The sequence below is a fragment of the Panthera tigris genome, chromosome B2 (genome assembly GCF_018350195.1).
Source record: "Panthera tigris isolate Pti1 chromosome B2, P.tigris_Pti1_mat1.1, whole genome shotgun sequence".
NCBI classification, from domain to species: Eukaryota; Metazoa; Chordata; class Mammalia; order Carnivora; family Felidae; genus Panthera; species Panthera tigris.
The window spans coordinates 6539130-6611218 of NC_056664.1; the positions used below are offsets into that span (position 1 = coordinate 6539130).

General features: G+C 38.3%; 1 long non-coding RNA gene across 2 annotated transcripts; it reads right to left on the reverse strand.

Moving 5' to 3' along the window:
* Positions 1-38558: 38558 nt before the first annotated feature.
* LOC122238332 lies at positions 38559-59060 on the reverse strand. Of its 2 annotated transcripts, XR_006217239.1 has the most exons (6): positions 59030-59060; positions 55406-55562; positions 52303-52389; positions 42022-42148; positions 40047-40198; positions 38559-39064 (listed from the first exon to the last, which is right to left on the reverse strand). It is a non-coding gene; the product is annotated as an uncharacterized LOC122238332 (long non-coding RNA). The 2 variants fall into 2 exon arrangements; XR_006217240.1 differs by lacking the exon at positions 52303-52389.
* Positions 59061-72089: the final 13029 nt, after the last annotated feature.

Below are 72089 nucleotides of genomic sequence, written 5' to 3' on the forward strand. Positions count from 1 at the left end.
AGACCAGAGGAAAGTGTGGCGTTAGACAAAGAGGCCACGGTTCAGGTAAGACAGAAGTTTCCACTTTGTTCTACAATGTACCCCAAACGCCACACAAAACCATTCACACCTGTGCGGGTGAGAATCCGGACACCTCAAAATACAATTGTAGCACAAGAGAGAGGTGACAGAGGCCAGCCTGAATGCTATCGTCCGGGTTTGAAGGGAAAGATCAAGCAGTTGGGGGATCCGAATGACAGAGCGCTTAAACAGGAGAGAGAAAATCCTTCCAGGGCCTATTAAAGCCCTTGGGAATTAAGATAATATTGATTGGACAAGTTAACAATTTTATCGTTTGTTTTTGTTCCAGCTGCTCTAAGGTATAGGAGCCGGTTCGAAAAAAAAAAAAAGATTCTGAAAAATTTAGAAGGTACATCTTCTTTGTACATCTGTTTGGTGTGTGCAAAGGTTTAGTCCCTTTTACATGGTTTACAAATGTAAAACTTGCTCTCCTGTCTCTCTCTGTCTCTCAAAAGTAAATAAATGTGAAAACAAAAATTAAAAAAAGGGGATGCCCGGGTGGCTCAGTCGGTTAAGCCTCCGACTTCGGCTCAGGTCATGATCTCGCGGTTTGTGAGTTTGAGCCCCACGTCGGGCTCTGTGCTGACAGCTGGGAATCTGGAGCCTGCTTCAGATTCTCTGTCTCCTTCTCTCTCTGCTCCTCCCCCACTTATGTTCTGTCTCTCTCTGTCTCTCAAAAATAAATAAGTGTAAAAAAACTTAAAAAAACAAATATAAAACTTGCTCTCTTGCAATAATATACAATTATTAAGTTATAAACACCTAATGAATCGTCTAAAGATAAGCATGTAGGGGCTTGTGGGTGGCTCAGCGGGTTAAGTGTCTGACTCTTGATTTTGGCTCAGGTCATGATTTCACAGTGGTGGGTTCGAGCTCCATGTGGGGCTCTGTGCTGACAGCATGGGTCCTGCTTGGGATTTTTCTCTCTCCCTCTCTCTCTTTGTCTCTGCCCTTTTCCTGCTCATACTCTCTTTAAAAAAAAAAGAAAAAACAAAGAAAAACAAAGAAAGATGAGCATTCAGGCAGTCCATGTAGCTCTATTTATACCCTAAAATCTTTATTAAACATTTGCAATAACTTGGAAATGATTACCACACATGTAAGCCTGCTTGACTTTTACTTAGCTATATTTCCTAAACAGTACATTTTTATATTGACCCAAAATTTACCTCCCTATAACTTCTTTCCTTGTTTCTGGTCCTGCTGCACTCTAATGTAACGTAGAATAAATTTGCTTTCTTATCCATATTTATTCAGCAAACATTTATTGAGTGCCTACTTTATAGCATTGCATATTAGGTGCCAGAGGTTGCTAAAAAGACTTAAAAATCATTATAGGTGCTTCTGGTTTACACGCTGGTATCTCAGAAGACCATTGTTCTCATCCCTATGTTTAAACCAGCCAAATAGGTTGCATGAGCATAGCTTTAAAATCCATCAGAAAGAATAAGACCCACACACACCTAAAAGAATTCTAGAAAGTGACAAGGCTTTTATGAGAAAGAAAAAAAAAGTCTCATTTGCTTTAAAAAAATATTAAGAAAATATTTTTCAGCTTTATTGACATACAATCGACATACAACATGGTGTAACTTTAAGGTGTACAGTGTGTTGATTTGATGTATGTATATATTGCCATACGGTTACCACTGTTGTATAAGCTAATACCCCCATCGTGTCATATGGCTACCCTTTATTTTCTGTGGTGAGAACATTTAAGATGTACTAACTTAGCATAAACAAGTGCAGAGAACAGTGTTGTTGTCTATAATCACAAGGCTGTACATTAGCTATTCAGACCTTATTCACCTTCTAACCAGATGTCTATACTATTTGATCAACATCTCCCCATTTCTGTGACCCTCTACACCCTGGTAACCACTATTCTACCTTCTGCTCCTATGAGTTTGGATTTTTGTAGATTCTACAGATAAGTGAGATCATAGGTTATTTGTCTCTCTCTGACTTGGCATAATGGCCTGAAGGTGTGTCCTTGTTGTTGCAAATGGTGGGATTTCATTCATTCTCATGGCTGAATAATATTCTACTCCATTGTGTGTATACATATATTTCATATCTTCTTTATCCATTTATTCATTGATTGCCATTTAGGTTGTTTCCATATCTTGGCTATTGTAACTAATGCTGCAATAAATATGGGAGGATAGATATTTCTCTGATATCTTGCTTTTAATTTCCTTTGAATATATACCCAGTGTTGGAATTGCTGAACTATATGGTAGTTCTATTTTTAATTTTCTGAGGGAACTCCATACTGTTTTTATAAAACAGAATTGTTGAACTAGTTTATATTCCCCCAACCCTGAATAAGGGTTTCCTTTTCTTCACATCTTTGTCAACAATTATCATCTCTTGTCTTTTCAATGACAGCTGTTCTAACATGTGAGGTGATATCTCATTGTGGTTTGGATTTGTATTTCCCTGATGAGGAGCGATGTTTTCATGTACTTGTTGGCCATTTGCATGTGTTCTTTGGAAAAACATCTATTCAGTTCCTTTGCCCATTTTTAAGTCAGATTGTTTGCTTTTATCATTATGTATGAATTCTTTTCGTATTTGGACATTAACTCTTTATCAGGTATTTTCTCCCATTCCTTAGGTTTTTGTTTTTTTTTTTCATTTGTTGATTGTTTCTTTTGCTGTGCAGAAGCATTTTCGTTTGATGTAGTCCCACATATTTATTTGCAATAAATATACACATTTCTTTGTTTCTTTGTTGTTTGTGCTTTTAAAGTCTTATATGAAAAACTGTTACCAATACCTAGACCCATATCCCTAATGAATCTAGATGTAAAATTTCCAACAAGATCTTAGCAAATTCAACAGCGTGTCAAAAGTATCTTACACTATGTTCACATGAGATTTATTCCTGGGATGCAAGGCAATACACCAATTAATAAATGTGATACGTCACATAAATACAATGAATGACAAAAATTATATGACCACATCAATAAAGTCAGAAAAAGCATTCAACAAAAATACAACATTCTGTCATGATAAAAACTCACAACAGATTTGGTTTAAAAACAAAACAAAACAAAACATAGCTCAACACAATAAAGATCATAATTGAGAAGCCCACAGCTAACATCTTACTCAATGGTGGGAAAGCTAAAAGCTTTTCCTTTAAGATCAGAAACAAGAAAAGGATGCCCACTCTTGCCATTCTTCATCAACATAGTATTGGAAGTCTTTGTTAGAACAATCAGGCAAGATAAAGAAATAAATATCACTCAAATAAAAAAGGAAGAAGTAAAATGGTCTTTATTTGCAGATGATATGAAATTGTATGGAGAAAAGTCCTAAAGAGTCAACCAAAAAACTGATAAACTAACCAACTAAATTCAGTAAAATTATATGATATAAACATCAGCATACAGAAATCAGTTGTGTTTCTACACACTAAAAATGAAATATCTATAAAGAAAATAAAGAAAACAGGTCCATTCACATTAGCATCAAAAACAGTTAAATACCAGGAATACATTTAAGCAAGTAAGTGAAAGTTCTATACCCTGAAAACTGTAAGACTCTGATGAAAGGAACTGAAGTCACAAACAAATGGAAGCATATATCATGTCCATACTTCAGAAGAATTAATATTGTTAAAATGCCCATACGACCCAAAGATCTCTACAGTTTGCATGCCATTACTCTCAAAATTCCAATGGCATTTTTTGCAGAAATAGAAAAGGCGATCCTAAAATTCGGATGAAACCACAAAAGACCCCAAACAGCCAAAGCAGTCCTGAGAAAAAACAAAGCTAAAAGCATCACATTTTCTGATTTCAAATTCTACTCCAAAACTATAGCAATCAAATAGTATGGCACTGGCTTGAAAATAGACAGGCATGGGGCGCGTGGGTGGCTCAGTCGGTTAAGCGTCCGACTTCGGCTCAGGTCATGATCTCACGGTCCGTGAGTTCAAGCCCCGCGTCGGGCTCTGTGCTGACAGCTCAGAGCCTGGAGCCTGTTTCAGATTCTGTGTCTCCCTCTTTCTCTGACCCTCCCCTGTTCATGCTCTCTCTCTCTGTCTCAAAAATAAATAAACGTTAAAAAAAAATAGACAGGCAGACCGATGGAACACAATGGAGAGCCCAGAAATAACCCCCTTACATAGACAGTCAACTAATATTTGACAAAGGACCCAAGAATATGCAATGGGAAAAAGATAATCTCTTCAATAAATGGTGCTGGGAAAACTTGATAACCATGTGCAGAAAAATGAAATCAAAGCCCTACCTTATACCAATCACAAAAATTTTAACTCAAAATGGAAGACAGACTTAGTGTAAGACCTGAAACCATAAAACTCCTAGAAGAAAGCATAGAGGAAAAGCTCATTTGCTCTCACTGCAGAATGAAAAGTAGCTGAGATGAAGAATTTGCCATTGATGAGATTAAGGAGAGTGTGACACTTACAGATCTATTATTGGCTGTGTGTGCTCTCAATGGTAGATTTATTACGTGCTCCATAGATGGACTCTTTAGTTTTCACTTGGAAAATATCTCTGTGAAATTCTGTGCTGGGGTTTCATGTCTAGAGGAGAAAGTGGCCCCTTAGGCTCATTTCCCCCTTTAGTTCATTAAAAATAATCTTCTTTTGCTGACTGATGCTAGCCAGTGCAAAGCACTCAAGTTGAATATAGTTTCTCCATTTAAGAAAAAATAGAGATGAAATTACTCTAAAACAAAAGTCAGTACAAAAACATCATCATATAAAAATAGACTAGCTATTGATATCAATTATTAGCTATCAACCCAAAATTAAGTAATAGATGCCTTAGAAAATATGTTGTAGATAAGACTCACATGCTTCCTAAATTTTGGTAAGGGCCACGGGTGCTCCTTGAATGGATCATATCAATATAAAATGTAGCTTGTATAAAACTACAGATAGGAAACAGTACAGAACAAGGCCATTTTTATGATACATGATAATTACATTTGATAAGGAGGACAGAAAAAAGAGGATAGCGTACACTCAGTTTTTCAGTATCTTTTCAAAACTGTTCGCAGATGCCATTTCAGCTCTAATGATGTGTATTCCTTATTTAGATTGAAACATAGTTGAAAACAATACTTTGCCAAACAATATTAGCTTCATCATATAGTTTCTTAAAAGTACTCAAATTTTATGCTTACTATATAGCACATTTTGGACTCTTCGAACAAACCAGAATAGATTATTCTGTCACATTTAGCACCCAGGATAAGGTATATTTTAAAAATCTGATCTATTGGGGTGCCTGGGTGGCTCAGTTGGCTGAGCATTGGACTTTTGATCTCAGCTCAGGTCATGATCTCATGGTTCTTGGAATGGAGTCCCATGTCGAGTTCTTCACTGTAAGCACAGAGCCTGCTCAGGATTCTCTCTCTTCCTCTTTTTCTGCCCCTCCCCCATGCTCTCTCTCTCTCTCTGTCTCTCAAAATAAATTAACTTTTAAAAAATAAAAATAATAAATTAAAAAATGAAAGTCTGGTTTATCTGATCCCACCTGGAATTAATGTGATTAATGCACCTAAACTTATTTCCAAAATCCTAACTAAGCACATAACTTGAATAGGCAGACCATCTCATTCTGTGAAACAGCAATCTTTACTTTCAGAAGAACATACATAAAGGGATATAGTATCTCTCATGTCTTCTTTTGGATTATTTAATTGATGAGAGAACAAGTCAAATGTTACAACCATTTTGAAAGAGAATTCAATAAACCATCCTTGTATTGATCTATCAGGAACGCTGAAATGTATTTACAAAGAGATATAAAACTTTTTCCATAAGAAGGATGGAAATCAATTGTCCCTGCACTGGACAGAATCTATTTGCAAATCAGAAATAATTATTTGTATTGCTCTTGGTTGTCTCTAACTTTGAGAGCTGGAAAATAGCTCAATGGCAAGGAAAGGTACAAAGCCCACAACACAGTTTTCTGTTGAGGATACCCAATAAGCATTTTGATCCATTTCAGAGTTTCTTACAATTTTTTTTTTCTGATACCCTCAATGGCTACTCATTTCCTTAATTTGTCAGTATTGGTTACATCAGATGATGATGGACATCAGTGGAGACGGGAGCAGGGAAAACTTGAAAAGGAGGAAGGGGGAGCCCTGGAACGCTATCGATTTTTGTGGAATGAGTGAAGGAGGTAAGGACAGGTTTCTAAGTTCCAGTGGATATATCCATCTTTTCCAATCCATAGATCCATTTTCCTCTCTTCTTGTACCAGAAGATCAGTTTATGTCTCACAAAGCAAAGATCAGTGTAATATGGAAAATTCTTACAGACTAAAATGGCAATGATTCTGCTTTTTCCAAAAGTGACTGCAGTTTATGAGATGACGACCAGAAAGGGAGGAAAATGACTAATTTGGTAATTAACACGGCAAATAGTTTTGAAGCAACAAAACCGTTGGCTATCTCACCGATCACAGAATGCCAGCACGTGCCCCTTGCAGTGTTCCAGCTTAGCAAGGAAACCAAGGTTCTTTTTGGCCAGCACAGCTTTTCCCATCAGGATGGAATGATGGCGCTGGGAATCACCTTGACTCAATTCTCAAGACCTTTTCTTCCTCTCACTGCATTTCCCAACTAGCAGTTCCTAAATATTTTCCTTTTCTTTTCCTTCCTTGTTTTCCCCCTTGTAGTCTGATTAATCCGCAGGGGAAAGGAGAGTCACTCTTGTATATGAGTGTTAATAAATATCTTAGATGTCACCACGGGGCCACTTCTATGTTCGGGAGTAACGTGAAGAAATGACCTGAGGTGGAACTTTTAATCCCCCAGGTTTAAAATTTTTCACCTTCTCTCTCATGAGGCAACATCAGATTGTGAAATGAACCATGTTCTGAAAATCAGAAGACTAGTTTCTAATCCAGACTCAGCCAGTAAACCACATGACATGGCCAACCCTCTGGTTCTTACTCTATGGAATGAGCCAGTTCGATTTTATTATTTATGAAGTCTCCTCCATCTTTAAAATCTAATTACAGAAGGACATCCTATTTAGTGTAGTCCTGAGAATGTCACTAAAGTTTTTAAGAGAATACGGCAAAGATAAAGAAATTATTTTAAATTTATATTAAATTTATATTTAGTATTAGTTCATATTAATATAATTAATATAATATCAATCATATCTTTACAATTAATCTATACCTTTACAATTTATACTTTAATTTGTATTAAAGCCTACAGAAAATAAATTATAAACAATATGAGGAAATAGCTTATCTGAGAATTCTAGACCGAAATAGAAGTTGTTTTTTCTAATTGAATACATCTAAGCTCATGGAAGATTGTATTTGTGTGTATATGTGCATGTGTATCTGTGTTTGTGTGGTGATGGATCTTACCTGATCAATTTAAACTTTTGTAAAATATAGTTTCAATGACTAGTATTGCAAACATAAAATTATAACATTAGTATTGAGATGGGAGAAATCTCTAGTGCTTAATCAGTAAGGGGGTATTTAAAACATAAAGCAGTAAATTCTGCCATCAGTACAATAAAAGAAATACTATATGACTCAATATCAAGTGTTTGAAGGCTATAAAATTAACATCGTTTGCATAAAATCTGAGCATATGAATTATTCTTGCATAGATACCATACTCAGCAGCCAAAACCAAAAAGTAGTAATTACCAAAATATATTTTCTTATAGTTTATGCCACTTTATATTTATATTTAACACAAGGGCTAGAGTAGGCTAAATTAGCCAAAACTATATGGGGCTTTAATGTTGGTTCCCAATGCAAAAACTTCCCAAATGTCCTTTGTTAAACAAGAAATGAATAACACAAATTAAAAAGGTACACATATTTTCTTCTATTGCCTTCTATCACAAAATCACTAAAATAGTTTCACCCTACTTTTTAAAACTTTGTTTTTTGTTTTTTAAATTTTTTTTAAATGTTTATCCATTCTTGAGAGACAGAGTGCAAGCAGGGGAGGTTTCAGAAAGAGAGGGAGACCCAGAGTCCAAAGCAGGATCCAGGCTCTGAGCTGTCAGCACAGAGCCTGACGCGGGACTCAAACCAACAAACTGTGAGATCATGACCCGAGCCGAAGTCGGTCGCCCAACCGACTCTGCTAACCAGGCGCCCTGTTTTTTTGTTTTTATTTTTTATTTTATTTCTTTTAAGACTGTAGACTCATGAGAAGTTGTAAGCATCTTGCAGAGGAGTCCCTTGTGCCCGTCACCTGGCTTTCCCCAATGGTGACATGTGTAAGTACCCTGCATTAGCAACTCAGGAAATTGATTGGCACAGCACAGTTAGCTAGACTCCAGCTGTTCCTCAGATTTTCCCAGTTTTTGCAGGCACTCAAACTGTGTATAGCTTTTTTACATTACTTCTTACTTTCAGAGATGGTGCACCAACCTTTCCTTTTGCTTGGTACTAATTTGAAACCCTAATGGTTAAAAATTATATTTTCATTTCTGTGTTGTGAATAATCAGTATGCTTTATGGATTTAAAATGAACACGTAGGCATAGAATCAGTTATTTGGAAAGCAATGACTAATATTTATCTTACCAAAATAGATTCCTAAGATATTATAACTCTCGATGCTATATATGGTGAGGGACTCAAGCGTTGAATCAAATCCCATTTCACATTAGAGACCATTAAGATATTCATTGATTTAGGAGATGTTTATTGAACAGCTTATTCTGAGCAAACACTAGACTAGACAATATGAGGGATAAAATATGCATTAAAACAGTCTCCCCCGTGATCAAGGGACTTAAAGAACCTGGTAGGGAAATATGATTGTGGGAAACATAAAATAAACAGCAGAGATTGAGAAGTAACCTGGATGAAGGAGAGGTGTAAGTGAATGCCATTATGTCTATGGAGAGTCTGACACAAAATAATCTTCCCCAATCAAGATGAGGAAGTTTGAAATTATGTCTAATTTAGTATCTCAACCCAACTGTTCTCTGGCCCTCCACTCTTGACTTGCAATCCCATCTACATTAATTTTATTACAGCAATTTGGAAACCTACTCTAAGACGTTTATTTTTATAGGTTAGTATTCCCTTCAAGAATACTAAACATCGCAGGAAGGATAAATGTGGAAAAGTATTTGTTGCTTCCCTTTCTGATTGGTTGGTGGTAGGTTAGTTGGTTCATTTCTGTTAATTCACAAAATGTAACACAGCCTTACCGACAGCAGATTGGATTCTTCCTGGGCAATGCTAACTTTGTTGCCTTTTCTTACCCCAAGATCCAACCTTGAGTTTGTAAGATTGAATGTTAGGACTAGCTCCCAATCTGGAAACAGAAAACAATGAGCCACAATGCTTTATACAGACAGAAGGAGACCGATGAAAATGAACATCCTTTTAAAGACCACTTCCTGCTGCTTGAAATTTTGCTTTGCTCGAGGAGCTTGTTTATGCCAAAGAATACAGCAGTTAATATTTTGCCTTGCCAACACTACCTTAGTTTTAGCCAGAAGTATACCCAACATCACATCTAAGAGGAAAGCAAGGAGTTAAGTTCCAGCTTAGCTCAGTGGATACATATTGGGGCTCTGGAATCAGATCTCCTAGTCTATAATCTTGGTTTCCCAAATCATCCCAGGCAAGTTCCTTAACCTAATTGAGCCTCAGTTTTTCATCTGTAAAATGGGAAGAATAAGGACGGCTCGATTCCGTAATGAGTGAATCTCAAAATTCAGTGGCTTAGAATTGCAATCAATGGAAAGAGATAGCAGCAAACAACTGAAAGGTCACGTCACCAGCGTGGTGCTGATAACTCCCTGGCTGGGACACTTAGGGATGAACCAGGGCCCCTTGAAGTCTGAAGCCTCAGAACACGCTCAACACGGTGAGAGGCATTGTGGGGCCATCATATGTGGTGGTTGTTGCTGGAGCCGCCAATGCGTACTTGTCCCTCCACGATAAAGGATTTTTAATTAAATTACATACTTTTTTTTTTTTTTAAGACATCATGCCATCATGCTATTGAACAGCTAGCAGTGTAAACATAACTTTTATATGCCCTGGGATTCACTGGCTGAATTGTGTAATCCCCAAATTCATATGTTGCATTTTTACTAACCACCACTACCTTAGAATGGAACCGTATTTAGAGATAAGATCTTTGAAGATGTAATTAAATGGAGGTCATTAAGAGAGACCCTAATTTAATATGACTGAAGAAGATATTTGGACACAGACATGGACAGAGGGACGATGATGTTAAGAGAAAGGGAGAGGATGACCATTTAACAGTTAAGGAGAAAGGCCTAGAACAGATCCTTCCCTCACAGCTGGAAGAAGGAATCAACCCTGCTGACATCTTGATCTTGGCCTTTCAGCCTCCGGAACCCTGAAAAAAAAATGTTTTCTGTGGTTTAAAAGGAAAAAAAAATGACGGCGGATTAACCAAGTGAAACATTATCTCTTGTTTCTATATAGTCTACTGTATGCCCCAGGTTGAATGGTTCTTTTGAATGATGTCATCCTTTTATTTGGTGGTTCTATCTTCTTCAGTATGAAGACTCCAAAGGCATCACTGCGTGTGTGTGTGTGTGTGCGCGCGCGCGCGCGCACGAGCACTCATGTGAGTGGAAAGGGTTGGGAGCATCTCCCTTCCAGCCAGCTGGAAATTGGAACGATCACGAAGCACTGTGCATGGAGGGACATATGGTTCTATACTGGGAAGAGAAAAGATCACAGTGTCCACGTTACTCTGGTCCAAAGTCAATTACGAAGTCACTGCAAGATATGAAACACAGTCAAGAAAAGAAACCAGGTTTTGGCGAATGCCTATAGCTCTGCCAGAGTTCTGTATCTCCAGGGTTCTTGTGAGATTTAAAATGAATTAAAACACATGGAACCCTTAAAATTATGCCCTGCAATATGATAAATATGAGCCATTTTTACATTGTTTGTTATTACTTTTTTACAATCTCAGGTGTTAGCTATCTTTCAACATCAAGTCTAAAACTCCCTGGAGTTTCTACAAACAAGCTGCAAACCAGGCTCTTAACTCAGTCACTACTGAAGAATACAAGATGTCTAGAGCATCACTGGAAATTTGATCAGCAAAGTATCCACTCAGCAGCTTAGCTCTTGGTGTGTTAGGAGGATCCATACAGCCATGTCAATTCAAAGAGGATATAATATATTTAAATGTTTATACCAAAAAAAAGCCAGAGTAATGCGAACCCTTCAACCCAACAAAATGGAACCCCCATTGCTCCTTTTATCTCTGCTCTTAGATCCTCAACTATTTCCCTTAAGTGACAACAAGTAAATTAGACACGTAATTCATTGACATTTCATTACAACTGCCTTGTGTTTGGGTGGGGGGGATATCTTTCTTCTCCTCTCCAATTTTTTTTTTATTAATTCTTATAGAGGTTTATTTTTCCTATCTCTCTGTCTTGAGTCCAGCATCTTGCAGACAGGGACTACATTTATTTTATTTTTAATTAAAAAAAAATTTTTTTTTTACATCTACAAAAAAGAAACCACGTTTTGGAATGCCTAAAAGCTCTGCCAGAATTTTGAGAAAAGCTCTGCCAGGATATATATATATCCATATATATAGATATTTTCAATTGAACACATCGCATTATATATTGCAAGCTTCCACTAAGTGCTTGCTTATTTGATTCTTTGTACCCCCTGTTGCACTATGGGCAAGGATAGACCCGGAATCTGACTACCAAATGATAGCTTGTGGGACCTTGGGCAAGTTATCGACACTTTGGGGTTACTAAAAAGAGAAATAATGAACTGAACAAGTAGTAACTGTTCCTAACGTTACAACTACTACTTATTGTTATTGTTATTACCGTTCATGGTAAAGAGATAAGAATTCTTTGGATAAGCAGGGTGATGAACAAATCCAAATAGGGGGAAAAGAGCCGGCCCTAGCATTCGGTAACTCAGGAATGCTCGAATCTCCAGACCAGACGAAGTCACTCTAGCAGCAGACCAAGTCAGACCGTCACTCCGTGTCTTTCCAGAGTCCTTGCATTTCCAAGATGCCAGACCACTGTGAGAGCACACTGGGAACCCGAGTGAGCGGGCCCACAGCTAGGAGACTTTAAAAAGAGTTAGGGATGGTTCATTTTCCTTCCCCTAGAGAGACATACAGAACACAGACTGAAGAAGCACTTCTTTCCCTAACCTGGTTTTGGATAATTCCATGGGGGAGGTGGGGGGGAACCAGGCAATGTCTCTATTTATGCTATTGTTTGATAGAAGTAAAAATTACTCATCCGTGTTATGTCAGGAAATGAAATCCAGTGAGATGGATCTTATGTAAGTAACCTGACTGAATCACACAGTCTCTGTCACCCTGACCTGTTCCTGCTGACAACCCGCAGCATGAGTGGCCATTAGGAGTCTGAGTACTATTGAATTGGCAAAAAGCATTAAACCCAGCATAAGAGTCCTTAGCCCGCTGGGGAGAGTAAACAGATGAGCAAAGTTTTCACTCTAAACTTCAAGACTCCTTACGCTTTCACATTAGAGACAGCCCTGAAAGGAGTAATGCTTTTACTCAGAGGAAGCCACCCACTGAATAAAACACGGTTTACTCCGTTTCCCTCGAGCTGTGTTTCCCCCATCACAGAATTTCTGACCTTGTAAAATTTGGCAAAAGCGTCGTGAGCAAGGCGACAGCGTGTTCTGGAAATAGAGTGGGAAAGCTGGTTCTAAGCAGCGGTCTGTTTGACAGGCCTGCTTAGGCTGGACGGCCACTGGAGCGTTTTCTGGGGCAGACTTGTCAAACTCACTCGAAAATCGACAAAGAAGCTTTTTGGCTAATCTGGGCAAAGAAATCGAGATACAGATAAATTGAATAAAAGTGAGGTGAGAAGAAATAAGATGAGGACAGCGGTGCCTCCTTAGGCAGTGGACCTCCCGGATGTCTGAGGTTCTCCTGAAATACGCCCATCTGGAAGTCCAGCTCACTCTCCAGCCCAGGTTTCCCAGACACACGGCCTCTATAAGCTGATCTGAGGAATTCGGAGGCACATTCCTGTGTTATAATTGCCTACAGAACATGAGAAGAAGATGGGCGGTATTCGCCTCTGTTCCAGAGGAAGGCAGTTGGCTCCCGCCGAGCCTAATCGCGCAAGTTCAAAAGCGTTTGGCTCAGACCATGCTAACGTGAGGGAGGGAGGTGCTGTGAAGTGTTGGTCACTTTCCATTCTCTTCAGGGGGGTTCTACCAGTGCCAATATCAGAAAAGGCTGGAGGACCCTGAGACAGATTTCTCCAGATAACCAGCCAAAAAAAAAAAAAAAAAAAAAAAAAAATAGTAAGGCATGGTATCTATGCCTTTCTGAATCTGTTTTATATCTATGCCTCAGCCAGCGAGGCTCAGGTATTGTAGCTCTGGCTCATGAGGCCTCCTCCATTTGTCTGTCACCTACGTCCGCCCTTTTTCTCCAACCTGCATCCGAGTTGCCTCAGGGCATTCTGAAAGCACCATATCATGCTAAGCCATAAATAATTAATATCTCCTCACAGATTTCCATTTTAATTGGTTTCCTTTATGGATAAATGACCAAGTAGTAGTATACAAAATGGGGGAAATTAAAATCTAGGACTTCACATGGGGTTGTTCTGGGAATATTGTAGAAACAATGGCCCCTCTTAATAACACCAAATATTCTTTTATCTCTTTTTCATCCTAGAAAGCATATAATGAAACACATATATCCTTTAGAAAGGAAGAAAGAGAGAGATAAAGACAGAGAGAGAGAAAGAGGGAGAAGAAGGAAGGAAGGAAGGAAGGAAGGAAGGAAGGAAGGAAGGAAAAGAAAGAAAGAGAAAGAAAGAAAGAGATAGAGAGAGGGAAAGGGTGGGAAGGAAGGAAGGAAAAGAAAGAAAGAAAGAAAGAAAGAAGAAAGAAGTAGAAAGAAAAGGAAGGAAGAAATAGAAAACGAAGGAAGGAAAGAAGGAAAAGAAAGAAAGAAAGAAAGAAAGAAAGAAAGAAGAAAGAAAGAAAAAGAAAGAAGAAAGAAAGAAAGAAAGAAAGAGAAAAGGAAGGAAGAAATAGAAAGAAAAGGAAGAAATAGAAAGAAAAGGAAGGAAGGAAGGAAAGAAGGAAAAGAAAGAAAGAAAGAAATAGCAGAAAAAAAGAAAAAGAAAGAAGAAAGAAAGAAAGAAAGAGAAAAGGAAGGAAGAAATAGAAAAGGAAGAAATAGAAAGAAAAGGAAGGAAAGAAAGAAAGAAAGAAAGAAAGAAAGAAAGAAAGAAAGAAAGAAAGAATTTTAGCTCTTCCTAAAGTGGCATTTTCCCTATAAGAAAAGTCTAATCTCATGGATGGTGTTTAAATAGTTGACACATCAAGAATTCAAGGACAGCAACTATAATCAACTTGAAATCCTAGAAATTTCAGAGAAGAAAACTGAGACCCAAGGAGGCAAGGCCCAGAGTCAAAGGCAGAGAAAGGCTTATAACAAAGCCCCAAATCTCCAGACTCATAGATGAGTGCTTCTCTGTTCCCACCACACTTCCATAAACACAGGATTTGATCTGATAAGAGGTAGAATATAACAGGGCTCAAGAACTCCGTTTCTTCAGTTGGAAAAACCAGGGTTCAAAGTGTAGGCTAGCCACTGTGTGAATTGCTTAATCTTTAAAGACTTGCGTCTCAAGAGAAGGTTCAAAGACCAGCCATAATACCAGCATCACTTGATGGCTTGTTAGGACTATAGGATTTCAGGCCCCACCACAAACCAACCTAGTGGGAAACCTCGATTTAGCCGACCCCCCGGTTAATTGGCACGCACATCACCATTTGAAAAGCAGGACTTAAAATCAATGATTCTCCATCATGCATTTTGTCAGAATCACCTGGGAAGCATTACGAGATACTGATGCCCAGACCTCACCGTCGGAGCCTCTTAATACTGATGTTTGGGCATCAATCACAACCCATCTTACAGGGTTACTGGGTGGTTAGGATCATCTAACTAGTACTCAGGCACCCCTGTGTTCCGCATGAATATCAGCGCTCCCATCCCACGGGTCCTGTTAAGGATTATATGGGATAATGTCTACACCGGCAGAGACTATGTGCTCACAAACGTGATTTATTTCTTTTTTTCCTCCTCCTCTTCCTATGCTTCCTTCTCCTTCCTTATAATATAATGCAGAGGTTAAAGCAAGTTTTCCTCCTTGGCAATGTCAAGGTGGATTTTTTTTTGTTATTCGATATTTCTAAAAATTCTTTTTGAATCAATAAAATTTAGTGAGTTCATAGGATGTGCCTGGCCCTGTTCTATGCACTGGTGAAGCAACAGTGAGCCCTCATGTACCCTAGGCTCTTTGCAGGCAGAAACTTTGTTTCTGTCTCCACTGCGTACCCAGTGTTGAATTCCTGAGTCCCCAACCTGCTTCACTATAAGAAGTCAAACAAATAAATATTGAAATATATATCCCCAAACAGCAACACGAGTATAGCTACCAACTATTTGGGGCAGAGGGGAAAACAAAACCCACACAAAACCTTTACCTTGGAATATCTGGAATAAAAAAAAAAACAAACCGTTTAACGATTTCTTCTTAGTTCAATTTCTTACATTTTGAAAAATCTCTTCTTTTTCCCTTGAAATCGACAATGACGTTGTCAAGTTAATCACATACACACGCGGACCCACACGCACACGCACACGCACGGTTTTCAAAGCATTTAAGTCAGAAATCCCAAGTAGAGCCTAAGCAATGTGAGGTGAGCGAGGCTCTTCACTGACCAGCCCCATCTCTGCCCTGCGGATGCGAGGGACAGAGCAAGGAAGATACAGGAAAGGCTGGTTCAGGGCCTTACGATCAAGGATTTGTGGTTTAACATCTCCATGCTTTTGTCTGATCGGAACATTATTATTCATTGTTTCTAATTGCGCCGTTTCTGGATCTGTTCATAAATACACATCATAAGAACATTTTCAAAAGATCTGTCACAGGATTGTCTCTATTTTTTTGTGTGTGCTTTTAAATATAAAAACCCCCAAAAGAATTGTCAGCAACTCAAAATAATGATTATGTAAATGAAAAAAAAAAAAAAAAAACAACCCTGCTTTTAAACCAAAGAAAGGCAAAGCTATTTAGAGCAAGGACCCTCCTCTCCCCAGGAGGCAGGCATTAGTTCACCCCCCTCCCAGGGCCCCACTGGCAGCTAAATCTCAGGGGACATTCTCTCCAGAGCATACCAATTGCACCCTCTAGCAGACGGAGGGCCCATCGCCAATCTGTTCGTTCACCCTTTATCATAAAACTCAAACTGTTATCGATTTTCTGGCACTTGGGTCAGGCCATTGAACATTTGTTTCATCTTTTGTGGTTGAATATCAATTCTGGTTAGAAGGGGGGGAAAAACGCCCTCCAGATATTACAATAAACACACACACACACACACACACACACAGAGGCAGAAAAAAAAATTGTCTATCTCCATTGAGCTTACCAATCAGCAGGGCCCAAATTACCTCTTATTAACATTTATTTTACAAAAGAGGCAGGGTATAATTTGGTGATGGATTCAGATTTGGAGAGGAACTGTAATCAGCCTCCTGAAGTGTTCTCCCTGAAGTACACGGCTGCTATTTTTTGTAATTATATTTCTCTGCCCCCCAACCCCCTCCTCAGTCTGCAGAGTCTTTCATGGGGTCTCTGGTATTTGGATTTCTCCCTCCCCTTCACCCTCCCCACCCCCCCACTCCCCCCCCCCACCGCCTTGTCTCCCTTTCTCTCTTCAGACCTTCTGAATAATGCAGCCTCTTTCAGGAGCCCCGGCAGGCTTGGAGATTAGGAGGCCTGTTTGTGGAAATGGGGGATGGCTGAATAGGGCCTCCAGTTCCCCCGGCAAACAAGGCCCTGGGAACCAGTCCAACTGTGGAGAGCATGTGCTGGGGAGGGGTGGGGGGGGGCTGAATAGGCAAGCAGCAGGCTGGCCCATATGTCAGCCTGGGCCACAAAGACTCCTCTGCACGTCTACCATGACAAACAGGATTACCAAAGACAATTAATCTGGCACGCTTTATCAAAATCAAGCGCTGACCCCCGACCTCTCCCCTCGGTGTTCGGCAGATGCCACGCTTCAATTCAATAGACCTCAAGTGTTCCCTTTTTCCCTTCTGAAAAGAATCCAAGGCCTGAATAAGCCCGGCGTGGGCTAATTGCAGCTACCCTGTGACGGTGACAGTCTGAATCAAATAGGATGGGTCTACCTTTTCTCCCACTGCTAACACCGAGGCTGGCCGCGGCTCCCCGTAGGAGGCAGAAGGAATAAGAAATGCATCCGTTTTACTTTGATTCCTCCAGGCCTGGTGCCTGCAGCTCCAGAGGGTGGGGGAAGGGCCGGGAGGAGCAGGTAACTAATTGCGATGCTAAGGCCAACTGCCTGATCTTCAGGATCTCGGTGCTCGTGGGAGAAGGCCCACCAATGGCTGAAGACCGTGACGGTGTTCAGAATTCGCTCATCCATCTGTGGTACTCTAATGTCGCAGAAGACTCGTGGGGCCTCTGGAATCAACAAAATCCCTGTCGTCCATTCCTGTAACGTATCCAATGTACAGAAGTTTCCACATCTGCTTTTGTGTAGGACCCTGATAAGAGGAACTCCGAATTTGTTTCTGTGAGGAATATGGACCGAGCTCCTTAGAATGATCCAGAAACAAGAGTCGGTTGTAGAAAGAGAGTAACTATCATTTTTCTTGAAGCTTTGAAGGTTTGAGAGACCAGCAGGAGAAGGAAGACTTTGACTGTAGCTTTTTTTACTGGCAAGTGACTGGGGGTCAGAGTCGAGCAGAGTTGACATTTAGGCTTTTTACATTTATTTTGTATTTTATTCTGTTTTTTTGGTACGCGCGATTCTGTCTCCCCCCGAAATCAGCCTGAGTACTCTAAGTGTGGAGAAACAGGAAGCAGGGTAACTCACACCAGTCGGTTAACCTCGGTGACCCCTTGGCTAGACACTTGAATAATTAATTTATCAGTTTTGATCCCAGAAGTCTTTCCCTAAAAACAAATGGGGAGCTACTCCCATGAAGGAAGGAGGCTTTTCCTAAAGCAGTGTGTTCAGGCCACCTGTGTCATGATCACCCATTAAAAATACAGATTGCTGGGCTCCAGAGAGACCTAATGTCTCTGACCCTTCCACTGGGAGCCTGTGTCTGCCTGGTCATCATATTCCCTAGGTGATTTTTGTACACACTAATGTCAAATAAAAATAAAAATGGAGGCTGGGACCACCTTTTGCCTCTGAACAAAGAGCCCAGACCCAGCTCAGCAAAAACGCACAAGGATTCATCTCCCTGAAATACCCACTTAAACTGTGGACAACGTTTGAGTCTTATCTGACTCAACATGGTGTAACAAATTAAGGATGGTCTAAGTAACCTGCTCTCTTAACCAATGAGACGTAAGCTTTACAGACGTCCTCTTCCTGACTTTATAAACCTCACCGTAACCTTCCTGAGAAGGTTTTGAAGTCTTCTGTTCCCCCAACAGTTTGTTTCTTACTCAACAAAATACTCAAAACTCCCTGAATTTTCTTTTGATGCTAATATCTGAGAATTCTTGTTGCAGTTGAAGGAGAGAAGGAGAGAAGCCGTGCCAGCCAGTTGATTTGGTTCCAGGTTGATTCCTTACTAAGTTAGCTCTATCCTGATGGCTGAGTCTTTCTCTGCATTTTGGTTTCTTCACAGAGAGCGATGGCATTGCATCAAGATCTCTCTTGCTCAATGTAGCTTTGAAACACCTTGTTTTTCTGGATCTGATTTTTGGAGAGTTCCTTCCCTCCTGCCTTGGCATCTGAGGAACGGAGTCTTCCCTAGTCTCCTTTCACTGCTGTAATTCAGATACTCCGCAGGCTTGCTGAGAAGGTCTGACAGTTGCAGGTTGTATGGTTCTGTCTCAGGGCACAGTGGCTCTATGATTTTTCTTTCAGTGCCACGAAGTAGAATTGAGTGGAAATTATCAAGGCTTGGTTACCAGAAGAAGGCAGAGGCTGCTGTTAAATAGTACACGAACAAGCTCAGAACACTGGCAAGTATTTGCTCGTATCTGTTCAACTTGAAGAAATTGAAGATGGAAAACATATTACCAGTAGGCATGGGGGTCTGGATGCTAAAGTGAGTGGGGAAATCTATGCACCTGAATTGCTCTAGCCTTCAGTCCATCTGAGATCTGCTATGTCGGAGTGACTCTCTGTGCAGATGCCCGACTCTTGGGCGTTAACCCTTGAAAAGTACAGAGTCTACCCTTCAAGAAAGCTCTCTGTTGATATCTTTCCAACCAGGCTGGGGGAGGATTACTGTCTGTGTGCATGTCTGCCACAGAGTTACGTAGCACCCTTACACGGAGGCGTTAACTTTCCTCGAACGCAGTATCATCTCCCAAAAACATGAAAATCTTGTTTTACTGCATTTATATTGGAAATTATTTGCAATTAAGTTATTAATTAGTTTAGGGATTTGTAAGATCCAAGACCAGCAAGACTGCCTCCAATTCATGTTAAGCGTATCATATGTGTAAGACTTAAAACATAGAGAAGCATTTCTAGGCAAATGATGGATAAAATAAGTAAGAATCTTAAGAATGGTATTATTCATTTGAGAGAAAAAATTGGAAGATTAGGTGATTTTCTTTCCTATAGGGCTTCGGGAGGAAATAAAATATATTTTGTTTGTCTGTTGTCTCTTGTAGCGAGAGATGCAAAACTAGATAGCTGGACAGATAGATAAATTTTAGACCCAAGAGAGGATTTGAGTATAATCATAGAGACATAAGGCACGAGTTTCTTAGTCAAGAAAAACTTGGTCAGTAAGCACCTAAGTAGGCAGTTTTGGCTGCTACAACTATTTTCCATTCCTGACTTTCCAGCTTTACTAAACAATCCTGGTATTTTAATGTATAAGGGGTCCCAACTCGCTCAGACCTAAGTGCACACACATGCTTGGAGGTGGTCATATGCTAGTGATTAAAATGATCCTGGACAGAACCAATTTTGCAAGGCTGTAGAGGCTGAGGTAGAATGAAGCCCTGTTTGCGCTTCCTGGGGAAATATCAGGGATGAGACTGCCGGCCAGCAGACCTTCAGATCCAAGGAATCCGAGCCCTGTATGGTGTCAGCGATTGCCACAGGTTTCCCACCCTGGACCGAATGATAGTTTAAGGCTGATAAGCAAGAGGTGATTGTCCTGGACAAACCAGCTTCTGGAAGCCCCGTCCAACCCTCCTCGTTGGAGAAAACTGCAGGTGCTCATGCTGTTCCCTCACTTACGATCCTGCCCGTGCAATTTCATTTCTTTTGAGCGTCTCGGCAGAAAATGCCCCTGAGAATAAATCTAGAGCCCTTGCAACATCCGGAAAACCATCCAGTGACAATGGAAAATTATCCCTTCCCCCACCCCTTTCATCTCCCCTCTTTTGAATCTTTAACGGGCGAAGCCCACTCCCACCCCGCGAATGCAGAGATAAACTCCTGCTTAGATGATTCACTGTCAAAAATATTGAGCACACTTTAGTGGGATGGCAGTAGTAATGGTCTTTTCAAGTGCTGCAGCACAAAAGCTGAGCCTATCAAGATTTTTTGGCAGGCTCTGCGTTTAGCTTGTCATATTATATATTGCAGAAGTGCAGTTCGGGATCAGTGCAAATCAGCTCAGAGAGGAGGGAAGCGGTGGGCACAGGGTGCATCCGCAGCGCTGGGGCTAAACAGAAGGTGGCAGCATTTTAACGTCATCGGCGTACAGCACATCCAGAAGCCATTGCCATGGTCTTTGGGCTCTTTTCTAAATTCCTGATGGGCAGTTTACAGCTTCATGCTTATTGCAGCAAGGAAGCAGAACACTGGGTGATGAGAGGCATATTCGGATATAATAGCCCTGGACACTTTGGAGGTTCAACTGTCAAAATATACAGCCGATAGGAAACCACGGCACTGGGCAGAACCCCTACAGCAGCAGCAGCATCTCCTATTTATTTTATTCTTCGTTAAAACTCAGTGCTAACAGTAAAGAATACATAAAACATGAAGCCCAGAAAGGGACAGGCAGGTTCAATTTTTCCTACTTCCAAGAGAACCTTATGGAATTAATTTATCATAAGGGGAATCCCCTGGATTATCAGAAAATCGTGGTCCAGTATGGGCTTTGCTTCTGAAAAAGGTGTGAGTCCTTAGGTCATGAGACAAAGGGTGTATGCTTTAGAGTTAGACTCCCTAGGCTGGCTACTTCCCAGCTCCGCCACCAGCCAAGTCCAGATGTGTGTCTTCCTGTCCAAGCCGGGGTAATGAATGCACCTGTCTTGAAAGACTTGGGCTGATGTGTGAGATCATCGGGGTCCGGTTCTTACCTGGTGTTCAATAAATGTTACCTTTGTGGTTATGATTATGTTATTATTGACTGGATTGTTTTCCAAAAATTGGAATCCCACATCTAGTTTGATTCCTACAGAGATTCTGAGAAGTAGAAGGGAAAGCCATTTTCGTCTTCACCTTACAGGTAGGCCTGGTGAAGGTACGTTAGTCTCTAGGACTCCATTTTTCTCTTCTATTAAATGAAGAAAATGGAGTAGAGAAGGGCCCTTGTAAAGTTCTGTCCAGCTCTGATATCTGCAGCTCTGTCATGCAGATTAATTTACAGCACAGCGAAGAGAGATCCAGAGGGAGGATTAATTGTATTTTAATCTTAATGGTAATTTGCTACATAATAGAGATAATGCCTGTTTGTTATGAGCGCACAAAACTCTTCGGCCTTGTGAGGAGCGAGAGCAGTGTTGGCACTCCACAACGACAAAGATCAAGTCCGAGCGTGGGCACTTCACAAAAGAAACCCCGCTTAATTTCATACACAGCCAGGCACTTGACTGGATTTTGTAGTCAGCTGTAGTCCCCATTAGCTCCTTATCTGGGACAGTGCCTCTCCTGAAATTAATCTGACCCAAATTTGTCATACATGTTCTAGAATGAATGTAATTATCAATACACTATTTAAGAGAATGACCTTCCAGAGAGAACAAGCAAACATAAGCAAAAGCGATTCAACGAACACCACTTGCTAAGAAGCAGGGGTGCTTTATTTCTGACTGTTGTTTTGGCAAACGGTCTGAAATCTCACAACTGTTTCATACAACTGCCGCATCTAGAATTTTGCGCGGTGCTTTTGGACGATTACACCACACGAGAAATTGTGCTTCACCTGTGACCTCGGCTATCCTTAAGATCACTGTGAACGTTTCATCCCATCACCCAGATGTGTTTTCACTGCCACATCAAATGCGATGCTATAGCTGTATTTCACAGATTTAAATTAATCCTTTTGTTGTAATGCCGAGATTTGCCAGAGTTCTAATGATTTAGATGTGAAAAAAAAAAAACAAAAACGAAAACTGTCCTTCTCAGATTGTCAAAATTGAAAGAGCTTTGCTCACAAACATTCGTGGCAAACATCTGAGCTTCCTCTCTTCTCTTTGCATAGACCCTTGACTTGATATCATTATCTTCCTCTGGTACTAGGGCAGGCATGAGAATACACCTTGGGCTCTGAAATCCATCGCAGCGTGAGTACTGAGCCCATACTTTCCACGTGTTGTTCCAAACCAAGGACTGTGTGTGATTACAGCACGGAGGCCAGCCTGTTCCTGGAGACTGAGAACTCCTGTAATAGCCTATTTAGTCTCAAGGTCTCCCTAGCATCCTGATTGAATTTTCCTCAGAGCAGATGGCAGTCTAAGACTCTTCCACCCAAAGATTTTTTTTTTCCCTCCACTCCTTCACTTGAGATTAAACTTGCAGGGTGGCCTGAGGTCTCTCCCAAACTTCCTGCCTGCCTCTCTGTTTTGTCTCACAGGCTTTTCCACTGACAAAGCCCTTGTATGTCTAATCTCATCGTGGCATGTTCATTGGAGCATAGTTTGTGTTAGTTAAAATGTGATCCATAAATTCCCGGGGCGAGAATCACCTTGAGTTACTGGTTGTATGGTTTCTTGCTTGTATGGTTTCTGAAAAGAAGCCCACTGTAATTCTTATCCCTGTTCCTTTATAGGTAGGGTGTTCTGTTCTGTTTTGTTTTGTTTTCCCTCTTCTCCACCTTCTTTGTCTTTGGTTTTCCACAGTCTAAATATGATACGCTTGGGGGTGTGCCATTTTATTGTTGCTGTTTGGTATATATCCCCTTAAGTTGTTTTCCAAGCTTCCTGGACCTGTGGTTTGATGATGGCCAATGGTGTTTGGAAAATCCTTGGTCATTGTTATTCTAAACACTTCTTCCGTTCCAGTCTTTTTTTTTTTTTAATTTCCTCTATTGAAATGTTGCAAATGTTACACCTTTTGATATTATACCTGTTCTTGTACATTCTGGTTTTTGCTAGTTTTCAATTATTTTTTGCTCTGAGTCTCTAGTTAGGAAGTTTCTATTCATTTGTCATCAAACCCAGAGATTCCGCCTTCTACCATGTCAAATTTTACTGATGAGCCCATCAGAGACACTCTTTATTTCCATCACAGTGTTTTTGATTTGCAGCATTTCCATTGCGTTCTGTTTCAGAGTTTCCTTCTTACTGCCTACATTACCTATCTGCTATCGCATGTTGAGTATTTTTTCCATTAAAACTTTTAAGATATGTATCATATTTATTTTAAATTTCCAGCCTGATAATTCCAAAATCTGTGTCACTTCTGAGTCTAAGCACGATGATTGCTTTACCTCTTCACACTGTGGGGTGTGTGTGTGTGTGTGTGTGTGTGTGTGTGTGTTTTGTGTTCGTTTTTTTTGTGTTTTGCCTTTTGGCATGCCTTATAATTTCACGCCAGAAGCCTGACATGCTGGGGCACCTGGGTGACTCAGTCGGCTGAATGTCGGACTCCTGATTGCCACTCAAGTCAAGATCTCACAGTTGGTGAATTTGAGCCCTGTGTCAGGCTCATGCATCGTTGGAACATAGCCTGCTCGGAATTCTGTCTCTCCTCTCTCTGTGCCCCTCCCCCACTCAGGAACACGCCTGTTCACACTCTCTCTTTTGAAATAAATAAATAAATAAATAAACATTTTTTTGAAAAGACTGACATGCCTTATCAGGTAATAGGAACGGAGGTAAATAGGCCTTTAATTTTAGAATTTATGTTAATCTCGCTATGAGCTGTGGTGAGGTTTAATGTTTTCTGTAGACGCCAGAGGCTTCAAATTTCTCTAATGTCCTTGGTTTAGTTTCCTCTCTTTACTTTGGGCTTCCCTAAATGCTCCTTCTCAGAGAGAGTCTGTGTCTTACAGTCCTTCTATTTGGAATGTATATTATTGTATGGAGACATGTAGGTGTAAGGGAAGTCATGGAGAAGCAGTGTAATCTGTAATTTTATGATTGCATCTCCGTGTTTTTGTGGGCCTGTGTCTGAGGGCCATAACCTTCACAAATGTTTTTATCCCTCTGCCTCCTTCTCCCTTGCCTGGATGCATTTTCAATCAGTTTCCTTAAAGCCCTGACCTGTTGGCTGTGGGTTTTGTTTCGTTTTGTTTTTCCTCGTTAGCTGACACAGGAAGGCTAGAGGTGGCTGGGGTAGAAGAAGTTTTTTCCCCCATCTGGAAAATGGAAAACTCTGGCAAATCTTTTCCCATGGAGAATAGGCTTTTGTTATCAAGGCTCTGGGTGTGTTTCAAAATGTTTCCTCTTCGCCTTTCCCTGCCAGAACCACAAAGGGATCTCCATGTACCTTCCTGGAGATCCATTCCAGAGAAATGTGGACCAGCCCCCAAAGACTGAAGCCCCCAGGAAGTTAGGATGCTAATTCAGCCTCAGCAATGCATCAAAATGACCATGAAAGCGTGCCTGCCAGCTTTTAGCTTAAGCAGCTCCTGTTCCAGGTGAGCAAATTGCAGCCGGACATCTGGAGGCTCTTTCTTTCTAGATATCAAGAAAATGGTTCTCGGATAGGTCTGAGAAAAGTCATTGGTTTTCACTTTGTCCAGCTTTTTCTTGCTGTAAGGATGGGAGTAAAGACTTCCATTACATGCTAGAGATAAGGCCATCGTAGCCACATCCCCAGTTTCAAAAATCAACAAGGATGGATTGAATAGCTATAATGTGAAAAATTACCATGCATGCTCAAGAAATGAGCTAAAGACTCGATTTGTGCCTAGAACTTCACTGGAAATACGAGAGCCACAGCCCTCAAATACCTGGAATCATCCTATATCTTTAGGTCCAAAGTGTGCTTTTGCTACAAGCTTTTTGGTCTCACGACCTTGGAGTTTATAACATCACAAATCACATCAAGATAAGTCTTTGAGGCCAAGAGATCTGCTTACTTTGAAACTCTAGAAAAGTTTCACATCTGGGTTTCTTTACCTGAACTATAGCTTCTTCTAAAACTTTTTCCAGCACTCTGTATTAACCCTTAGTGTAGCAATTAATATATATACATTTCTCTTCCTACTGACCAGGAAGTGCCTTGAGGAAAGGAACTTATTTTGTTTGTATTTGTATCTCTTGAATATGAAAAATTCTATCATATAGAGGAGGCTCAACAAGTATTTATTTTTTTTTTATTTTTTTTTAACATTTATTCATTTTTGAGACAGAGAGAGACAGAGCATGAATGGGGGAGGGGCAGAGAGAGAGGGAGACACAGAATCGGAAGCAGGCTCCAGGCTCTGAGCCATCAGCCCAGAGCCCGACACGGGGCTCGAACTCACGGACCACGAGATCGTGACCTGAGCTAAAGTCGGACGCTCAACGGACTGAGCCACCCAGGCGCCCCTCAACAAGTATTTAATGAATAAATAAATCCAAGGTAACTATGATTAGATAGTTTCTATTCACAAATTAATTAATAAATATGGTTTGACCACATTTCCTTGACTGGAAACCCTTTTTTAATGAAAATACAGGAATAAGATAAATATATATAAAATAAATACCATAAGATAAGTTACAGGCAAAGAGCCTCTGTAACTTTCACCTTCAATATTAATTTAAAATGTGTGGAGTATGAAGTAATGGTAGAGAGTATCTACATGCTAACTAGTCTTTTGTATATAAGTTAAGGACTTTCTTTAATATCTTCTTCAAGATCTTGATTATCATCAATTTTTAATTGTCTTACGCTTCCTGGTACTCATAGTCTGATCATGCAAATCTTAGGTTTTTGTCATTCAGTTATTACTTATGTCATCAGTAATTTATTAAGCATTGATTAATAATAGTCTTCTTCTAGTTGCTGGTGATAAAATAAGAAAATATTTATGTTCTCTTGCTCTTAATGAACTTTAATATTGTAGGTACCGAGAGACTAGAAAAAGAAGACTTACCTAAGGTGGAAAAAATATTGCAGGCAAGCTTCATAGCAGAGGCTGTGTGAGTTGACATTTTGAAAAATGCAAATGTTATTTAAATAAAACATACAGACAGAAAAGTGCACAATATATACTTGTATAGCTCAATGAATGTGTATAACAATGTGAAAAACAGTATAACAGGCACACAGAGCAAAAAGCAAAATACAACTGTAACCCAGAAAACACCTGCTTGCCCTTTTAAATTACTACCCTCCCTGAATATACCATTAACCTAATTTCTAATATCGTAGATTCATTTTTCCCCTATTACCAGAGATTAGTTTTTCCTCCTTTGAAATTTCTTTTCTATAAATGAACTTATTTAAATAGAACTTATTTTTAAAGTAAGTCCAGGTTTGTATAAGATAGAAACGTGTGGGAAATTCCAAGCAAAAGGTCTGCCCTGAACAGAGGTGTTGGGTCAAAACCTGTCCCATCTACTGGTTTCATCCCATTTCTGTGGCTATCTTGGGTCTCTTCTTATACTTGGAAGGCTACATATTAATTCTTCACTAGCTTTCTGCTCTTCCCACTCCCTCTTCATCATTGCGTACTTTTTCTCGTGAAATGGAACTGAGGGGTAATCACTTTTTCCTTTTCTTCTGTTTGTTTTCTATATACATTGCATTTATTTTATAACAGCATCAGCATTTCCCATCTTGGATTATTATTAAATTCCTATTGGGCAAGGGTTGCAGTCACTTAAACTACATTTTAATTTATTTGTTTATCTAGCTGTTTATTTATTTATATTATTTTTTAATTTTAAATTATTTTTTATTATTTTAATATAATTTATTGTCAAGTTGGCTAACATACAGTGTGCACGGTGTGCTCTTGATTTCAGTGGTAGATTCCCATGATTCATCGCTTCCATACAATACCCAGTGTTCATCCCAACAAGTGCCTTCCTCAATGCCCATCACCCATTTTCCCCTCTGCCCCACCCTCCCATCAACCCTCAGTTTGTTCTCTGTATTTAACAGTCTCTTATGGTTTGCCTGCCTCTTTGTTTGAAACTATTTTTTCCCCTTCCTTTCTCTCATGGTCTTCTGTTAAGTTTCTCAAATTCTACATGAGAGTGAAAACATATGATATCTGTCTTTCTGACTGACTTGTTTCACTTAGCATAATACCCTTCAGTTCCATCCACGTTGTTGCAAATGGCAGGATTTCATTCTTTCTCATCGCCAAGTAGTATTCCATTGTATACATAAACCACATCTTCTTTATCCTTCATCTGTTGATGGACATTTGGCCACTTTTCATAATTTGGCTATTGTTGATAGCACCGCTATAAACATTGGGGTACATGTGCCCCTATGCATCAGCACTGCTGTATCCTTTGGATAAATTTCTAGTAGTGCTATTACTGGGTTGTAGGGTAGTTCTATTTTTAATTTTTTGAGGAACCTCCACACTATTTTCCAGAGCAGCTGCACCAGTTTGCATTCCCACCACCAGTGCAAGAGGGTTCCCGTTTCTCCACATCCTTGCCAACATCTGTTGTTCCCTGAGTTGTTAATGTTAGCCATTCTGACAGGTGTGAGGTGGTATCTCAGTGTGGTTTGGATTTGTATTTCCCTGATGATGAGTGATGTTGAGAATTTTTTCATCTGTCTGTTAGCCATCTGGATGTCTTCTTTGGAAAAGTGTCTATTCATGTATTCTGCTCATTTCTTCACTGGATTATTTGTTTTTCAGGTGTTGAGTTTGATAAGTTCTTTATAGATTTTGGTTACTAGCCCTTTATCTGATATGTCATTTGCAAATATCTTCTCCCATTCTGTAGGTTGCCTTTTAGGTTTGTTGATTGTTTCCTTTTGCAGTGCAGAAGCTTTTTATCTTGATGAGGTCCCAGTAGCTTATTTTTTCTTTTATTTCCCTTGCCTTTTATTTATTTATTTTTATTAAAATTTTTTTTAATGTTTATTCATTTTTGAGAGAGAGAGGGAGAGAAAGTGCAAACAGAGGAGGGGCATAGAGAGAGACAGAGACACAGAATTTGAAGCAGGGTCCAGGCTCTGAGCTATTAGTACAGAGCCCATTGCAGGGCTTGAACTCATGGACTGTGAGATCATGACCTGAGCCAAAGTCAAACATTCAACCGACTGAGCCACCCAGGCACCTCTAAACTATATTTTAAATAATTTAATAAATTACAGGCTCATGAGAGTATCTTTAAGGTATTTAGTAATATTGGGTCACCTGGGTAGCTCAGTCGGTTGAGTGTCCATTTCTCAATTTTGGCTGAGGTTATGATCTCATGGTTCATGAAATTCAGCCACATGTGTTGAGCTCTGCACTGACAGGGAAATGCCTGCTTGGGATTCTCTCTCTCTTTCTCTCTCTCTCTGCCCATCCCCAAGTATCATGCATTCTCTCTCTTTCTTTCTCTCTCAAAATAAATAAAGATTTTAAAAAGTTTTAAAAGGTATTTAACAATATCTTTTCAATTTTGATAGCTTCATATAGAAAAGTGTACATGATGAACTTAGATTATAGTAAACATCTCAATGTGACATGGGGTGTTGTGTGTGTGTGTGTGTGTGTGTGTGTGTGTGTGTGTTTGACAAGAATCACAATTACAGAACACTTAAGAGTTAATTCCTGGAAATTTTTAATAAGGCTTTGTTTTTCTAAGGACATAACTGCTATCCTTTCATCATTGTTTCAATTATACTTATGGTGCTTACATTTTTACTTTGGGCTCCAGTTTTCCTTTTTGGTGATACACTTTCCCATAATATTTACTAGTCTTAATGAACACCAGAAGCAATAGACCATCATGTACTTCAGACTTTGAAAAGCCCTTAAATTAGCCTTAAATCCTTTTTCTCTCTCTTCCTAAAGAAATTGGGTGATTTCTATGTATTTTTTGACCGCTGATATTGGCTGTGCAAAAATGCCTGTTAAAAGGTCCATGTTGTTTTATAGCATGTTTAATTTAGCTAAGCAAGTGGAAAGCATGCTCTTCCCACTTGGCAATGCCTTGCTCAATGAAAGGATTGAGTTCATGTTTATTATTATGTCTTACCTGAATATTTAAGTCTGAATCCATCACTCTGATATATTACAGTATTGTTCTGGTATCTTCAAGTTAAAGAGCTGCTTAGGGCAGCATAAATGTCTTCATGAATCGTAACCATGAAAGTAATTAATATTTGCTGGCTGTCTGCATGGTTCTGGCTCTGTTCTAATCACCTTATTAATTCATATAACGTCCTCAATAACCCTAGGAGGTGAGTATTATCTTCATTTCCATTTTGCACATGAAGAACCTGAGATACAGAAACACTAACTTGCTAGCATTTAGGTGGTAGAATTGGAACTCCAACCCAGGCAATGTGACACTCAAGCCTGTTCTCTTAACAAAGCCATAATCAGCGTGCAACATTGGAGACTATCAGCCAGAAGCCATATTAAATTTTTTAAAACTCGGAATTTTCCTGAAGTAAATACTCCCCATAACTAAGTTCCTGTTGACTTGTTTCATGTATCCCTACTATACCAATAGAAGGCATGCTCCCTGAAATTTGATAACAGGGCAAAGGTTAATGTTCCAATGCTAAACGTCGGTATAAACAAATAAATTATTGAACAAAAACGTGGGAAGGGTAGCTTAACATAAGAAGTGGCTGTTACTTCAGGCTTGGAAGTAAAGAAAGGATTTAAATAGGCAAGGAGAGAGGGAAAGAGCATTCCAAAAAGATGAAAACTGATGAACACAGTGGCGGTGGTGATAGGTCACCTGGGTTGTTAGGATCCCCCATGCTTGGGCTGAATCAGGGATAAGGGTGGGCGTGGGAGTGAGGAGGGGTAAAGACGAGTGCACACAACACAACCAGAAAGGTTCAAGATGAAGGAGCATCAAATGTGCCATCACGTATTATAGAAACGCAAAGTTTTCTTTTGTATGCATAAGGACTTACAATGCATTTAGAGCTCGAACAGAAGTATCCAGCATTGCTAACAATCCTTCGTGAGTCCAGTGGCACCGCTAGGACCCTAGAAGATATTTCCAAGAGAGTCCATATATCTGTTTCTAAGATGATTTCTCCATTTCTGTTCCCAAGTCTTGTGGCCTCTCACTTATTCATGTTGCCTTTTCAACTTAATAAATCTATTTATAATTCATTTATCAAGAAGGTACTATAAAGCCCTACATTATACAACTTACGGATTGTGGAACAAACAAGTGTTTTGTTTTTCCTTTTGCCATTTTCTTTTGCTTCATTGGTTCGACACCCGCCATAAGATTTCATTCAACAGAAACGTTACTTTTAGTGGAATTGGCATAGGGGATTGGGAGACAAAGACATGATACAAGGAGCATAACCTTGAGACAGACAAAGACATGCCTGTGGCCCCTCCTCAGATGTAAGTATGCACACCTTCATTAACTATTCCAGCTTCCCACCAGGCTGGCGGCAGGGGGAATGAGATATCTCATGAGCTGTGCTGGTGGCCTGCTTAGCGCAACAGATAGAAGGTTGGAAGCCTGTGGTGTCCTTACACCTGCAGTTTGGAGATAAAGGTAGGCCTAGCACGGGTATCAGACAGCAACCTGATTGGAAAGACCTGGACGTGGCTGTTTATCGGTATTTAAATCCTCCTGATGTCTAGGGGAAAAAGTTCTCAGGAAAAAAACTGTACTATACAGTTTATATTAATAGTATTAATATATGATTATTCAACTTGCAGCTTCCTGATATAACAAAATGTGAATTTCAAACATCCCTTCTCCCCACCCCCCCCCAAAAAAGTGCACAGTGGATGGTCCTCCCACTTTTCCTTCTTTCCTTCTTTTTGAAAGGTACTTTAGCTTTTGCTAAACCTAATACTAATGCCGTTCCAACCCAATGCCGAAAGACCTCCTTATCATAGTCCGTTTCCAAGATAGAACAGATACAGTTGGGAAGGCGCTCTAGGCTGCTACTTATCATTCTTGGAATGAAAATCTCAACAAAGGACATCTTCTTTTTCTTCATTGGTTGACACCCGCCATAAGAGTTCATTCAATGGAAAAGTTACTTTTAGTGGAATTGGCGTAGGGGATTGGGAGACAAAGACATGCTAGGAGGAGTGGCCAAACACTGTTTTAGAAGTGAGGAGGTCATGTTTCCATCCTGTTTGTCTCTTTGGCCAATCCTTCAGGCCAGCGATTCTCACAGAATGGCCTGGTGACCAACACCATCAGCATCACCTAGGAGCTTGTTAGGAACAGATTTTCTCCAATCCCATCCAGACTTACTGAAACCAACATTTTAGGGGTGGGGGTCCAGCAACCTGCCTATTAGCAAGGCTTCCAGGTAATTCCGAGTACATTAAAGTTTGAGAACATTTTTGGCAGTGGCTGTGTCTAAATTTCCTTTCAAGGAAAATAGGATTAAACTTGATCACCATCCAGGTTCATGAAACTATTAACAACCTAAGACTCTAAACTTTTCTAAGGCTCTGCCTACTACCGACCAAAAGAAATATGGCTGATTTAGGTTGGGGAAGCAGTCATCTTGAAATGAATCAAGAAAGGTCTGACCACTGAGATGATATATGGAACCGAGCAGATCTCACTTCAAACATTAAGACTTCTAGAATGTTCATAACAATGTCTTTATCCACATTATGATAAACAGACCCAGCACTTCAAAAAAGTTTAACCCCACCCCCCACCTCAACAGCACTCAGGATCATATATGCTGTTTATAATAATTCTTTCTTCTTGTTGTTCAGAAAAAAACACGGTGCAATGGGAGGGCTAGTTTTTAACGATCTGGAGAAGCTCAGAGTTCAGGACTGCATTTGGCAGCTACTGGATAAAAATCATTAAGTATTTAAAAGCATTTAAGCTGTTAGAAAGTGGAATTAAACGGTTTTGACTACAACCCCTAGAAGACCATGAAAGATATGAACAGAGAAATGTCTGAAGACAAACACATCTTTGGTCCTAGATGGAAACCGCCACATGATTTAGAAGCGGGTATCTGAGACACAAACACTTTTTTCAGCGAAGAGCCAAAGCAGCTGCAGACATAATCACCCTCTTTAGAAGCCAGGGCTCTGAAAAGATGTCAGTTTCTGTTATCTTTGCCAGGGGCGGAGCACAGCCACCCTCCTGGCAGCCCCACCCACGACCACGACACAGGGCGGGGCTCCTGGGTGCTGGGTGGTGGGGGAAAGAGGCTCCAGGCAGCTGGACAGTAGATAGTGCATTGGGCCACCCCATTCACAAGTAGAATCCGGTTTGCACTGAGAAAGATGCCTGTAGCCATTCCTTCTCTGCATGCCTGTAAAATCACAAAAGCCACCGTTCACTCTGTTCTTAAAGCTACTTCTGGCTGTCGCCGCTTATTCTGAGTGCTTCCGACCCTGTATTTTGGCAGCAGGGGTGAAGTTTTGCTTGGATCTCTGTTTTCCGTGTACTATTAATAAGTAGAACCAAGTACACTCGATTGCTTTATGTTGATGTTTATGGAGAAAGAAATGGAAAGTGACAGGCTTATCTTTCTTTACATCTTACACTAGCACTGCTTGGAACTGGATTTTGTGTTTCAGCCAAAAGCAACTATTAACTGGTGGCTAAGTTAAGAAATAATGTACCAGCCTTGGACCTAAACCTGTACATCGATAAGGAAAGTTCGAGACCCTTGCAGTAAGACCGGTTAATGTTAAGTGAGCTGACTTGGCTTAGCAAAATTAAAAATCAGCACCTTTGAGGAGAAAATGGGTGATGGGCATTGAGGAGGACACTTGTTGGGATGAGCACGGGGTGTCGTAGGGAAGCAATGAGTCACAGGAATCTACCGCTGAAGCCAAGAGCACACTGTATACGCTGTATGTTAGCCAACTTTGGCAATAATTTTTTTTTTTTTAAATCAGCATCTTTGGAAAGTAGGCATGCATTTTTGTGTGCATTTCTGAGTTCCTGGGATCCATGTGAAAAATTGTATGTGAATCAGGGAACGGCTAAATCCTTCGTTGACTTTTGTTAAGAAGACTAACCGGTGTGATGGAAAAAGTGGTCAGGATTCCAGCACCATCCCTGCCCAACCCAGAGATGGCATGCAAACCATCTACTCAGAGGTAGTCCTCTGTGCGTCACTGAATTCACCTATAAGCTTTAACAAACACAGCTGCTGTAAGAACTAGGTGACAGTAGACAGGGAATGTTTCCTATGTGATATCCACTCAAAATGTGCTCAATATATATTACCTATCTTCCTTTTCATAAATAGAATTGTCTTCACAGCCATACCTATGTAAGGTCTTCAGTTCAACAGAATCGTGTTAGTTCTTTTCTTTCCTCCCCCCCTCCCCCTTTCCCTTTTTCCTTCCTTTCCCCAACTTCTTTTTTCTCCCCCCACCCCCTCTCTTTCTCTTTCTCCTCCACTTCGTTTAGAGGAACTTGCTTTAAGAGCTTGCTAACAGCTGGCCACGGAGTTAGATAATGGCTATCACTGATGTGAGTGACACGGTTCGGGTTTTCAGAGAGTTCATGGGATGCTCTGACTTTGACAAATGATAAATCCATTATGCCAGAGGCAGGTGAATGTTCTAATAGAGAAAGTGGCAGGAGCCCTGGGTCAGGAGTTCACTCGGAAGACAGTGAGGAAGAATGTGCTCGAAGCAGAGAAGAATTGATAAACAGAATGGATGAAGCCAGCTGAGGACTTTTGGAGAGCTTTAAATGTGACTGAAGGCCATGGTACATGTGGGGAACTTAAAAAAAAAAAAAGCCAAAATGAAGAACTCAAGTGGAATGATAATGAACCTTATCATTCTAAACTGATATATTTGACTTTTACCTTGCAGGAGACAGGCTGTCCCTGAAGCGTTTAATTGGAGAAGGGACATAATTAGATGTCCATTTTTGAAAAATATCTGATCTTATTGGGTGGGAGGGGTCAGAGCAATGACTGGATCCAGTGCCCTGAGGGATCACTGCACAGTCTGCGGAGGTTCAAAAGACCCTCTGAATTACATGCATGATTTTGGGTGTACATGCATTTACACATTTTTTTTCCTTTGAGGATCAGATTTACTGGAGAAGACCACCAGTCAGAAAGTAATATTTGCAAGCCCTACGCACTTAAAAAACAGAAACAGGAAAAAGTAGTGGGAAGATCATTGAAGAAGTCATTGTACTATCTGGGTGAGAGACAAGGGAACAAATCAAGGTCAATGAAAGTGGTCGAGCGGAAAGTGTGGCTTGGAGGCGCTTTCAGAGGAACCATGGAGAGGACTAGGTAGCCACTTGGATTTGGAGGATGAAAGAAATGGAGGGCTCTGAAAAGACCCCCAAATCCCTACATGTGTGACTCCGGTGAAAGTAATGATGACCGAGGAGCAGGTCTTAAAAACACATGGTGAGATCAGTTCTGGGATGTTTGATTAAAAAGTTAGTGGTGCTGGGGAGCCTGGGTGGCTCAGTCGTTTGAGTATCCAACTTCAGCTCAGGTCATGATCTCACGGTCTGTGAGTTCGAGCCCCGAGTCGGGCTCTGTGCTGACAGCTCAGAGCCTGGAGCCTGCATCGGATTCTGTGTCTCCCTCTCTCTCTGCCCCTCCCCTGCTCATGCTCTGTCTCTCTCTGTCTCAAAAATAAATAAAAAACATTAAAAACAATTAAAAAAAATTTAGTGGTGTTGGGGTGCCTGGGTAACTCAGTCGGTTAAGTATCCAACTCTTGCTTTCAGTTCAGGTCATGATCTCATGGTTGGTGAGATCGAGCCCCGCAGCGGGCTCTGTGCTGACAGTGTGCAGTCTGCTTGGGTCTCTCTCTCTCCCTTTCTGTCTGCCCCTCTCCCATTCACATGCGTTCTCTCTCTGTCTCTCTCTCAGAAATAAATAAACTTAAAAAATGATGTCTCTATTTTCGTAGTGACCGTATCATTTATGTCTATCTATGTTGCACACTGCCTTAAGTCAAATACATAGAAAATACCTACTGAGAGTCCATCAGTTGAATGGCTCTGGAACCACACAGCAAGAATGTGAATCCCAATACCACCGCTCACTAGCTGTGCCTCACTGCACAAATTCTTAACCTCTCTGTGTCTCAGTCTCCTTTGCAGTAAAATGGGGATGCTGATTGCAACAGAACTGTAGTGGAGATTAAACAAATTGATGTAAAACTATAAAATGTAAGGTGCTAGAACAGTATCTGACACACGTAAGAGATCCCATAAATGCTGGCTTTCCTCTGGGTAGCAGTGAAATATGGCACGTGATAAGAAGTTCCTATTTCTCACACATGGGCGGATTATCCGTGGCCTCAGCTGGGTCCACTAACTTGCCTGTGCAGTGGCCAATAGCTGCCTGGTCTACAGGTTCGTGGCTCAGGGCAACTCTGCTTCCAACTGCTGGTCTAGAGGTTGGCAAGGTCATCTGCTGCTTTGCTATTCATCTTCCTTGGGCAAACGGGCTGGCCAGAGATGTTCTTCAAACAGTGATTGGAAGAGGCAAGAGTGCACGCAGACCAACCGTAAACACCGCAGGTCCCTGCTTGCATCATGACTACTAATGTTGCACTGGACAAAGCGATTAATGTGGCTGAGCCCAAAGGCGAGGAGCAGGGACATATTTTCCTCCGTGAGAGTGAAGAGGAAGCTAGGGCTGAATACTCTTGAACAATAGTATAAACTACTCCAGCTATAATTACCATATGTATCTGCCAGATGAGTTCTTGGTTTTTTGTTTTTTTTTCATCGTGCCTGGCAAAAAGAACTTTGGGACCAACTGTCAGAGCACCTAATGTTGAATCTTGCCCATCATATATTAAGATTTGGAATTTTGAAGCTGGGAGAGAGAAATACAGTTTTATTAATTACATATATTTGTTGATAGTTTGATGGATTGAGCTATACATCAGAGAGGAAAGAATATGCTTCAACATTATCACTAGACCAGCAGTCATGAGTCATTTATTGTCATTGTTAGTTGCTACCATACATTAAGCTAATTTGTATTTGGGGGATAGAAGAAGAGATTTATATGAAGTACCAATGGTATTTTTCCCCTTAGATAAATCTGACATTCGTTCTGGTTCCTTTTGGAATGAAAACCACCTGTCATATATCGCAATGTGTTACTTTCCACGTCATAAAAGAAACGTGTCGTGGTATTAAAGTTGCAAGAATCAAGCAAACCCTTAATTTTTAACTCCATTTTGCATACTTTAAAAATAATTAGAGTATAAGAAGGGAATTCAGCAACCTTTAAAAGTGGGATAGGATTAAATAAATGACCACAACTCGCAAGAAGGAAGTATTCTCCTTAAGTAAGCCAAATCCTGGCTTCTGAGAATTGAATCTAGCTGTATTCAAAATAACTGATATTACTATAATTTTTATGCTGAAAGAATCAGTTCACCTCCTTCTGATTTTAGACAGAAATTTCACAGTTGAAGTCATTATACTGAATTAAGTAATGTGTCATGATATACTGTTTTAGACATTCTACTAATAAAGAAACATTTGGCGAATTTCAGCCAATATGTAACTAAAACTCATTCAGCAATCCACGAGACAGGATTTTCTGGAAGTAATCTTATCTGAACTTCTATCAATACATATTCATAGGATGCATGTGAAATGTCAGAGGATAATGCCATGTAAGAATTCTTTAAATAAAGATGGTAATATTCCTAAAGCAATTCTCTGGTCTGTCACTCATTCTTCTTTCATACAGCGATCCAAAATATAGTTTCTAATAGCTGTGATAATATAATTCAGTTACAAAGAAGACATACCTTAGCGTTGGATAGAATTAATTTTATGTACTTTTATTATGTAAAAATAATTTAATATATAAAATGTAATTTAATATATAAAAATATATATACAAATACCTTAATTTCAAACACCAATGTTTGAATATATAGTAAGTCTGTGTTTTGCTTTGTGCTTTCTGTTTTTTTAGAAATTTAGGGTGGAGAGTAAACACAGTTTTGACAATAAAATATCAAAACATACATTGGGGCCTCACCCTGAGACAAGTGGCAGTGTTACAAATGTTAGAAACGTGCATATTTTTAAAGCCATATTGAATTTTAATGACATCTCTGTAGATTCAAGTAATGGGGACAGCTACCATACACAGAGATGAGAGGTTACAATTCATAAAGTGAGAGTAATTCCCCGGCTGAATTTTTCTCCTGTCTTTTCACTTTCATTTTGTAAAAGCAGTTTTTGCATAACACCTCTGACTTCTTTTTGTTTCCCTCACCTGAATTATGATTATTATTGATGGCAGGAGGATTACAAGGATATTGATATGCATACAGAGTGAAACTCACTTCTGGCATTCAGCGCACATACGTTTTTGGTGTCCTTTCTAATTACAAGTATTCCGTTGATTTTTTTTTTTAATGAATCCTTCTGGATTGCATCACATGGATAGTTTTTGTGCTGAAAACTAGTAATTACGGGGACGTTCTTCTCTAGATAAATGTGGGGGCTATGACTCTTGCTGTGGGCCAAGTCCCCTGGCTTCTGAAGATTTCAGTCCCTGCGTTCCTGCAGCCAACTCTCAATGCTTCACCTGAAGAAGAAAACCCAAATAGATGTCTGTTCAGGCCTCTTTGTACATGTGATAAAAGGGGAACGAATGAAATAACTTTTGGGGGATATGTTGGCGAGTCAAGAGAGAAGGCAGCTGACAAAAGGGAAGAAAGAAACAAAGTGCAGACACTAAACTAATTATATGTCTGTCAATTCCCTTTTTTTCTTGTTAAACACTCACCTATTTTTTCCCCTGTGAAAAGTTCATTTAAAGCTGTCTCCTTCCAGCTATACGAAAAAACCCACAATGCATTCAATAGTATAATACAAATCCAGAATGTTTTCAAATTTCCCTCTTTTGTGGGTTTTGAGATTGACAGCTCTATAATTAGAGATAACAATGAAGAAGGGAATTAATAAGATTCAAATATAGGGCCCAGTCAGAAATCTGGAATGGGGAATGGGGGGGGCAGGAAATCAAGGGGTATAAATCATATAATCTTATTGTAGCCTGGAAAGTCAGACATTCAGATTTTATACAACTAGTTATTTGTTTAGATTTTATAGAACTAGTTAGATGTTCAGATTTTACACAACACTAATAGGTCACAGAACCTTAAAATCAATCCTTGGTCTCCAACATATATTTATTGATCTGAAATAAACATTTGGTCCGATGTTCCACCAAATATTTGGTACTTTAATGTCTCCATTGCTAAATAGTCTTCTGGCCTGCAGGCCAATGAAACATAGCGCTCATCATCAGAACAAAAGACTTGGAGACTGTGACCCAAGCATCCTGCTGAATATAGGGAAGGAGGGGTTTACAGTTTTTTTTAGGCAAACATCACTGGTTTTCATTCTTGGCAGCTCTCGCTTTTCCTTTTTCTTTTTTCTTTTTTTTTTTTCAGGATACGTTCTTTCATTCTTGTTGTGCAATTAAACTAACCCATGTGGGGTTCTACAAGATAAACAAATTCATGTCTATTGTATTTATGTTTTTAAATGGTTTACAGTACCTGGCATACTTTTATGGCTTTGTATTTACTTCTACTTGTTTTATTTCCTTATTTACATCTTCTTCTCTTAGATACTTCCAGTTTAGAATAATAGATTTCGATGTTTGATCTTCCATTCAGCAAGGACACCAATGGTGATCATAGCACTGCAAGTTATTTAGGTGTTTATTTAGTCATTTATTAAATGTTAATGCAAATCGCTTGTCAAAATATAAATGGTGTGGGGTACATCTCTAGCAAGTGACTTTAAGGAAATGTGCAAAATTGAAGTAGATAATCATCAAGAAACTTGAATTTTATTTATCAGTTCTGACTCTTTTTACACATTCTTATCAACTCATTTCAAATATTTGTTAACAATTAAAATCTTTATAATTCATATATCCTAAAATTTCTGGGGAAGATAAGCAACCAAACACAGCAATAAGATATAAGCTCCAAGAACTCTCTCTCTCTTTTTTTTTTTTTTTTTTTTTTTGAGACAGAGAGAGACAAAGCATGAGTGGGGAAGGTGCAGAGAGAGAGAGAGGGAGACACAGAATCTGAAGCAGGCTCCAGATTCCCAGCTGTCAGCACAGAGCCTGACACCCGGCTCGAACCCATGGACCACGAGATCGTGACCTGAGCCGAAGTTGGGCACTCAACCGACTGAGCCACCCAGATGACCCCTGCTCCATGAACTCTTAAGAGATGTATCAATAGTGGGAGCTATTGATATGGAGAAAAAGATTGATTTGGAGTTACAGATATAAGCCATTAATTATATCTAGGATGAGTAGGAAAAGCATCAGAGGGAGAAGAACTTTAGCCCCCCAAATTTTGAAGACAGAAATTCATCAGCCCATCAAAAGGAAAAAGTGTACCCCCTTCATACAGAGGAATCAGTCTGGTCCAAAAGAGGTTGGACTTTGGAGTTTAAGGTAAGCAATCAGAGAGGCCGATACATAGTTTCTAGATACACATCCAGTTACAGAGGGAGATACCGAAAAGGATACAGAGCTCTCAGCGAAGCTGAACCTGGGAAGCCTTGGGGAATGGAAAAGACTTTAATGGGGGCCAGTAGTTTCCAAAGTTTAGTATCATAAATTCGCGAAGATACGTTTTGTGCTTAAAGCTACATACTCTTACCTTCAGGTGTTAGAAATGATCTTTCCCTCCACTGTGTTTTGCGTTATTATTATTAATTATTATTATTACTCTTTAAATACTTGTTTATTTGGTCTGTATTTATAGCTTCCGTGGTAAGCTGCCTCCTTCACATTTTTAGGAAGTAGCGAACACTATAAAAAAAAAATCAATGAATAATCAGTGCGGGATTCACGTCAAAGAAGTTTCAGTACCACCATTGCCATTTTCTCTGGCCTTGGAAACTTAGGAGAGAAAAATGATTTACATGTTTGCTTTTCAATAGTGACTCAGGAGCTACCGCTAACGAGGAAATGAATTGCACTTCGCTGGCAATAGGTAATTGAAAATAAGACCTAGAGTAAGGTTATTGACTTGTTCCGGATCTGTGATCTAGTCTTCATTAAAAACTAATAAATTAGGCATCAAAGTATTCACTTCACATAGATCATTCGCATGAGCCAAGTTTCCTGTCCGAGGCACACGAAACCATGAGAGGCCAAATATTCCCCCTGAGTCTCTCAGTTCTTGTAAATAAAGCTAAAAACCTCTGGATTGCTAAGAGTATGTCTGTTTTTAAAACAGGATTCTCTTCTGCCTCCATTACTTTTATCATTCTCTATAGAATTCCTTTGTCTTTATCAATTTCTAGATTGTAGGCTGAACCATTGCAAACCGTATCTATTTTAATTTATTTTTCCAAGTACCTTCTAGTCTTCACTTTTGTTGGTTTGTTCATTTTTCTCTTTTACCTTTGGATCATTATTTCTGCCCCCTTTCTCTTCTGCTTTCTCCGATGTTTGGTCTTCTGAGTTTTTGTAAGTCTATACCTGAATAAATTCTTACCTCCTGAAGCTTTCTGTCATCGTCAACATTCAGACTGGCCCTGATTTTCACTAGAGGATTTTAAGATAGTTTTAGATTTATTGCTTACCATTCTTGAACCCCTCATTTTCTCTGTGACTTAGTGACACTTTAACTTAAATGATTTATTTCATGAGCTGGAGTCTAAATATGAGTACTTAGAAATGTTATAAGCTGAGTTTTATAAGTAGGTTTATTACCATAGCTTCAAATCAAAGACCTCTGTGAATTAACGATGTGGTTGTTGTTTCCTGTACTTCAACAAAAGGCAGTGAGTTTATATAAAAGCTACTTTGAGGAGACATAATCAATATTAATCCCAATAAATAAAATGTGAATTACTAGAATTTAATAGAAACCAATTGTGATTTTGAATGGCTCGGGGATATGTGCTTGCTACTTGACAAGGTTACATAATGGAAAATAATGTACCTAAGGCATTTTATCAATTCCCTTAGCTGTACACACAAAGTTACTTTGAACCAACCCATCTTAGAAATTAATTTTCCGTACATACGGACGGAAGACCAATGCTGTATTCATTCAAACCATAAATTTGTAAGCAGAAATAAAACCTTCGAAGGTTCTATTAATCAACCAATTAAATTAGAGTTGAATGTTCCAGAATGTGTTAATGTCATTAAAGAAAATTGGTTGAAAGAGAGGGAATTTGACACGTGGTTAGAATTTTTGAAAGCCGATGCAAACTAAAATGTATGAGCAGATTATTGCTACCTACATCGTTGAAGTAATTTATAGAAAATACAGAGCCACCTCCGAAGAATGGAGTATGGAGAGTATATCATCATTCCCATTTTAACGTCCGACAAAAAGTACAACTATTGGTCATTTAAATTATTTTGAGTGTACATAGATTTTCCTTACATTAATTCAAGGGTGTCAGCAACCCATTTGCATCATTGGATTTCACTGTAAGAAATTTCACTTTCTCACAGACATAAAGCTGCTGGAGCAAAATAATTTTCAAATCATAAAACTCTATTTGATTTGTCTCTTTGCAGAGCTGTTAAAAATAATAATCTATACCAATAAATTTTAAAGATAAGGCCAGGAAATACAACCAAATAAAAATATACTTGTAAAAGTGATATACCTGATAATCACAAGAGTAATTCTCCTGCTGCTGAAATATCATTCGTAGGTCTTAATTCAGTTATATTTATTACTGTAAGATTCATAAAACTCCTTCAAGATTTTAGGGATCTTTTAACACAGAAATCCTGTAATAGAAATAGAAATGGTTAAATATTTTTATGGATTACCTGTTTTTTGGGGGATCAGATTTTATAATGTGTTATATGTACCCATGTTTAGAGTCTAACATCAAGCATGTAACATTTGACTTTGCTTTTCATTTGCTTTATGATTTTTCTCCCTTAGGATGTCTTACTTACCAATGCAGAAGCAAAGGTTTCAGACATATCATAAAAAGCTTGTTAAATTCTTTCTATTATTTTTCCCTTGTTTCTTTGTTTTTGTATGATATAATGTGTTCAAGTATGTTAGGTCTTCCTAAGAGGTGGGAAATGTTGGAATTAGAACAGTACCTCCCCCCCCAACTAAAACATGAGCTACCCATTTGCTGTTTCATCAAAGGTTGTAGATGTTTTAGTAAATCAAAAAAAGAAAATTAATACTTTTCTCATAAATACAGAGACTCAACACCAAAATTAATTAAGACCTGGAACAATAAAAAAAACACAATCAAATAAATGATAGGAACATGTCATTATCAAGGAACCCATTTGGTCATTTTAAGACAAATCTAAAGATTAGACCTAACTCTAAATTCTTGGGGCATCCGGGTGGCTCAGTCGGTTAAGCGTCCGACTTCAGCTCAGGTCATGACTTCAGCTCAGGTCATGATCTCCCAGTTCGTGGGTTCGAGCCCCGCATCGGGCTCCGTGCTGATAGCTCAGAGCCTGGAGCCTGCTTCGAATTCTGTGCCTCCCTCTCCTTCTGCCCCTCTCCGAGATCTCGCACTCTGTCTCTCTCTCTCAAAAATAAATACACATTTAAAAAATTTTAAAAAAATTCTCAACATCTATTTTATCCACTGCTTATTCATGCAGCTGATTCTGAAATCATAATTTCATGTACTCAGATATCACATGAAATAGCTTTCAAAGATTACAGAAACTCACTTTATAGACATATAGCTAGTTTTAGGGGTTGTTTGTTGTTGTTTCCTTCTTAGAATAATTGCACTCTCCTGATTTTGTAGCACCCTCTTGCCTGTGATGAAATGTCTACCTCAGGCTTCTTTGGTTATTTTTTTCCCTCTTATTCTGAGTGAATGATTCATTGGGACAGAAAAAGCAGACTATTAACATATAGGTTATATACAGTTAAATCTTTCATTTATCTTTTTATAAGTTAACCGGAAATACGTCCCTTGCTCTTCTACCGATATTCATGTACGTCTTCTAATTGATAAACTGAAACCTCTTCGTTGTGCAGTGTGTGGAAGGTGACAGAGTAGGCCACTCGTAAATATGCCACTTTGGCATAAGGTGCATTTTGAGCTAAAGGCACGGGAAAAAAATAGCACATGGGAGAAGAACGGTCTGACTTTCCCTTTTCTTCCTGAAAGCAGTGGATAGGAGTCTTATGAGTCTCCCTATCTAACTAGAAGGAAAGACACCTTCTTATCACCAGAAATGGGGAGCCAAAGCCAAGAGAAGTCTGTACAAACATACCTTGTTAAAAACAAAACAAAACAAAACAAAACAAAACAAGAAGCTCCACTTCCGTTAGTTTCCCCATATATTTCAGTTACTTCTCAACAACATCGTCTCCTTGTTCAATCTAGTATAAAAAGCATTTAGGGTTGGCACTTCCTTGGGTCTGTATGTCCTTACCGGGCTCCCTTGTCACCCAAAATATGAATGAAATCTGGGTGCTTTTCACCTGTTAATCTGGTTTATGTCAAGGTCATTCTCAGGTCCAGCGGAAGACCCTAAGAGGGTAGAGGTAAGGTTCTACCTCCCCTATGTTTGCACAACGGAAGAGCAAAGAAAATGGAGTAAAACAAGCTCTGAATCCACATTTACTGTCTTTTGCTTTATTATCGAAAGACAGGAGGTAACAAGTGTTGAGAAGGATGTAGGGAAAAGGGAAATCTTGAGCACTGTTCATGGGAATGTAATGTGGTGCATCACCATGGGCACAACCTAGGTGTCTGTTGATGGGTGAATGTGTGTGTGTGTGTGTGTGTGTGTGTGTGTGTGTGTACACAGGCATTCACACACACAATGGAATATTATTCAGCCTTAAAATGAAAGGAAATCCTGCCATCCACAAGAAGGGGGATGACACTGGGAAACATTATGCTAAGTGAAATAAAGCAGAGAAAAAGACAAGTAATGCATGGTCTAACGTGAAACCCCCCAGAAAGGGGTAAACTCACACAAATAGGGAATAGAATGCTAGTTGATAGGGCGTGGGAGTGGGGAAGAAGTGTGGATATTAGTCAAAGAATATAAACTTTCATTTAGGGAAATCTAATATATGGGATTGTGACTAAGTTTTGTTTTGTTTTTTTTTTTAATTTCAGCCTTAATGAAATATAAATGACATAAAGTTGTCAGATACTTAAAGTGGACAATCATGGTGATATGAAATACATATAGATTGTAAAAGAATTCCCCTCCATCCAGTTAACTAACACATTCATGACCTCACATATATGTCTTTTTTTGTGATAATATTTAAGATCTACTTCCTTAGCAAATTTCAGTTATACAATACAGTGTTATCAACTACAGTTACCATTTTTCCATTAGATACCCAGACCTTGTTCATATTATAGCTGAAAATTTGTACCTGTTACCAATCTTTTCCAATCTCCATCCCCCCTCAGCCCCTCCTCCCCGCAGTTCCTGGAAAGCCCCTTTCTACTCTCCGTTTCAATGAATTTGACTTTGCTTTGCTTTGCTTTAAAAAATATTTTAGGGTTGCCTGGGCAGCTCAGTTGGTTGAGTGTCCGACTCTATTTGGGCTCAGGTGATGATCCTGGTCATGGGATAGAGCCGTGTGTCAGGCCTGTGCTGAACTTTGAGCTTGCTTAAGATCCTCTCTCTCTCTCTCTCCCTCTGCCTCTCTCCCCTACTCATGCTCTCTCTCTCTCTCTCTCAAAATTAAAAAAAATAAAAATAAAAAAATAAAAATATTTTATATATAAGAGATACCATGAAGTATTTCTCTATATCTGTCTGGCTTATTTCATTTAGTATAATGACCTTAAGTTCCATCTGTACTGTTGCGAGTAGCAGGATTTCTTTCTTTCTCATGACTGAAGAATATTCCACTGTGTATATATATGCATTTTTATATATTCATCCATTGAAGGACACTTAGGTTGTTTCCATATCTTGGCTAATGTGAATACTATAACAATAAACATGAGGGTACAGATACCTCTTCAATATCCTGTTTTCATTATCTTTGGATATACACCCAGAAGTAGGATTGCTAGATCATATGGTCATTCTTTTTTTTTTTTTAAGTTTATTTGTTTTGAGAGAGAGAGTGTCTGTGAGGGGCAGAATGAAAGGGAGAGAGAGAATCCCAAGCAGGCTCCACGTTGTCAGCTCAGACTCCCACATGGCACTCAATCTCATGATGAGATCATGACCTGAGCCAAAATCAAGAATCGGTGGCTTAACTAACTGAGCCACCCAGGTGCCCCAAGGTCATTCGTTTTTAATTGTTGAGGAACCTTCATACTGTTTCCCTTACTGGCTGCACCAATTTACGTTCCCACCAACAGGGACAAAGGTTTCCTTTTCTCCACATTATTGCCGACAATCGTTTTCTGTTGTCTTTTTGATGACAGTCGTTTCAACAGGTGTGAGATATTTCATTGTGGTTTTGATTTGCATTTCTCTGATAATGAGTTATATGGTGCACCTGTTCAGGAGTCTGTTGGCCATTTGCATGTCTTCTTTGGAAAAACACCTATTCAGTTCAACGGCTCATTTTTTCTCAACTTGTTTGTTTTCTTGCTGTTGAGTTGTATGAATTATTTGCATGGTTTAGATATTAACCCCTTAGTAGATATGTGATTTGTGAACGTTTTAACCCTTCCCTTATATATCGCCTTTTTGTGACCTTGTCTGTTGATGATTTCCTTTGCTGTGCAGAAGATTTTTATTTTGATGTAGCCCCATTTGTTTTTCTTTTATTGCCTTTGCTTTTGGTGTCAAATACAAAAAAATCATTGCCAAGACCCATGTCCAAGAGCTTACTCCTTATATTTTCTTCCAATAGTTTTATGGTTTCAGGTCTTATGCTCAAGTCTTTAATCCATTTGGAGCTTACTTTTGTGGATGGTTTAAGATACAGGTCCAGTTTCATACTTTTGCTGTGATTATCAGGTTTCCCTAATACCATTTTTGAAGACTTTTCTTTCTCCATTGTATATTCTTGGCTCTTTTGTGTTAGTTAACTAATTGCTCATATGTACACGGGCTTAAATCTGGGCTCTCTATTCTGTTCCATTAATCAATATGTCTGTTCTTCTGCTGATACCATACTGTTTTGATTGCTCTCAGTTTGTAGTATAGATTGAAATCAGGGAATGTGATGATGACTCCAGGTTTCTGGTTCTTTCTCAGGATCGTTTTGCCTAATTGAGGTCTTTTGTGGTTCCATACATATTTTAGGATTGTTTTTTTCTGTTTCTGTGACAAATATCATTGGACTTTTGATGGGGGTTGCGTTGAACTTGTAGATTGCTTTGGGTAGTATGGACATTATAACAACAGTAATCCTTCCAATAATATTTGTGTCTTCAATATCTTTCATCAATGTACTATAGTTTCAGAGTAGAGTTTTTTCATTTCCTTCATTAAATTTATTCTTAGAAATTTTGTTATTTTTGGTGCAATTGTAAATGGGATTGCTTTTCTTAATTTTTTTGTTATTGATGTATAGAAATGCAATTGATGTTTTAGACTGATTTTTTTTTCTGAAACTTTACTGAATTTGTTTATTACCTGTAACAGTACTTTGGTGGAGTCTTTGGAGTTTTCTATATATAATATCATGCTATCTGCTAATATTGACAGTTTACTTCCTTTTTAATTTGGATGCCCTTTATTTCTTTTTCTTGCCTTATTACTCTGGCTAAGACTTCCAATACTATGTTGAGTAAAAGTAGTGAGAGTAGAGTTTCATTTCTGGTCTTAGAGAAAAAGCTTTCAAATAAAAATCTGTCTTTGCCATTGGAGTAATGCTGACTCCTAATGTGAGTTTGGAAGTTTCCCCTGGCTTCTATTTTTAGGAAGAGTTTGAGAAAGATTGGCATTAATTCTTCCTTAAATGTTTGGTAGATTTTACAAAAGAAGTCATCTGGTGCTAAGTCTTTCTTTGTTAGGAGGTTTTTGATTACTGATTCATTCTCCCTATTGCTGTGTTCAGGTTTTCCACTGCTTCATCATCCAGTCTTGGTAGGGTGTATTTTTCTAGGAATTTATCCATTTCTTCTAGGTTGCCCAGTTTGTTGGCATATAATTGTTTATAGTAGTCTCTTTGATGTTTTGTTTTCCTTTGGTATCAATTATAATGTCTTCCCTTTCATTTCTAATTTTATTTACTTGAGTGACTTCTTTTTTTTTCTTGGCATGTATAACTGGTAGTTTGTTTGTTTATTAATTAAAAAAAAAACTGTCCAGGGTTCCTGGGTGGCTCAGTTGGTTGAGCATCTGACTGTGGCTCAGGTCATGATCTCACAGCTCGTGATTTCCAGATCTGCACTGGACTCCATGCTGACAGCTCAGAGTTTGAAGCCTCCTTCTCTCTCTCTCAAAAATAAATAAAAACATTAAAAAAACCAGTCCTTTGTTTTAGTAGTCTTTCCTATCATCTTTTTACTCTCTCTATTTTCTTTAATGTTTATTAATTTTTGAGAGAGAGAGAGAGACAGACAGACAGACAGAGCACAAGTGGGGGATTGGCAGAGAGAGAGGGAGACACAGAATCTGAAGCAGCTCCAGGCTTTGAGCTGTCAGAACAGAGCCCCATGCAGGACTTGAACTCACAAACTGTGAGATCATGACCTGAGCTGAAGTTGGATGCTTAACTGACTGAGCCACCCAGGCGCCCCATTTTTTAATCTCTATTTTATTTATTTCTGCTATGAACTATTTAATAATTTTGTTAGTTTTTTCATTCTACTAAGTTTGTGATAAATTTGCTTGTTTGTTTCTAGTTTCTTGAAGTTTACAATTTGCTATTTATTTGAGATCTTTTCCTTTTCTTTTATGTAGGTGTTTATTGCTAGGATCTTCCCTCTTAAAGCTGCTTGTGCTGCATCCCATTAGTGTGATATGGTGCATTTCCATTTTCATGTATCTCAGGCTTCATTTCATTTTTTGTTTTTATTTCTTCATTGACTTATTGGTTTTTCAGGAGCGTGTTGTTTCATCTTCACGTATCTGACATATTCCATTTTTGTTCTTGAAACTAGTTTCTAGTTTCATACCATTTTGTTTGGAAAAGATGCTTAATGTTATTTCAGTCTACTTAAATTTATTGACTGGTTTTGTGGTCTACAAAAGATCTATTCTGGACAATATCCCGTGTGTACCTTGGATGGAAAGTTCTGTAAATGTCTGTTAAATCTATCTGGTCTAAGTATGTTTTAAATCCAATGTTCCCTCATTGATTTTCTGTCTCGATGATTTTTTTTTTATTGTTGAAAGAGAAGTATTAAAGTCCCTGCTATCATTGTATTATTGTCTATTTTCCCCTTCAAGTCTCCCTCTATTTGCCTCATATATTGAGGTGCCTCTCTGTTAGGTTCATAAATATTTACAAATATTATAGCCTCCTGTGAATTGACACTTTGATCACTGTATAATGACCATTCTTGTCTCTTATTACAGTCTTTGTCTTAAAGTCTGTTTTGTCTGATGTAAGAATAAATATCTACCCCTCTTTTCTTCCAGTTTCCATTTACACGGTATATGCTTTTCTATCCATTCACTTTCAATGTGTGTATCCTTAAAGCTGAATGAGTTTCTTGTAGGCAACATATGATTTTTCTTTCTTTTAGCCTATTAAACCCTTTGTATCTTTTGATTGGAGAATTTAGTCTATTTCCATTTAAAGTAATTATTGATAGGTATGGACATACTATTGCTATTTTGTTAATTGTTTTCCAGTTGTTCTGTGATTCTTTTGTTTCTTGCTTGCTTGCTCTCCTCCTTTTTGATTTGATGATTTTCTGTAGTGGTATGATTTGATTTCCTTCTTTTTATCTTTTGGTATTTAATATAGGTTTTTTAATTATGGTTACTATGAGGTTTATATAAGTCATCTTTTATTTATTTATTTTTTATTTTATTTTTTTTTATGTTTATGTATTTCTGAGACAGAGAGAGACAGACCATGAGTGGGGGAGAGGCAGAGAGAGAAGGAGACACAGAATCAGAACCAGGCTTCAGACGCTGAGCTGTCAGCACAGAGCCTGACGTGGGGCTCGAACTCACAAATTGTGAGATCATGACCTGAGCCAAAGTTGGTTGCTCAACCGACTGAGCCATCCAGGCACCCCAAGTCATCTTTTATTTACAACAGTCTATTTTATTTTTATTTTTGTAACAGTCTATTTTAAGCTGATAATGAACAATTTTGAAAGAATGCATTGAAAGCTCTACATTTTTACCCTCTTTCCCATATTTTATGCCTTGGATGTCACCATTTACATCTTTTAATCTCTTCTTTCTGTTGAGAAATTGTTGTAGCTTAGTTATTTTTAGTATTTTTTTATTTTAACCTTCATAGTACATTTATAAGTAATTTACTTACTCCTTTAAGAATATTCTTAATTTAAAAGTATACATTTACCTTTATGAGTGAGATATATGCTTTCATTTCAGCTTGAAGAAATCCATGTAACATTTTTTGTAAGGCTCTTCTGGTGGTAATGAAGCCCTTTAGCTTCTTGTTTGGAAAACTCTTTATCTTTTCTTCAATTTTGAAGGACAGCTTTGCCTGCTAGAATATTCTTGATTGTTTTTGTCACTGTTGTCTTTTCCTTTCTGTCCTTTGAATATATTGTGTCACTCCCTTCTGGCCTGCAGGGTTTCTGTGGAAAAATCTGCTGATTTTCTTATGGGGCTTCCTTTGTACCTAACAAGTTGTTTTTCTCTTGTGGCTTTTCAGGCTTTCTCTCTGTTTTTAAGTTTTGACAGTTTAAGTATAATGTGTCTCAGTGTGGGTCTCTTTGGTTCATCTCATTTTGAACTTTCTATGCTTCCTGGATTTGGACATCTGTTTCTTTTCCCAGGCTAGATAAGTTTTCAGCCAATATTTCTCTGAATAATATTTTTACCACTTTCTCTCTCCCTTCTCATCTGTGATCCATATAATGTGAATATTGGTCCACTTGATGGTGTCCCATAAAATGCCTTAAGTTACTTTCACTCATTTTCATTCTTTTTTGCTTTTGGATCCTCTGGATGAATGTCATTGCCCTGTCTTTGAGTTTGCTGATTCTTTCTTCTGCTTGACCTAGTCTATTGTTGAACACTTTCATTGAATTTTTCAGTAAAGGTACTATATTCTTCAACTCTGTGATTACTCTTTAAAAAAATATTTTTAAAAAGTATTTTCTGTCTCTGTTGAAATTATTCCTTATTCATGTGTTGGTGACCTCAGCGAACATCTTTATAACTATTAGTTTGAATTATTTATCAAGTTAATCACTTATCTCCTTTCTATTAAGACCAATTTCTGGAGTTTTATCTTGTTCTTTTGTTTGAAACATATTCCTCTGTTTCTTGGCTTTTCTTTGCCTTCTGCACAGCTATCTCTTCCAGTCTTGACAGAGTGGTTCATATAGGAGATGAAGCTTAACATTGAGTTCATCCCAACTTCTTGGTTTTCTCTTAAACCTTTATGATTGTCCAAGCTGCCTTCTTTGTTTTTAGTGACTTCCAGCATATGAGGGTGTGCCTTGACCTTGCAATGTCCCAAAAGGGAGAATCTCAATTTGCATCTAGATGCGTGCCGAATGTAAGTCAGATACTTGGGAAGCATAAAGTATTCAAGTAGACACCTTATGAGGAAAAACTGAGAGATGGGTGCTTCTGTATCCTCACTCTGCATTGAGCACCATTTTTTAAAGTAGATATTTCTCATTTGTCTTATCTGTAAGAGTAACTCAGCTAGTTTTTGGATTTCTAGCAGAGGGAATTACTACACGTGTAGCTATATATTCAGTATATATATTCGTCCATTGGAGAATGTGAATTCAGGAGACTCTTACATCTCATCTGGGACCAGAACTCATATTGATGAATTTATATAATTCAACTTAAAATAGGGAGATTATTCTGGATAATTTGTACGGACCCATTATAATCACAAGAATCCGCAAGGGTCGTTGGTGGGCATGAAGCTCATTCCTGCTGTGCTGTAGCCTTCTAGGTAGCTCTTGTCGGAGGAGGGTGATATCCAGAAGGTGCACTATGAGGGTTAGTAGTCAATACTCAAAGTATCTGGAGAAGGGTGTACCCACACAAAAGTGCGGCTGTCTAAACAATCTAAAATCCTGAGGGTAGCTCATTAGGAAGGGCATGCTGGAGCTCTTGGACTGTGGACAAAACTCTATCTACCGATGGAATACGTTCTGGGAATCTAATGTAAAGGATTGTGCCATGTTAATAATATTGTATTGTATACTGAAAATTTGCTAAAAAGAGTGAATATTAAGTATTCTCATAACAAAAAAGTGATAACTACTTTTAATTTTTTTAATTTTTTTAAATTAACTTGGCTGTGATAATCAGTTCACAATGTATACATATATCAAATCATCACATTGTAAACTTTAAATATATACAATTTTATTTGTTAATCATACTTAATAATGCTGGGAAAAATTAAATTAAGTTAAATTACATAAAGCAAAATTAAAGTAAATTAGCTGGACAATGAGTGACATTGTTGACCAGAAAAAAAGAAAATGAGGCTTATCTTTTAGTAAAGATTTATAACCTGATTTCAGATCTGACACTAAGGAGGCGACTGATAGTTTCTGCTTTTAGAGTGAAACGTAAACAACACTATTGTGCTAAATGAAACAAAACAAAACACAACAATGATTTACTATTGGTCTACATAAAAATAGAATCTTGCCTTATAAGTGCAAACTAACTCCAGTTTTGATAATTAAAAACTGAAACATAATATAGAAAATGCTAGCACATATTCAGCATTCTAAAGAGCAATTTGTCTATTTTTACACAAATGTTAAGACTGAGGAAGTGTCTGTTTCAGCATGAGGCAGTGAGAATGTGGTTATATGGTATTTCCCATGGAGTACTGGGTATGGAACTTCACTACCTAGGTCCCTGTCACTTACCTCAGCCATATTGGCCTTGACATGTAGCCTTTGTGGGTCATTTATCACCTCAGGTAAAGAAGGTTAATGTTCAGATCTGCCCTGTCCCTTTTGGTATTGTTGTGAAGACCAAAAAGATAATTCATGTACATTATATAGCTCTATACAACCATCATCATCATCACCATAATCATTATACAAGTAGGAAGTTAAATACTGATCATTTCTCATATTTGGAAAGGAAATACATGGACTTTTTGAATAGATATAAATATAAAAGTGGCAATAATCAATCCTATTGACCAGACTGGACAATCCCCAATATGAAATTGTTTCAGTGACAGTGCGTGATTTAACGACCTAGGTGCTCAGCCAAACGTGTTTGATTTGAGATGTTTATTTCACTCTATTTAAACTTCTATGTTCTCCCTTCTTCCTGTCTTTATTACCTGTCTTCTAAGCTCATGTATTACTTATTTACTTATTTGGGATGCTACTTTTTTCCTTCTCTCTTTTTGATAACCCTAGGAGAGGATTGAGGATGAAGAACATAATTCTTAAATGTGCTTCCATCTTTTCACGTGGCACTTCCAACATTTCCAAATCTCAAGTCAGAGGTACAGTAGGGATTGTTCAGGTCGGCATGGATCTATCAACTACCTAAAAGTAGGTGCAATAACTCAAGTCCTTTAGATTAGGTTATGACGAAGCTCGGACATTTTAAATTCTTTGGCAATGGATCTGAACTAAGCGAATCTACTTTCCACAATATGCCTTTCTAAAGGAAGTGGATTTCAGAAATACCATATTTATTCTTTCCAAATAATAATTTTAAGTAAACAGTATGGGAACAAGACACTTTATTAATTCATACTTATAAATTATTATTATCCTAATTAATATTATGGCTCAATGTTCAAAGGCATTTTATGTTCATCTTTTATAAGCTATATTTTATGTTAATCTTTGGGGCAAATGATCCTTCTCAGTAGACATGTGTAACATTTTTTTAAACATCATTTCCCTAACGAAAGAGTAGGTTCCCCCAAACAGCTTCCAAATTCAATATCTAATTTGGATTTTGTAGGGATGTTTTTTTCCTTGTAAAACACTAGACGGAACCACTTACAATTTTCTCCTGAAACGAAAATTTCTGTAAAAAGCTGAGCATGGATTTTCAGGATCTAAGACCTAAAAAGATCAGCCCTGCCCAAGGTCTGCAATATATGCAAGACTGTTTTTGTTTTGTAAATAATTATACAATATAATTATAAATACTTATAATTTCCATTGTGTTTTATTTTGTTTGTTGCCTATAGATTTTAAATCATGAGTAATAAAAATCATCTTACTAGAAGTGAAATATTCGTGTCCCTTGTGAATGCCTTACCACATTCCACATTGCCCTGAATGCTATATTGCCTATTTGGTACTTGGGTATGGGTTTTGAGTGATATGATAATAATAGAGTGTTATTCCTGATTGTAATTCATTTTGCTTGCATATCAATCTTGCTGTATTTGAATGTATACAAAGAATATTAATGACTGCACTGTATGTCTTTAATCTCTGTCATGAAGAAGCATCTTTATTTGCATATGCATGAATTTCAATAATATTTGCATAAAGAGAAAGTCAGACATTTTGATTACTAGTAATCTTTTTACAATTTATAAGGTTTTATGCTGATTTCCACCCCCCCTAATTATTTTTTTTTGTCAGGTTGAGTCTGCTCTCATTTTTATGCCCATCTTAGGGAATATATCAATAATAGTTAATACTCAAGAAGGCAAATAGTGAAAGCACCTCTGTAAAAATTTGCCAATGTTGATTAATAAATGTCAATTTAGGTATACATTCATAACAGTTCTCAATCCAGAGAGGTAAAAAATGAATTATTTCCCCCTTTAACTATAATATCTTTCTCCTTTCCAGTCCCAGATCATAAAAAGTAAGTGATAAAAGATCCAATGTTTAACAAATAATACACAAAATATTTTAAATCTTGTTTAATGAAGAACTGGAAGAAAAAAATTTTAAAAAGCTACAAAACAAGTTATATTCATAAAAATTTCAGTGGAGCAACAAGTCTTCATATTTTGCTTCTCCTCTCCTTGATTGTAAAATTAACCTTACTCTGGGGTGCCTGGGTGGCTCAGTCAGTTAAGCGACCGACTTCAGCTCAGGTCATGATCTCGCAGTTTGTGGGTTTGAGCCCCGTGTGGGGCTCTGTGCTGACAGCTCAGAGCCTGGAGCCTACTTCAAATTCTATGTCTCCTGCTCTCTCTACCCCTCCTCTGCTCACGCTCTGTGTCTCTCTGTCTCTCAATAAAAAATAACATTAAAAATATATAATTAACCTTACTCTGAAATGTGTGAATATCTGCAATCATTTCTTGCCCATGAAAAACGTGAGGCTTTTGTGCTTGAAGGCAAGAAACAGGCGAAACCAGGTAACTGTGGTTGAGTTTTATTAGGGTTTCCAACTGCAGTTATCAATCTCTACCACAGTGACAACTTTTGAATATCATGTGGCTGAAAATCCACCTGTTACTTTATGTTTCTCCTAATCACTCTAAATCTCTGAAAATCAGACCCTGGGTCTCTCTCCATCTGCTTCAATCTAGCCAGTGAAGCTCTATAATCACTAACACTCTCCTGTCTCCATTTCGGTGACTATTTCATGTCAAATTCTCTTCACAGTCAAACACACTGCAAACTGAATATTTGGTACCATTGGATATATAGGCAATTATCAAATAGAGAAGAAGTCAAGGAACCCAAACTACTACCACATGGAGTCTATGGAGGTGGTCACTCCTTGGCTTCCAAAACAGTTTGGATTCGCCCCCACCCCCACCCACACCACTTCGTTGGGTCTCCTCTATGTAGAGACACATTTCAGGCTTCTAGAAGTGCTTGGGGTTTTACTGCCTGCTTTGTATTGCAAGAAATCATGTATCTTCACAGAAACCGGCTCGGAAGCACCAAAGCTAATACTTATTTGTGAGATGTTTCGCAAGATCTCGCCACAAAAGAACCTAAGGTTAATACAGTTCTACCCATTTTGCGGATGAACAAACTTAGAATTAAGCAGATTGAGTAAGTTGCCCAAGTAAGTCACCTGGTAAGCCAGGACCTCTGGAAGCCCAGTCATATTCTGAACCTCATGAGCCTCACAGTTGTCTATTCTCCCAGGCAAGGTTCCGTGCAAATCTTCCTTAAATGAAGTAGAATGATGGCAATCGCACGATGCATTTTCTTCGTAGATGCTGTTAATTCTGCGCAATGGGAAGGGAAAATATTTTTAGTCCCTTTTTACGTGTCAGGAAATCCGTGTTTAGAAAAGTGAAATGAATGGCCCACGGCCACAGAGTTAGTTTACGGTGGAGCCTAGACCAGAATCCGGGTCCACGGAGCAGAAATTCCAAGTGTCTGGTGCCTGGGGGGCTCAGCTGGTTAAGCTTCGGACTTTGGCTCAGGTCACGATCTCATGGGTCATGAGTTTGAGCCCCACATCAGGCTTTCTGTTGTCAGCACAGAACCATCTTCAGATTCTCTGTCCCCCTGTCTCTGCCCCTCCCCTGCTCTCTCTTTCAAAAACAAATAAACATTTTTTTAAACTTAAAAAAAGAAATTCTAAATGTCGAGGGCGTTTTCCATAGTTATCCTGTGACTTATCAGTGTTTCAACGCCCTGCATTTGATTTGACACACATTCTCAAAGCATGATTACCACAGGATGCATTATCAGAAAGAATTTGCCACATCCAGTCCTATATGGGGAATAAGAATTCAAGTTGTTATTCTGAACAGTTATTTCAGGACAGTTATCTTCCAGAATATGTTTTAAAATGGCAAAACCAATACTAGAAGGTGTGTTTTGCTGTTTAGTTAGACACATTTTGGAATTCCTAGATTTCCAAGTTGCAGGTGTTCTTAAATCATAAATAAGGTGGTCATATAATTGACTGTCTGAACTAGAACATTTTTGAAAGTGAAAAGAGGCAGTATTAAGAATTTCACCAGGCCAGGCAAACTGGGATGTGTTCATCCTAATTGTAAAGGGCATCGACAACATTTCTCGTTCCCTAGAAATAATTGCCCACCTTCTAGGGCTTAAGTGCTTATCTGTAAAACCCCATGATATTATTTGGAATTGGTTCTATTCCACTTTATTCCTTTCATTTTTTTTTCTTTGAGGTGAGATTGTGTCACTTCTATATGCTTGAATCCAAAGGGTAGGATAATTTGGTAAGGACGAGAAGCAAATTAAGCTGAACTTTGAACCAGTATGCTTAAGAATATTTTCCGTTTGTATCAAAGGGTTTGGCTTGCAACTGAATTTAGCTGTTGTCTTTTGGAATTGGGAAGAGTTCAAAATTTCCTTGACTCTCTTCTATGGTGGTTACCTGAAAAATCATATTGCAAGAGCCAGTAATCACCCACATCTCTTCCTTTTATTTATTTATTTCCTTTTATAGAGACCCATGTAAGAAAAAAAACAACAACACTCCTAGGAATATCAGGTCCATTGGGGGGCGCCTCGGTGGCGCAGTTGGTTAAGCGTCCGACTTCAGCCAGGTCACCAGCTCGCGGTCCGTGAGTTCGAGCCCCGCGTCAGGCTCTGGGCTGATGGCTCAGAGCCTGGAGCCCACTTCCGATTCTGTGTCTCCCTCTCTCTCTGCCCCTCCCCCGTTCATGCTCTGTCTCTCTCTGTCCCAAAAATAAATAAAAAACGTTGAAAAAAAAAATTAAAAAAAAAAAAAAAGGAATATCAGGTCCATTGGCTTCTCTCTCTCTCTCTCTCTCTCTCTCATAAACACTGGCAGGTATGCAAGAATCAAAATCTGATTAAAAAACAAATTAATTTTACTAAACATGACCTATCAAGTATACTGAAATGTGACATCCTGTCAGGTGTTCTTAGTGAGAAGGATTAACATACTTTCATGCATTCCATTTCTGGGGGAGAAAAATCCACAAAACTAAGCAAAAATGCATATAAGTCTCCTAACCCCTGCCCTATGCATCTGTCCCGATTGCCTATCAATGCAGTGAATTCATAAATGTAGCAAATAAATGTTTGAGCACCTGCTATGTGCCAAAAGCAATGCTTACGGTGCAAAGGGAATAAAGATTTTATATCGGAATCGGCCAAAAAGGAAACACCAAATTGTGAAAACTGCTCTCTGAGTGAGATAATAGAGAATACAGAGGTGGCAGTGACCTAAATAAACTATATGATTGGGATTAGGGGGCAGGATAAAAAGTCAGAGTGAAGGGTCAAGTGTCAGCATGAATACAGATCTTGAGCCAGAAAGAGCTTGGAGACCGGTAACATAGTCTCTCTTTGCCTCACAGTATGTAATGTCTCAATATAAAGAAGCCAAGACTTTTGTTTGTCTTTATCTACAAGTAAGAATGTGTTTTACAATACTCTAGACAAGTTTCTGTTACACAAGATGAACAAGTATTAGTTATCTTCTGTAGAACGCAGTGCCTATGGCTGATAATCCAATATAGTACACTTAAATATTTGTTAAGGAGGTAGGTCTCATGTTACGTATTCTTACACACACAGAGACACTATGAAAGTGGAAAGGAAGACTTTTGGGGGTGATGAATGTTTATCACCTTGATTGTTGTGATAGTTCCATGGGTGTATACGTATCTCTGCACTCACCGGATTATGTAAATTAAATGTGTCCAGGGTTTTGGGGTTTCGTTTTTTTATATCAACTATACCTCAAAAAGTCCAAGGTAATGGAAGAGAAAAGTCTGAAGTGTGTAATGGTCAAAAATGCTTACATCACTCTGCCAACTCTTGCACCTAAACACTCAGAATATCTTTATACTGTGTGTGTGTGTGTGTGTGTGTGTGAAGTTGCACCAAACATGCAAAGATTCAATTCTGAGAAAAAGATTTTAACTGCTATTTTCAAGACAGGGAAAGGCCTGGGTGACAGCTATAAAATAGCAAGGTATCATTCCCCTTTTTATTTTGAATGTATTTACTCTGGACTGATTCAGAACATATGGAAGGGAGAATACATTTGCAGAGGTTTTAGATGTTTCTGTGAAATGCAAAATGCTCTTGGAGTTCGCAGTTCTCCCCACCCATCCCTTTAGAAGGTTCACTGTTTAGAATTCTCAAATGAAGACGTCACATCGGTGGTGGGGGAGCCAAAGAAAGGCCATTGGGGTAGCTGTCTACAAGCTGTCTGCAAGCCAGGAAGAGAGCCTTCATTGGAAACCGACGATGCTGGCACCTTGGTCCCGGGCTATGGGAAATGCATTTCTGCGTTAAAGCCACACAATCGAGGGTATTCTGTTAGGCAACCCCAGCCAGACCAATACGGATGTCATGGCTCTCAAGATTCGTACCCCTGAGCTGCCTGAGCCCGTGGGCTTCTTCAAGCAACATCTTTGGAAAACTTACTTAAAAGTTAAAAGTTAAAAACCTACTTAAAAGTCACCCAGGACGCTTTTGAGTTTGACTGTAAGCAACACAAGGGCACGGGTAATCTCTGGTTGGCTCAGTGCTGTCCAGCCAGCGCCTTGCAAGACGCAGCTTATGTTCTTTTTTTTTTTTTTTTTAATTTTTTTAATGTTTATGTTTATTTTTGAGACAGAGAAAGAGCATGACCGGGGGAGGGGCAGAGAGAGAGGGAGACAGAGAATCGGAAGCGGGCTCCAGGCTCTGAGCCATCAGCCCAGAGCCTGACGCGGGGCTCGAACTCACGGACCGTGTGATCGTGACCTGAGCCGAAGTCGGACGCTCAACCGACTGAGCCATCCAGGCGCCCCGAGGCAGCTTATGTTCTATGTGTGCCAGCAGCATTTGTTGAATCTGGAACCAGATTCTTTTGAATTCTATAGATTGTGACAAGATGACAGAAGACTGGGAAGATGAAAAGCCATTGTGATGAGGTTTGGGTATGATGGTGGGGTTCAGAGCTGATGGCCAAGAAAGAATTCCTGAAGACGTCTTTGCGTGCAAAAAGGTGATTACGTGGGGACAGGACCCCAGGGCAGGAAGAGCTGCACAGGGGTAGTGAGGAGTGACTGGTTATATACTACGGGAGTTGGGGAGGTAAAGACAAAAGGGAGGCCTCCAGAAGGACTCTGATTGTGCTAAACAGAACTTTTTAAGATACCCGAGGCCTTGCTATTGTCAAGCTAAGGTTGTTTTTACTCTAGTAAGACATTAACTTTAGGATGGTAGGGGGTTCCTGGAGAAACTTTCTACTCTGTATTTGCCTCAAGTATTTGTCAATGGGATGCAGGTTATAAAGAAATTTAATTTTGCCTGCTATTTCCTTCTTGCCTTTGTTCCCACACCTATGGAGGGGAGGGTGATACTAAGGGCTCCAGGAAACTTGAGTCTATGGGTTTTTGGAGATTAGGCTACTGATAAGATTGCCTTTTTCTTGTAATTTACGAAGATATTTACAAACTGGTGGAGACCCTTGTCCCGGATGCCTGTGATCTCTATCAATTGACCATTTGTTTCCTTTCCTTTCCTTCGTTCTTGGGCAGCCAGCAGTGTCCGAGGAACATCACACATAGCCCACCTGGGGGTGGAGGGCAGTGCTATCTCATACTTTGCCTTCAGCTCGCCTTATGCCCCCTTATCAATTGGAACCACAAGACAGAATTTGGGGTGGAATGAAAAACCAGTGGATGATCAGAGGTAAATCATGTTGTGACTTAGTCTGACTTGGTCTTCTTCCCTACTGATGGGTGTGTGAGGCATCTGTGGTTGGGTTGGAAACAGGTTGCTTGTCACAAACCTCTCTGACTACCTATAGTAGGGAATTCTTTTCCATCTACTATATAGGTATAGTACACACACACACACACACGCACACATATTTCCATTTTATCAATACACATAGCCAGTGTTTTTACTGCCACATTTTCCTGCACTGTTAGTGCAGTGGGACAGGCTCCACACTGAGACTAAAAGTTCTAGAGAATTTTATCCCAGCTCTGTCTGATACAAGCTACATGTTCAAGGGCAAATCCATGCGAGTTCTGTACATCTCAGTTTCCTGGGGTTGACTTGTTCTTGATGGCCCCTAATCACTATAAAATTCAGTAATCCTGATGGAGTTTTAGAGTGGTGATGGTCCGGAGCCAACGACCAAGGAAGAATTCTTGAGATGTCTTCGCTGCAAAAAAGTGATTTTATTAAAGCACGGGAACAGGACCCGGGAGCACGAAAAGCTGCACTGGGGACCATGAGGGGATACTGATTATGTATTTGGGAGCTGGGGAGGTAAAGTCAACAGGAAGTTCCAAAGGTATTTCCCTATGCTAAAGAAGACTCACAGGGTACTGGAGGTCTACCTATTGTCAAGCTAAGCTTGTTTTCCCCTCCAGCAAAGGATTAACATTAAGACAATAGGGATTTCCTGGAGAAGTGTTATACTCTGTATTGGCCTCAAGTATTTGCCAATGGGCTGCAGGTTATACAGAGATTTCATTTTATTTGCCGTTTCCCTTCTGCTTTTGTTTCCCACATCCATCCTATGGTTGCATCATCAGGTAATTTTTTCTTTTCTCCCAAATACTGATAGCTTAGCCCGGAGACTTTTAGGAGATTTCAAATGACATTCTGAGTTTGAATAGAGCAAGAACCCCCCACCTGACATGTAAGACCGGCTAGGTTTTTGAAGAGAAATAAATATTCATGTTAATCATGTTTATACCATGATAAAGGTTGTGATTTTGTTTTTATTATTTATTATTATTTTGCATGCACATCAATGGGGACAAGAAAGTGGCTGAATAAAATGGCTACGTGAAGGTAATTAGGCACATTCAGATGAATGCTGTCACTTACTATAAATCTCAGCACATCCCACTCATATCCTCTCTGATGCCGTCAACTCGATTCAACTACATGTGAAATACATTGGTTCATAAGTTAAAAGACCAATTCACACTTGCTTACTATGAAGGGATGTTTTTGTTTTTGTTGTTCAGTTGCTCACTTTGTAGGTGGACGAGAATAGATGTTGATGGAGAACATAGTCTCACCTGGAGAAATCAGCAAGTATTTGCGGGAAATAGAAATAAAATGACCGGCAAATATGTACAAACACTAGGTTGCCACGCAAAGCCCCTTCTGCATCCTGTTTTCCCGTGTGGAATGGAAAAGAATCAGACTAGCAGACTGTCATCAGTCAGTTTCTATCAACTGCTTTCAACAATTCTTAAACCCTCGCACCTCTTTCCTCTGTGAAGGATCTGGCAAACGAACCCAGCTGAGCAGGTAACAGTTCACTGGGAAAATCAACAAACATTCCCCAAACAAGCCCTACTATTTCATTACCACACCTTCCCCACTTCTGTTTATCCTCCAGACCCAGGGTTTTGAAGTACAGTAAGGGCGACCCATTGTTTTCAGGAGCGAGGAAGGGAAGGGACCGACTGAATGATGGAGCAAGGGTGACTGCTATAAGGTAAAGCATGGAGACAAAGTCCTGTCTGTGTTATTGTCCCTCCAATGATAATTTCCTGCCTGCTACGAGGGAAAACAAGGACCTCAGATAGTCTCAGAAAGCCTCCAAGCAGTTTGGGAGAAAATAACTTGAACCAAGAAATAGTGGTAAGATTAATTTTGTTTGGAGAAAACCCCAACAGAATAAATAAAACCTTCTTTGTTTACTTTAGAGGTATGTTGCCATTTGATTGTGTTTAGTGCAAACGGCAACCGTTAGGAAACAACATATAGATCCAATCTATTAACATAGCCGTAGGAGAGCTTCAAATGAGCCTACTGAAAGACTTTACTAAATGAAATACTTTGCATATTAGCAGCAAATCTGCACCTCCTTCGTTGCTGAGGAAAGGTGCTTACACATAGGGAATGCTACCTGGAGAGATGGGTTAATGTTTGCAAACAAGCACTTATAAGCAAAGAGCTTTCAAAGAGATGTTGCCAACCTGGCCAGCCTTCCCAAGAGCCTCTTCTTGGCCAGCCTCTTGGCACTGTTCCTTCTAGGGCAGGGGTCCAGTTCATGTCTCCGTTGGCTCCCTTGATATCTCAGTCTCCATCAATGGTCCCACACCCCCAAACATCCGCGTACGCACACACGCAAACATACACACACGCAAGCACCCCCCCCCACACACACACCCTTATGTGAATATCAAATAGAGATCTTTTATGAATACGCACATCCCTTTAAAATAGGTACTTCTTGAGGCCATTCTAAATCATTAATCTCTGGAGAGATGATTCAGGTTTTGGTTCTACTCCACAGAAATTCTCTTTTCTGTATTCTTTGTATTGTTTGGGATATGTCGTCTATAGTTTTGGAGCTGTATGGTTTTTAAACAGCATTATTGATGTTTAAACAGCATTATTTATATATTATAAAATTCACCAATTTAACAATACGAGGGAATGTGTTTGGACAAATGCATATAATCAAGTAGCCAACACCAGAGTGATGACATAGAATATTTCCATCACCCCAAAAGGTAACCTGGGCCCCTTTGGAATCACTGTGCTACTCCCACCCTCTGGCACTTGCAAACATATCTACTTTCTGTCCCTATAGTTTTACATTTTCTAGAATTTCATTGAATAGAATCATTGACTGTATAATCTCTTGTCTCTGGATTCTTTCTCTTAGCATAATGCTTTCAAGATGCATCCACTCAGTTGATAGCATCAACAGCTAGTGTCTTTTTTTATGGCTGAATAGTGTTTTATCGTATGTGCGTACCATGATTTGTATATTCATTCACCAGATGATGGCCATTTGGGTTGTTTCCACTTTCTGACTACTGTGAATAAAGCTCCCCTGAAAATTAGACCCCAAGTCTTTATGTAAACATGTTTCATTTCTTGGGATAAATGACTAAGAATGGGATGGTTGAATCCTAGAGCAATATGTATAACTTTATAAGGGACTATCAAAGTGTTTCCAAAGTGATTTATACATTCTGGATTCCTATCAGCACTATAAAATGGTTCTTACTGCCCTATAATCTTGATGTGATCAGGCTTTTTTATTTTAGCTATTCCAATAGGTATGTAGTGGTATATTATTGTGGGTTTAGTTTGCATTTTCCTAAAGATTCTGGTCATCTTTTCATGTGTTTATTGGTCATTTTATTTTATTTTATTTTATTTTATTTTTTTGAGAAATGTCTGTTCAAATCTTTGGCTTTTTAAATATATTTTTTCTTTCTTATTGATTTATAAGTGTTCTTTATATATTCTGGATAGGACTCCTTTATCAGATATATGTTTTGCCACTATTTTCTTCCAGTCTGTGACTTGTCTTTTAATAGTTTTAAGTTCAACAAAGTCCAATTTATCAATTTTTTTTCTTTTATGGTTAGTCTTCTCTCTGCATGAATTAATATTACTCTATGTAGGTTTGCGAAGATTTTTCCGAAGATAATGTTTATAAATTTTATAGTTTCAGTTCTTACATTTAATTCTATGATCCAATTAGAAATAATGTGTGTACTTTCTCCAAAAATGCATTTATTCAGAAGTGAATTGCTTAATTTCCAAATATTCTGGGGTTTTCCAGATATTTTTCTGTTACTGATTTCTACTTTAATTCTGTTTTGCTCAAAACATATATGATTTATGTTTTCAAATATTTTAAAGTTGTTGAGACTTGTCATCCAAAATATGTCTATAATTGCCAATATCTGTGTCCATTTAATAATTTATCTTGAGCTCCTGATAGGACATCAATTATATCAATTTCATCAATAGTGTTGCTCAAGTGTTCTATATTTTTACAGTTTTTTTGTCAATTTTTTCTATTAGTTACTGTGAGCTAAATGTTGATAACTAACGATAAATATAGTTTTTTTTTTCTTTCCATTCTATTAGTTTTGGCTTTACACATTTTGAAGCTCTGTTATTAGGTGCATATCCATTTAAAATTATTATGTCTTCTTGAGTATTAATTTCTTTATGAGTATAAATATCCCACTTAATCCCATGTAATATATACGTCCTTTTGCAGTTAAGATATATCAAGTGTTTGCTTTTTTTTAAATATACACAATCTGATTTCTATTTGCATTATTTATATTATTGACCCTTAAAGTAATTATCATTATGCCCCCTTTAAATATTCCTTCTTGCTGAATGTTTCCTATGTACCTATCTGCATATTGTTCCTCTTTTTCTTTTTTCTTTAGTTATATCCCTGTATTTTTATGTTTCTGATTGTTCTAGAATTTACAATATGAATCTTTAATTTTTTGTGGTCAGTATTTGAATAATATAATGCTACTTTACATATAGTGTGCTTGCCTTAAATTAGAATATTTCCACTTACCCATATTATTGTAAATGTGTAATTGTTTTCACATATAGTTGTTGTTTTCTTTGAAACTGTCCATGGTCTTTTAAAGATATCTAAAAGTGAGGAGGGACACCTGGGTGACTGAGTCAGTTAAGCTTCCGACTCGGCTCAGATCATCATCTTAAGGTTTATGAATTCAAGCCACAAATTGGGCTCTGTGCTGACAGCTCAGAGCCTGGAGCCTGCTTCAGATTCTGTGTCTCCCTCTCTCTGCCCTTCCCCTGCTCGTGCTGTCTCTCTCTCTCAAAAATAAACAAACATTAAAAAAATTAAAAAAAATATCTACAAGTGAGGAAAATTTCTTCTTCTTTTTATCATTTTATTCACTATTTTCATGACTTTTAATCTTTTTGTGTGTAGATACATATTTCCATTTGGTATCATTGTTGTTCTACTTTAAGAACATGTTTCATCTGTTGTAATGTGGGTCTGAAAAGGAATAATTATAAATTATTTAGTTGGTAATACATGAATAAGTACAATGTATGATTAAGAAAACACAAGTTTGAGGAGAGGAGAATTTTAAATATTCTATCATTTTCCTATTATGTGTGAAGTGGCAAAAGATCACTTTAAGGTTGACTATGATAAATTAAAGATGTACAATATAAACCCTAGAGCAAACACTAAAATAAAACAAATTATAGTCATAGCTACTAAGCCAGAAAAGGAGAAAAAATTAAATCATAATTAATATTCATTCCAAAATAACAGGAAAAAAATTTAAGAAGTAAAAAAAGGACAATAGATCAAATAAAAAGCAAATACCATGATGCAAGATTTAAATTCAGCTAGCTATATCAATTATTGTGTTAAATTATTTGATCTATACATCATAATTAATGGAGGAGACTGTCAAACTAGATACAGAAAGCAAGACCTGACTATGAGGTGTCTACAAGAAAACTATTTTAAATATAAAGATACCAATGGTTAATATAAAGTACCAAATAAGATACTCTGGCCCACTTTTGTCCCAAATAATACTGGAAAGGCTATATTAAATAACATCAGACAATGTAGATTTCAGAGCAAAACATATGAGTAATAATAAACACAGTTTTATGATTATAATGGAGTCATATCAAGAGGACATAACAATCCTGGATATGTATACGTTAACAGAAGTAATCCAAATATAAGAAGCAGAAAATGAGAAAAGTACAAGGAAAAATAGACAAATCCATAATTGGAGTCTGAGATTTAAGCCCTTGTGTCTCCAATAATTACAACGACAACAACAACAGCAACAACAACAAACCCAGAAAGCATGTGAAGATAATCAAATTGGCCTAATAGACAATTATAGAACAATGCACACAACAGCAGGATACACACTTGCTTTTTTCATAGGCACATAAAATATTTACCAACATAAACCATATTCTGTGTCATAAAACCAGTCGCAATAAATTTCAAAAAATTTGGATTAGTAAAGAAATTTTTACAGCCCACACTGAAATTAGATTAGGCATTATTCCCAAATATCTGAAAACCAAAGCACATACTTCTAGATAACCCATGGGTCAAATTAAAAAAATATATAGCTTGTTTTTAAACCAAGTGAAAATCAAAGTATACCATATAAAAAAATCGGAATGAGGGAGAGAAACTATAGTTCTCAATGCCCATGTAAGGAAAGAATAAGTTTTTATCAGTGATATCAGCTTCTAACTTTAGAATCAAGAGGGGAAATTGAGCAAATAAAACCAAAAGTAAGCAGAAGAAAGGAAATAGTAATTATAAAAGGAAAATAGCTGAAATAAAAAAAATAAAAGGAGAAAATTGACAGAATCAAAGGGGCGTTGTTGAGAAGATCAATACAGTCGACTGGCCTCCAGTCAGTCTGATCAGGGATAAAAAGGATTTGACAAAAATTAACAATATTATCTGTAATAGAAGTGGCATCATTACAGATCCCATGGATTAAAAGGATAATAAGAGAATATTATGAACAATTCTAGGCCAATATTTTAGACAACTTAGATGAAAATGGATAAATTCATTCCTTCAAAGACACAAACTACCAGAGCTCTCACTACAATATATAGATAATCTGTACCGCCTTAGATATATAAAAATTATCAAACTTGTAGTTAAAAACCTTTCCACGGAGAAATCTGCAAACACAGATGACTTTATTGGTGAAATTAAAAAGAAATGTTTTTCAGGAGAAAATAATACAAATTCTTCACAACTATTTTAGAATATCGGAGAAGAGAGAATTATTCCTAATTCATTCCACGATCCAAGATTAATCTGGTACCAAATCCAAAGACATTACAAGAAAGCAAATCTATTTTTAAAAAGTCACTTATAAACAAGGAATCAAACAAATGGAATTTTAGCACATGCAATTCAATAATATGTAAAAAGCTTACCATGTCATAACTGTGTCGGATTTGTCCCAGGAAGGCAACGTTGATTCTACATTTGAAAAGCAATCAGGGCAAATCACCACATTAATAACCAAATAGGAATAACCATATAATCATCTCAACAGATCCTAAAAAGTTATTTAAAGAGCCAATATTACTTCTGATTAAAACATGAACTAATTAAATTGAGAAAAATAGGTTAGTTCTTCATCCACAAAACACCTACAGTTGACATTACACTCAGGTGGTGAAATACCAAAAGTCTTTCTTCGAAGATCAGAAATGAAGCAAGGATGTCCTCTCTCACCACTTCTACTGAACATTAGAAGCTCCAGCCAGTGCGCTGCAGGCAGTAAAAAGAAAAGGCATGCAGATTGGAAGGGACAAAGTAAAACAGTTCTTATTCAGGTGACCTAATAATCTACATAAAAACTTAGAGAAGCTACAAAAATGCTTCTAGAACTAATATATGAGTTTAGCAAGCTTACAGAATGTAAGATGAATGTAAACATTATCCCATGTATTTTCATATAGTACTAGACATAAGGAGTATAACAGAAATGAAAATCACTTAAAATAACAAGGAAGATATGCAACACTCAGCTATAAGTCTGACAGAAGATGTTTAAGACCTATAGCACAGAAAACTATAGAACATTGCTAAGAGAGAAAATTTAAATAAGTGGTTGTGTTGGACATGTTCATTATCTTGATTGTGGCGATGGTTTCACAGGTGTATTCATATATCAAAACGTAGCAAAACTGCCCAATTTAATATGTGTGGTGTATTATATATCATTTGTACCTTAATAAAATGACTCAAATATAACTGCATTTCACCATACGAATAGAATAAAAGATAAATCTCATATGAACATCTCAATAGATATAGGAAAAATGTTGACATTATTCAATATCTTATAATTATTCTCAGCAATCCAAGAATAGAAGTAAACTTCAATATGATAAAGTGCATTTACATACACCTAGTGCTAAAATTAAAATTAATGATAAAACATCAGGTATTTCCCCCCTACTGTCAAGAACAATGCTGGGATGTATTTATTATTAGAAATCATAGCCAGTGCAATGGGAGGGAAAGAGATGATCAATCGTGTAACGATAGGAAAGGAAACATGAAAGTATCTTTCTCCATAGACAGCACAGTTGTTTTCATGGATTATCATATGGTATCTTCAAAATAATTGCTAAATTCAGTTTATTTAGCAAGTTCCGAGGATATGAGCTCAATATACTAAGATCAACTGTATTTCTCTAGAGCAGCAGCAAATATTGGAAAATGAAATCTTAATATCCCATTTCCATAACATCAGAAATAAGGAGACAAGGAATAAATTAAAAAAGAGAGGCAAGACCTTAATGAAAACCACAAGTCTCTGCAGTGAATAAGTAAATAATACCTAAATAAATGGTGAGATGTACTATGTCCATAGATTTAGGAGACTCAATTTTTTAAATGCAAGGCAAACCACAGCCCACAGGCTCCCCATCCCAATTTTGGTAAAATTGTGTTTAAGCACAACCATGGCCATTTATTTGTGTATTTTCTTTGACTGCCTTCATCCCACAATGGCAGAGTTGATTTCTTACAACAGATGCTGCAACAGTATGGCCCACTCTCAAAGCCTAAAATATTTACTCTTTAGTTCTTTACAAAAAGCATTTGCTGACACATTTTCAAAGTGTGAATTGCCCCCAAATTGATCTATAAATTTAATGCAATCCAACTCAAATGCCAACTGCCTTTTTCATAAAAATTGACAGGTTAATTATACACATTTATATGAAAAAGCCAAAGATTTGGAATAGCAAAAGGAATTTTGAACAAGAATGTTATTGAAGGATTCGTGGTGTCTGATTTCAAGACTTGCTATCAAGCTAGTTATCAAAAGACCATGGTGTTGGTGTAGAAATAAACAAAAACACCAGTGAAACAAAATGTAGAACTTAATATTAGTCCCTGGAGTAGATGTCAGTTGATTTTTTAACAAAGGCACTAAAATCAATTCAATGAGAAAAATACAGGTTTTTAATTGCTCTGTAAAAACTAAATTAAAGTGATTCACTAAAAAAATAAATTTGGCATTTTTGTCAGACAGCACACAAAAATTAATTTGGAGTGTATTATAGAAATGTAAAAGCTGAAAGTATAAAATATCTAAAAGAAAACATCAAAGAGTATCTTAATGACCTTGCAGTGGGCAAAGTTTTCTTAGAGAGGACATGAAAATTGAGCATAAAATAAAATACTGGAAAGTTGAACTTAATGCAAAATAAAAATTTCTATTCATCAAAAGACACTATTAAAAAGTTAAAAAGACTGGTCATAAAATGAAACAATATATTTGAAATACAAATATTTAATAAAGAGCTTGTACCCAGAAAATAAAAGAACACCAACACATCAATAGAAGGGGCAAAGAATACCTCTTTCCCAACAAATATGGGCAAAAAGCAGTCATAAAAGTACATTAATAACCAATAAATACATGAAGTATTCTCAATATCATTCATTATCAGGTGAATTAAAGCCAGAATATGATACATTTCACATCCACCAGAACAGCTATATTAAAAAGACAAAATATTGGTCAGGGTCTGGAAGAACTGGAAATCTCATAGATAGTTGAACAAAAATGGTATGGAACCAGAATAGCCAAAGCAATCTTAAAAAAGAAAACCAAAGCAGGAGGCATCACCATCCGAGACTTCAAGCTATACTACAAAGCTGAATCATCAAGACAGTATGGTACTGGCACAAGAACAGACAGATCAATGGAACAGAATAGAGAACCCAGAAATGGACCCACAAAGCTGTGGCCAACTAATCTTTGACAAAGCAGGAAAGAATATCTAATGGAATAAAGACAGTCTCTTCAGCAAGTGGTGCTGGGAAAACTGGACAGTGCATGCAAAAAAATGAACCTGGACCACTTTCTTACACCAGACACAAAAATAAACTCAAAATGGATGAAAGACCTCAATGTAAGACAGGAAGACATCAAACTCCTCAAGGAAAAAGCAGGCAAAAACCTCTTTGATCTTGGCTGCAGCAACTTCTTACTCAACACATCTCCAGAGGCAAGGGAAACAAAAGCAAAAATGAACTACTGGGACCTCATCAAAATAAAAAGCTTCTGCACAGAGAAGGAAACAATCAGCAAAACTAAAAGGCAACCGACAGAATGGAAGAAGATATTTGCAAATGACATATCAGATAAAGGGTTAGGATCCAAAATCTATAAAGAACTTCTCAAACTCAACACCCAAAAAACAAATAATCCAGTGAAGAAATGGGAATAGACATGAATAGACACTTCTCCAAGGAAGACATCCAGATGACCAACTGACACATGAAAAAATGCTCAACATCACTCATCATCAGGGAAATACAAATCAAAACCATGATGAGCTACCGCCTCTCACCTGTCAGAATGACTAACGTTAACAACTCAGACAACAACAGATGTTGATGAGGATGTGAAGTAAGAGGATCTCATTTGCATTGTTGGTGGCAATGCAAGCTGGTGCAGCCACTCTGGAAAACAGTATGGAGGTTCCTCAAAAAACTAAAAATAGAACAACCCAAGACCCAGCAATTACACTACTAGGCATTTATCCACGGGATACAGGTCTGCTGTTTCGAAGGGACACATGAACCCCAATGTTTATAGCAGCACTAGCAACAATAGCCAAAGTATGGAAAGAGCTCAAATGTCCATCGATGGCTGAATGGATAAAGAAGATGTTGTATATATATACAATGGAGTATTACTCGGCAATCAAAAAGAATGAAAACTTGCCATTTGCAACTACGTAGATGGAACTGGAGGGTATTATGCTAAGTGAAATTAGTCAGTCAGAGAAAGACAAAAATCATATGACTTCACTCATATGAGGACTTTAAGAGACAAAACAGATGAACAAAAGGGAAGGGAAACAAAAATAATATAAAAACAGGGAGGGGGACACAACAGAAGAGACTCATAAATATGGAGAACAAACTGAGGGTTACCAGAGGGGTTGTGGAAGGGGGGATGGGCTAAATGGGTAAGGGGCATTAAGGTATCTACTCCTGAAATCATTGTTGCACTATACGCTAACTAATTTGGATGTAAATTTTAAAAAATAAAAAATAAAATTAAAAAAAATGGCACAACCAGTTTGAAAAACTATTTTGCAGGTTCTTAGAAAGTTAAACATATCCATCAATTTCACTGCTAAGTATTTTCCCAACAGAAATGAAAACGTGTCCCCCAAAAGACTTCTATGAGACTTTTTTCATAGCAGCTTAATTCATCATATCAAAAACTGGAAACAAACCAAATAGTCATCAATGGAAAAATAATAAATAAATCATGGGGTATTCATATCAAGGTGGACTTACAGCTTATAAAGAATCCTCTCCTGGTGTGCACGGATGAATCTCAAAATCATGTGAGTTGAAAGGATCTGGAAGAAATGAGGATACACTCTAGGATTCCCTTTTGTTAGGAGTCCAAAAGCAAGCAAAATTTGTCTATGACACTAGAAATCAAAACAGTGGTTGCCTACAGGGGGTAGAGTTGATAACAGAAACATCAAGCAACTTTCTTGGATGTTAGGAGTGGTCTCTGCCTTGATACAGATGGGACAAGCGTGTGTTGATTTATTAAGCTTATCAAATTATACACTTAATTTCACTCTATGCATTTCATGTCATGTAAAGTTTGCTCCAATACAAAAAAAAAAAAAAAAGAAGTGATGAACACAGGGTGTTGTATGGAACTATTGAATCACTATGTTGTACACCTGAAACACATATAGCTCTGTATGTTAGTTACACTGGAATTTAAAATTAAAAAATATATATAGAATGCCTGAGAAGTATCAGAAATAAAGATGGTGAGATGGGGTCTGTTCCTCGGGCTCAGGCTTTAGTCTGGAAGTTAAACCCGTGGTTCCTGGTCCATGCATGACCAGGTCCTGGCTCACAACACTGCCCAACTAAGCATTGAATAAATATTTGTTAAATGAAAAACAAAAGACAGATTTGTAGGCATTTCGCTTTCTGT